The sequence below is a fragment of the Somniosus microcephalus genome, chromosome 22 (assembly GCF_052327205.1).
Source record: "Somniosus microcephalus isolate GS21.2 chromosome 22, FLI_Smic_1.0, whole genome shotgun sequence".
Lineage (NCBI taxonomy): Eukaryota > Metazoa > Chordata > Chondrichthyes > Squaliformes > Somniosidae > Somniosus > Somniosus microcephalus.
In genome coordinates this window covers 28,535,420-28,607,508 of record NC_141008.1, presented here as the reverse complement: position 1 = coordinate 28,607,508, position 72,089 = coordinate 28,535,420, and the positions used below count along the sequence as shown (strand labels likewise).

At 49.0% G+C, this 72,089-nt stretch overlaps 1 protein-coding gene across 1 annotated transcript; it reads right to left on the bottom strand.

The window, feature by feature from the left end:
• Positions 1-26,745: 26,745 nt before the first annotated feature.
• Positions 26,746-29,608, bottom strand: fzd9a (frizzled class receptor 9a). The gene has a single exon (XM_085964336.1). It carries the CDS (start codon positions 29,100-29,102, stop codon positions 27,354-27,356), a length of 1,749 nt encoding a protein of 582 aa, XP_085820462.1. The 5' UTR covers positions 29,103-29,608; the 3' UTR covers positions 26,746-27,353.
• Between the last annotated feature and the right edge of the window lie 42,481 nt (positions 29,609-72,089).

Below are 72,089 nucleotides of genomic sequence, written 5' to 3'. Positions count from 1 at the left end.
TCCCCCTCCCCTCATCACCATCCTTCCCCCTCCTCTCATCACCATCCTTCCCCCTCCCCTCATCACCATCCTTCCCCCTCCTCTCATCACCATCCTTCCCCCTCCCCTCATCACCATCCTTCCCCCTCCCCTCATCACCATCCTTCCCCCTCCTCTCATCACCATCCTTCCCCCTCCTCTCATCACCATCCTTCCCCCTCCCCTCATCACCATCCTTCCCCCTCCCCTCATCACCATCCTTCCCCCTCCCCTCATCACCATCCTTCCCCCTCCTCTCATCACCATCCTTCCCCCTCCCCTCATCACCATCCTTCCCCCTCCTCTCATCACCATCCTTCCCCCTCCCCTCATCACCATCCTTCCCCCTCCTCTCATCACCATCCTTCCCCCTCCCCTCATCACCATCCTTCCCCCTCCCCTCATCACCATCCTTCCCCCTCCTCTCATCACCATCCTTCCCCCTCCCCTCATCACCATCCTTCCCCCTCCCCTCATCACCATCCTTCCCCCTCCTCTCATCACCATCCTTCCCCCTCCCCTCATCACCATCCTTCCCCCTCCTCTCATCACCATCCTTCCCCCTCCCCTCATCACCATCCTTCCCCCTCCCCTCATCACCATCCTTCCCCCTCCCCTCATCACCATCCTTCCCCCTCCTCTCATCACCATCCTTCCCCCTCCCCTCATCACCATCCCTCCCCCTCCCCTCATCACCATCCTTCCCCCTCCCCTCATCACCATCCTTCCCTCTCCTCTTCTCTCTGCTCACTATTATCATCATCCTCCTCTTCTTCTTCCTTCTCATCTTCCCCCTTGGCTGTGAATGATTTGTGGAAAAAGAGGAAAGGAGCTAAGAATGAGTGCGCAGCGCCCAATAAATGAGTGTGGCAGGTTTGAGACAGCAATGCTGTGGAGATTTCTGGCTGCTGGATTCAGTGAGCGACTGTAGCAATTGCTCGCACCGCTTAACACACACTCACCTATATCTGACACAGCCCACTGACCTCTCTGTCACCAACAGCCAAAGCTGAGTGCATCCCCATCAGCTCCATTGCCTGCTCTTCATTAGGAGTGAGTCGCCTGATGTCAGGGATTCCACTCCCACTCCCAGCGGCCCGCCTCTCCCGGGTATTATGTGCCATTTTTTCCTGCAAGAAGAGGAACAACATTGGCTAAGGCCGGCATCCGATAGATTTATGTCAGGTGCCATCCGACAGCCGATGCAACAGGGAGGACAAGTGCGAGAAGGATCCTGGGGTGTGGATGTAGATGGTTTGGTGAAACCAGCTAGCCACGGCTCCTTGGTTTTGCACGCTGCCTGTTGTCGTACTGAGCCATTCAAACTAGTCTCAGAAGAACATTGATATTTCCTCTCCTGTTTGTTATCCAGTGCCCCCTGCTGGAATGTGCGCACGTGTGACGATTGTAGAGGGACAAGGTGGAGCTTGGCTGGCCGAACATTCCTTTGGTATTCACTGCGTAGGCTCATGTGTGAAAAATAACAACTGGGTGAGGCCTTGTAGAACAGAAAGTCAGGCCTATCAGAAGGGGACGGGTGTGCGGGGAGGAGGAGGTGGGTGGTGGTGAGGGCGGGGGGGGCAATTGGGAAAAAAGAGTGTTTAGGGAAAATATATATCCACTTGCTATAGAATGCCATACTTCATTGATACTGTATAGAATCACAGAGAAGGTACAGCACAGAAACAGACCATTCAGCCCCACACCCTACTTCATCTAACCCCGATCATCATATCCTTCGATTCTTTTCTCCCTCATGTTTTTATCTAGCTTCACCTTAAATTTATCTATGCTATTCATCTCAACTACTTCTGGAGGTAGCGCGTTCCATATTCTAACCACTCTCTGGGATGTTTCTCTAGAATTTCCTATTGGATTTATTGGTGACTATCTTATATTTAGGACCCCTAATTTTTGTCTCCCCACAAGTGGAATCATCTTTTCTATGTCAACCCTTTCATAATTTTAAAGACCTCTATCAGGTCACCCTTGAGCCTTCTCTTTTCTAGAGTCTTTCCTGATAGGTATAACCTCTCAGTTCTGAGATCATCCTTGCAAATCTTTTTTGCCCCTTTTCCGGTGCCTCTATATCCTTTTCATAATACAGGTTATTAATCCCTTATCCGAAACCCTTGGGGCCAGATGTAATTCGGAATTCGGAAATTTTCGGATTTCAGAATGGTAGGGGTATCTGCAGCTCTTTTTGACATTTTCACAGTGAAAGTAAACTCAAAATCACAAAATAACAAAAAATATCAGAGAGCAGCAGACGCACGTGTGACTGGTAGCAGCGCTGAGACAACTGACGCCTCACACCTGCGTGGGTCAAGCATCGGCCGCGTCGGGTCATGTTTGGCGCCACTCGGGTCATGTCGTGCACACGAGTGACGCTCCATGAAAAAACTTTCGGTTTTCAGAGCTTTTCGAATTTCGGAATTGCGGATAAGGGATTGTGGACCTGTATAGAGACCAAAACTGTGCACAGTGCTCCAAGTGTGGCCGAACTAAGGTTCTGCTCATGTTTAACATAACTTCTCTGCTTTTCAAGTCTATCCCTCTAGAAATGAACCCCAATGCTTTGTTTGCTTTATTTATGACTTTGTTAAACTATGTTGCTACTTTTAGTGATTTGTGCATCTTGTACTCCTAGGTCCCTTTGTTCCTCTATGCCATTTAGATTCTATGGCCGTGAAATTGGGAGGTTTAGCACCAGCCGTTAAGACCAGTTTTGCAGGAAAAATGACGCCGCCTTGCTTCTGCCCGCTTCTGGTGTGGAACGCAGCAGTTGCCATTTTGGGGTGGTCGGCAGCGCTGCCGTTGCCTGTGATATAGAATTAATTGGTGCCTGAGCGGACTAAGTGATATACAAAGTCGACGCATACCCAACTTAACTCTCTGCTTTAAATAAACCAGACACGGACACCAATCAAAGGAGAACAGTATTTATTATACTACAGAGCTCTGGGAGAAGCGCTAACACCTTATGGATGTGATCGCCAAACTTCTCAATTTTGCAATAGCAGCCGTGCTCCTTTTATACCATTTAAAAACAGGAAAGATACCATATTACATTTGACCAATCGGGCACTTTAGCATTCTTTAACTTTGGCCAATCCGATAGCTTAGCAACCCTTAATCACATTCTAGCAAAAACAAGTTGATCATATTATTATACCGTTAGCAAACAACTTAATTATATTACTGTCCTATGCAAGTGACATCACACGTTTGGTGTAAGCAGATCAAGTCAGCTGCCTGTTGTGCCAGTGTCTGCAAAATGTTAATGAATGTCCAGAATTTCAGCAGGCACTATGGTGCCATTTTAAAATTTCCTCCAACAGCCCTCCTTTTGGTCCTGGAGCACGATCCTCTTGCTCCCAGATGACCATCGTTCTTCGTTTCTTCACAGGGTTGGTTTACAACCACTGACTCGTCTCGTGAGAACCGGCCATTCCGGCCATGTCATCATACGTTTCTTCTTCTTCACCCATATTTCTGGGCAGTAGGTCGGTGTATTCTTTGACAGAAGCTACTGGCAGCACAGCTTTCACAGCAGTTTGACAGCACATTTTAATGATACTCAATGCACAGCACAGCAGTATACATATCACAACCATGATCAATATCATTTGCACTAGCCACGCACCCCAGCCTGATCCTCCCAGTAACCAATCAAACCATCTGCCTCCAATATTGGATTGATGGAGCAAAACTACTTGTTTTTGAATATGGTCTGCTAGGTTGGTAATATTTTCAGAACTGTCTGGGATGTATGTACAGCATTCTGCTCCGATCATGGCACATGTACCTCCCTGTGCAGCTAGTAGGTAATCTAGTGCCATTCTATTTTGTAGGGCAACAGTTCTTAGGGCTACCATTTTGGCACTCATCTCTCTCAGGGATTCAGCCGTGTCATTGGCTACTCCCTCAATTATGGTTGCCAATAACCATATTTCTTGAGAAGTAAACATTATTCCAGCCATGGGGAACATAGCTCCTAGTACCACCTGCCAGGTGGGAAGTTCTCTTTTAGTACGACTATGCTTGTGGTGGTCTTTCAATTCCTTTATGTGGTGTATATATGGTACTACATACCCCAAATAGCATGATCCTGCCCAATTCTCTGGTAGCCAGGGGTATGCTCTATGACCGCATATGAAGTATGTCCCATTATAGGCTGTCATTATCTGTCCCGGTTGTTCGGGGTTTATGTTGGCGCGGAAGACGGTAAAACCCATCTGGTTGTCAGTATTTGTTCGCCTGGTCCCATTCCATGGTTTATTATTGGTCAAATTCATCAAATTGGTGGTATTGAACCACCAGCTTTCCATGGAATTTCCTGCATTATATGTGGTAAAATTTTGTATACAATGACCTTTCCCCACATCAATTCTGATCCCTTCAGTCTGTTCTGTGCCGCGCTCCCAACATATTTCCCCGATCGGCTGGCCCTTTCCTGACGTATTGGTAAGAACTAAAAAGGGGGGTTCTTTCGTATAATTATATGTTGGCTTATACCATTCTTTAAAATGTTCTAACGAATATCCTCCCCCCCGGAACTCATTCCTTAGGCTAGTCCATTTCTGTTCCCAGGTTTTTCCGAAGGTGGATAAAGTGGTATTTTTCTGTTTCGTATGATTTCTATTAATTATCCATTCTGCCATATCTGTGAGGTTCAAGGGTATTGGTCGCAAGGGTATCCCTCCTTTCGCATGAGTGGGAGTATGGCTACATACCCAACAGGCATCTATCCCACTCCGTTTGGCATACTTATATGACATATATAAAAACGTATTTACATGCAATCCCTGTTTTCTACGCGGTTCTGTCGCCGCATCTCCCGTGACAATACGTATCAACGCAACTATACACAGTAACTTATACATGTTTTTGATGCAATATTCTTCTTCCAGTTATTGCCGAAGGGGTCTCCCTCCTTTTTTTCTGTGGAACAGATTCAGAACAGTGGGGGTAATTATTCACCTTCATGTCCTTTATATAACTTCAACTGAGTCCAATGTTTCCGTATGCCCTTTCCCCTTATGTCCAGACAGGCACAGGTGTCTCCACTAATTATAATTTCATACGGCCCATTCCATTTCGGTGCAAACCCTGGTTTTCCTGGTAGGACCTTTAGCATCACCCTACTCCCTGCGGAAGGGACCTGGGGTGCTATGGTGGGATCATCATCCTGTTTTTCCTGATTATCTCTCACGTTTTTTCGCATTCCCTTAAGTTGGGAACTTAATTCCCTTACAAATCGTTTTAATTTATCCTTTAATGGGCCGACATCGGCTCCACCTGTTATGATGCCTTCTGGTAATTGCATCGCTCGTCCTGTCATTAGTTCATAAGGGGTTAATCCTGTAGTTCTGTTTGCCGTAGCACGCAACTTCATCAGAATGATGGGCAGGACTTCTGTCCATGTTTTTCCCGATGTTTCCATGGCCTTTGCTAGGCTATTTTTAAGCGTTCTGTTCATCCTCTCTACCATCCCCGAGCTCTGGGGGTGGTAGGGTATGTGGAATTTTTGTTTAATTCCCATTAACTGACATGTTAATTTCATTATACTTCCAGTAAAGTGTGTTCCTTGGTCCGAATCTATTTGCACCAGCACTCCCCACCGAGGGATTACTTCTTCAGCTAATATTCTGGCTACCGTCAGGGCAGTGCAGTTTCTAGTAGGGTATGCCTCCACCCATCGGGTAAACTGATCAATTATTACTAAACAATAGGTTTTCCCGCGAGAATTTGGAAGGGGTCCCGTGAAGTCAATCTGCAATTGCTCCCACGGTCCCTTTGGCCTTGGTTGGTGTCCCATCTTAATTTTGATGGGTCTTCCCGGGTTATGTTGGGCACAAGTGAGGCACATTTGGCAATACCTCGCTATGTCTCGTCCCAATCCCTTCCACCACCATTCCTTACTAATAATCCCCGTCATGGCTTCCTTGCCCGAGTGGGCAAGCCCATGGTTGATCTCCAACAGCGTCTGTTGTATACATTCTGGGGCGACAACCTTACCTTCCTTTCTCCATACTTTATCCGTTCCTTTGATGGCACCCTGTGCTTCCCACTTACTCTTTTCCTGATCCGTGGAGTCCTCGTGTAACTCTGCTAAGCTCACCTCATCTTCCTCTTTATATAAGGCGGCTATGGGTGCTTCTATCATTGTTTGTTCTAAAGCGTCTTGCGCTGCCTGATCTGCTGCTTGGTTTCCCCGGTGGTGTGGCCATTCTGGACTACTCTGATCTGGTTCTTTCTGGTGTGCCTTAATTTTAATTATTGCTACCTGCTTTGGTTTTTCACTTGCCTCCAGGAGTCTTTTAATTCTCTCCTGGTGTTTGATGGGATTACCTCCTGTGGTTATAAACCCTCTTCTACCCCAAGATGTCATGTAGTCATGTACTACCCCAAAGGCATACCTACTGTCTGTGTAGATATTTACTACCTTTCCTTCAGACCTCTCTAAAGCTCTTGTGAGGGCTTCTAACTCAGCCACTTGGGCTGATAGTCCTCCGTCTATCCTTCCTGATTCTAGGGTTTCCAGTTGTTGGTTAACTACTGCCCAACCTGTCCGGGGTAGACCTTCTACATATTTTCTTGACCCGTCGACATACAACTCCTCGTCGACTTGTTCCAGAGGAGTGTCCTTAATTTTGTCTTCCTCTAGATTCATATCTACATCTCCACAATTATGGGGTTCTCCTTCCCCTAATATTCCTTCAGCTGGATTTTCGCCAATGTCTCTAACAATGGTTAGAGCTTGTGTAGGTGGGAGGAGGACTGCCTCCCATTTTGTTCTTCGTAAATTTGATACAGACCTTAGTTTTCCTGTGTTAAGCATTTCCACCAAGGTATGCTTGGTGTGTAAGGTGATGTTTCCTGTCATTACTATAGGTTCACTGATTTTCACCGCCCAGGCTGCGCAGTCCAAAGCGGCTATACATCTAGATAAACCTGCAGCCATGGGTCCTTCCGCGGTTGAGTAATATGCTATGGGTCTGCGTTTATCCCCATGTGTCTGGGTTACTACTGCCGAATAAAATTCTCCCTCGTTATTACAATGGATGTAAAAGTCCTTGCACATATCCGGGAGTCCCAATCCTGGGCTGAGATTAAAGCTGCCTTTAACTGATCATAAGCTTCTTCTTGTTCTGATCCCCATTCTATGGATTCAAGAGCGGGTTTTCCTCCCTTGACTAATCTCTGTATGGGTTCTGCCAATTTAGCAAACCCTGGGATAAAATTTCTACTGTAATTAAATAATCCCAAGACCTTTCTAACTCCTCTTACTGTTACGGGCCTTGGCATTTTCTGCACCGCATCTTTTCGGTCTATGGGCATTTCCTTGAGTCCTTGGGAGATCAAGTGACCCAAGTATAGGACCTGAGGTTGTCCTATTTGTGCCTTCTTGGGGCTTATTTTTAAGCCGGCTGATTCTAAACCTTCTAATATTAGGGTAAGGGCCTCTTTGTGTGACTCTTCCGTGTCCGAAGCAATTAATATGTCATCTACATATTGTAATACTGTGCTTGACTCTGGGATGGGAATTGTTGCCAACATATTACTCATCACCCGGTGAAATATAGCCGGGCTGTTATGAAACCCCTGCGGTAAACGGGTTCAGGTATACTGGCAGCCGTCCACTGTAAAGGCAAATTTTTCCTGTGATTCCTGGTCCAAAGGCAGGGACCAGAATCCGTTGGCTATATCCAATACTGTAAATATCTTATGTTCCGGGGACAATCCATTCAAGATTGTAGCCGGACTGGCAACAATCGGGTGTAATTTCGGAGTCACTTTATTTAGAGCCGTGTAATCTATGGTGAGCCTAAAGCTCCCGTCCGGCTTTCCTACCAGCCAGGTAGGTGAGTTAGTGGTGCTTGTTGTTTCTCTCAAGATTCCTTTTTCTACAAAACCCTTTACTATTTCTTTTACAGCCTTTTTAGCTTCTGGTTTTATTGGGTATTGCTTATGTGGGGTATGTTCCGGTCCTGGAGTACTAATTGGTTTTATATTAGCCTTTCCAGTATCTAATTTATTCTGAGCCCATACTCCGGGAACATTTTCACAAATTAGTCCATAAATTCCTCTCTCTGTTTCCCAATCCCTAGTGGTAACAGTGGCTATTCCCACTGTTCCCAGGTTGTTAGCTATTTTTGCTAGTTTTTCTTTTCTGCCGTCAGGTCGGGGCCAGGTTATTTTCCCTTTTCCACAATCTATGAGAGCTTGATACTCTTTCATAATATCATTTCCTAATATAGTTCCCTCATGAGACCTGTGCACATAGAATCTCATGGGCAAGTACATGTTTCCTACGTCTACCAATTGGGTAGTACTTAAAAAGGCTTGGGTTAGGTTTCCGCTCAACCCTCGTAACCATGTTGACTGGTGAGTTGTCGGGAGTGGGAGATCGGTGACAGATACGGAGGCGCCTGTGTCCACTAGCATTTCACATTGTCGGCCCCCTACTAGTGCAGACACGTAAATGCGTCCCTCCTTTTTGGCCTTAATGGGGGCCATAGGACTTCACTTCTGTTCTTTAAACTTTTGCCACTGCTTCCATTCCTCCCAATCTTTGTCGCTCATGGTTTCTCTACTAGGTCCTGGGGTGGGTTTCCCGTGTTTGCGAAAGCATGTGGCTTCAAAGTGGCCTGGTTTGCCACAATAACCACAGGTCTTTTTAACTCCCCCTTTGGATTCTCTGCATTCCTCCGCAAAGTGCCCTGCCTTGCCACAATTATGGCAGGTTCCTCTTTTTGGTTTAGCGCCTTGGTCTGACGTAGATACTGCCCCTATCTTTTCTTGTTTTACGGATTTATTTGTTGGTTAAGTTGTCCTTCCAGTCTAGTTGCCCATCGAACCACCTCGTCATAGCGTTCGTGTGAAACCAACCCGGTTTTAAGGACCGCTTGGTGTCCAGCTGATAGTCCATCTTTGTATGCTTGTACAAAGCCTGGATCATCTTGCGTCATATCTCCTGCTATTCCTGAGCTCTCCTCATAAATAAGGAACAATCTTTCTCCGAATTCAGAAGCCCCCTCTCCCTTATTTTGTTTAGCTGATGTTATTCTATCCCAATTGGTCGGGGAATCTCCAAGGGCTGTTTGTATGGCAGTTTTAAAAGCCTGACGAGCTACTTCTTGTTGTTCATGGGTTGCTGACAAGGGTTGTTGGTTTACCCATCGACCCCCCAAATAGTCCTGATTGGGCTGTGCATTATCTTGGGGTACCAATCTCCATTTATCCGCGGGACAGGCTGCCCGGACTAGTATATGTACGTCCCGGAGATGGAGGTCATGTACTAGTATCATCTGGTCTAATTTAGTCCAGAACTGGGCATTTCTACTTCTTGGTTTTAGGGGCCCTAAGGCATCAACTATCTGTTGTTTTTCTCCTGGAGTGAAGCTTTTATAATAATGTTTTGTTCTTGGGTTGTTGCCCCCATCTCCCGTAGTTCCTCCCCTTGTTACCAGAGCCATGTCGTTAATTTCATCCTCATCACTACTTTCATTATTCGAGGGGGCGGTAGGGGCGGAGGGCCGTAGGCTGCTATATGGCGGGAGCGACATGTTATTCCCTGCCTCCATTTCTTTAAGTGTTCGTTTTAAGTCACTTACTTTCTCCTTGAGAGACTTGTTTTCTTCCTCTGTCCTCTTACACTTTTCTTTAACTGTATTTACTTGTTCTAACAGACCATTTAACTGGTGTACTAACATTACTCCTGCCTTCTTAGTCTTATCTTTAGTCTGGAAGTTCCACCAGACTCTTTGGCATTCTAAAGACTGTGTGATATCCCACCCGTCTTTCTGCATACACTTAATAGTAGATTGTCTTTTTGTCATAAAGGTGTGTGACAGGGTCCCTTCTGGTCCCTTCTTAACTTGTTTACCTTCCATAGGATTTCCCTCGGATCCTTTTTGGACCTCTTTATCTTTCTTCCCCATATTTGAGAGAGAAAATATACTCACGGCCACGGATCACAGTCTGAGCGTTTCTCAGACGAATCGCGTGTTTTCACCACCATGAGCTTCAATACTCACGGCCACGGATCACAGTCTGAGCGTTTCTCAGACGAATCGCGTGTTTTCACCAACACGAGTCCGGTCTCTAGGTAGACGGGATCAGTGTCTCACCGGCAACCGTATCTTATCCTATAACAAATTTAGGCATAACAACACTACACATTTATCCTTCACAAAGACAATCCTTAACTTATACTTAATTAAAATACTAAACTGGTATCCTTTCTGGTAGTCCGGTCCTCTAAGATTCTTTTGATGAGTTACTAATTACCCGAGACACCCCGTCGAGCGTCCCCCGTAATTTCCACTCACCCTGCTCGCAGCGCCAAATTGATATAGAATTAATTGGTGCCTGAGCAGACTAAGTGATATACAAAGTCGACGCGTACCCAACTTAACTCTCTGCTTTAAATAAACCGGACACGGACACCAATCAAAGGAGAACAGTATTTATTATACTACAGAGCTCTGGGAGAAGCACTAACACCTTATGGATGTGATCGCCAAACTTCTCAATTTTGCAATAGCAGCCGTGCTCCTTTTATACCATTTAAAAACAGGAAAGATACCATATTACATTTGACCAATCGGGCACTTTAGCATTCTTTAACTTTGGCCAATCCGATAGCTTAGCAACCCTTAATCACATTCTATCAAAAACAAGTTGATCATATTATTATACCGTTAGCAAACAACTTAATTATATTACTGTCCTGTGCAAGTGACATCACACGTTTGGTGTAAGCAGATCAAGTCAGCTGCCTGTTGTGCCAGTGTCTGCAAAATGTTAATGAATGTCTAGAATTTCAGCAGGCACTACGGTGCCATTTTAAAATTTCCTCCAACACCTGCGTTTGCCGCCCACATGTAAATGATGCAGATTGTGACGTCAATCGGTGTGCAACGCCTGAATTGGTGCATGACTGTGATTTTGGACGTCGCTGCTCTTGATACCACCCTCTCCAAACCACGCACGGAAGAATGTGCGTGCTGCAGTACAACAGGGACGCTGCCTGTGCTTCTTAAAGGGACACATACATCTGTCAGGTAAGATTAGATTTAAATTTTTGGACCTTTTTTTTTACATTTTATTGGAGTAGTATCTTCGTGCAATAAATTTAAAAAGTTGTTAATGTGTGCAGGGGGTGCTGCTGGATGTTTGCAAGGCTTTGGCTCTTAAAGGAGGGCCTGTGAAAAGACCACGCGCCCAGTCCTGGGAGCTCTAGCTGCAGTCCCCCTTGGGCTGCAACATCACATGGAGATGAAGCAGAGGCAGAAAAGGGGACAAGCTGCTCACAGAGGGAAGAGGAAGAAGCAGAAGAGGAGGAAGCAGAAGGAAGGTGGCAACCCAGACAGCCCCTTTCTGGCTGGGATATCTGGGATGGAATCATCCGCCTGCGGTACCTTCCCTCTGTTAATGACCATCACAGTGTCCTCTTGGCCAAATTCTGAAACAGAAACCATCACAAAGCAAACTTTCCAATCCAACGTTATCCATATATGCATCCAATATTACATCAAAAAATCAACTAATCACCCTTGTGCATTCTCTTAGTGAGTGTCTTGTATCTGCCTTTGCCTATCCTAGTGATGTCACGCAGTGGCTGCAGCAGGGCTGGTGGAAGGCTGCTGACTTTCAGTGGGGGACGCTGCAGATGGCCTTGCAGGACGACCTTGAGGAGCTGGTGGCTGAGAGTATGAAATCGAGCATTGAGCAGTGTGTGAGGCGAGTAGTGCAGTTGATAGGAGAGGGCTTTTGAAGATGCATTCACTGGCCTAGACCACATGAGGTCATGTAACTTCTTTGGGCACTGGAGCCAGGTCCTGGGGGCAATGGCTTGCAGTGATGGCAACAGCGATCTGGGCCCACATCTTTCTTTCTGGAAGGCCTCCTGCCCTCCTATGGGTAGAGGACCTCTCTTCCAGTATTGACCCTCTGCATAAAGCTGAAGTGCTGCGTCCGAAACCTCAGGTGCCCTTTCCCTGGCCTGTTGAGCCATTTGTGTTAGTGCTGAAGCACTTTTAGCATTTTTTATGTGCAGAAGACAGTTTAGCTTTAAGAGCGGCAGACTGCCTAGTTCTGAAGGATTTTTTTTGCAGAAGACAGTTCAGCTTTAAGAGCTGCAGACTGCCTAGTTCTGAAGGATTTTTAATTTTTTTTAGAAGGCAGTTCCGCTTTAAGGACTAAAGACTGCCTTGAAAAGGAACAGGCTAGCTTTAAGCAACATGAACTTGGGCCGCCTGTTGAGCACACAGCCTGTCAGCAGCATGTTAATCATTAGGCTGTGCGCTACAATCATGTAAAGTAGCAGGCAGCACCAAATTGAGGAGCTGCCTGTGCTTTTTGATTGGGCGCGGGCATATCACATCTCGGTGCCCGTGCCCGTTTTCAGCCCTTATCAAATTTCACCACCTTATTTTCCAATGAGTATGTGGTCTCCTCATTCTTCCTACCAAAATGCATCACCTTAAACATCTATATTGAAATTCACTTGCCAATTACACACCCATTCTGCAAGTTTATTAATGCCGCCTTGTATTTTGTCACAGTCTTCCTCAGTTTTAACAATATCCCCCAATTTTGTGATTCCCGAGTTGAAGTCATTTTGTTTATTCATTTAAAAAGCTTCAGTTTGGCCCAAAAAGACAGAATTCGGGTCATTTAACCTCCTGTTCTTTGCCAAGTTGCTGTGTTCGCTGCAAAAATCCTCACTGCGGTCCTGCACTCACTCAAAACCATGCTGGTTGAAACCCAATGTGATAGGTGGGTTTGAATGACAGGCCTGCAAACACCCGGGCAGGAATGAACTGCGGCCTGTACAGCTGGCTGCCCAGCCACCAGCCACAACTCATCCTTTAATGTTTTGTGTGTTTTTAGCATTGGTTTTATCCAAAGAATTGCTTGACTTTTAAACAGATATACTTACACTTTGGAGAGTCGACACTGCCAAACAATACATTTAGAACCACAATTGATGGCCCGTTGCAGTAATGCCAACGCCAACATCTCATAAGTCATGAGACAAACTCTTAGAAATTGTGAGATTTGGTAAGAAATCATGAGTTGGTATTTTTTGGTTTATAAACCTCATTAGTGGCTTTATTTAATCTCTAATAGGTCACAGCTCCTACAAAACCTATATTACTGCATTTGAAAATGCTTCACTAAAAACTTTTTAAAAATCCTACCTGTTACCACGAACCTTCGCAAGTTGGGGTAAATTTTCATTAAAAATCAGACAGATAGAGAGCGAGCTGGACAGTCAGAGAGACAAAGAGAGGGAGACAGAGCAAAGGGTACAGAAAGAGAGAGAGATAGGGAGAGGAAGAGAGAGAGAGAGAGAGAGAGACAGAGAACGAGAGAAAGACAGGGAGAGGAAGAGACAGAGTGAGCTTGGACCCCCATCCCCCATCCCTGACCAAATCTGGGCTTTGAGGGGGGTAGTTCTAGTTCACTGGGGTAGATTTCTAACGATGGTGTAAAACAGGTGAGTCGGGAGCTCGTTTTCCATCTCTCCAATTAACTTCAATGTAAAGAAAAATGGGGCGAGATGTAAAACGGGCTGCCAGCTCGCTATCACCCGCTTCACACTATGGTACAGAGTCAAGATCAATCCCACTGCTTGAAAGGAAACAGGTAATGAACGAGAGAAAATAAAAAGAAAAGAAAAGTGAGAGGGGTAATGGCTGTTACCTGCCTATCTCCTCTATAAACCACTGGTGCCTGGGGTTACACAGAAACCCTTGCTACTGTAATAGATTCTGGATCCCATTGAAGTCAATAAAACTGATTATCGGGTGGGGCATGTAACAGGCGACCGGTGGGATTCCGCCTGTCTTGCACTGATTCCTACCTCCTTCTTTCTCTGGTCCTCTCATGTGCTATCTCTCTCTCTCTCTCTCCGTGTCTCTGTGACAGAGTAACTCCATAAATAACTCACAGCACCAACCCACCTGATACCCACCCACAGCCACAAACCCACCCCTCAGCCCCAAACCCACCCCACGCCCCCAAACCCACCCACACCCCCAAACCCACCCACACCCCCAAACTCACCCCACACCCCCAAACCCACCCACACCCCCAAACTCACCCCCACACCCCCAAACCCACCCACACCCCAAACCCACCCCACCCCCAAACCCACCCACACCCCCAACCCATCCACACCCCAAACCCACCCACACCCCAAACCCACCCCATACCCCACACCCCCCAAACGCACCCACACCCCCAAACCCACCCCACACCCCCAAACCCACCCCACACCCCCAAACCCACCCACACCCCCAAACTCACCCCACACCCCCAAACCCACCCACACCCCCAAACCCACCCACACCCCCAAACCCACCCCACCCCCAAACCCACCCACACCCCCAACCCATCCACACCCCAAACCCACCCACACCCCAAACCCACCCCATACCCCACACCCCCCAAACGCACCCACACCCCCAAACCCACCCCACACCCCCAAACCCACCCCACACCCCCAAACCCACCCACACCCCCAAACTCACCCCACACCCCCAAACCCACCCACACCCCAAACCCACCCACACCCCCAAACCCACCCACACCCCCAAACCCACCCACACCCCCAAACCCACCCACACCCCCAAACCCACCCACCCCCCCAAACCCACCCCACACCCCCAAACCCACCCACACCCCCAAACCCACCCCACACCCCCAAACCCACCCACACCCCCAAACTCACCCACACCCCCAAACCCACCCACACCCCCAAACTCACCCACACCCCCAAACCCACCCACACCCCCAAACCCACCCACACCCCCAAACCCACCCCACACCCCCAAACCCACCCACACCCCCAAACCCACCCCACACCCCCAAACCCACCCACACCCCCAAACCCACCCACCCCCCCAAACCCACCCCACACCCCCAAACCCACCCACACCCCCAAACCCACCCCACACCCCAAACCCACCCACACCCCCAAACTCACCCACACCCCAAACCCACCCACACCCCCAAACTCACCCACACCCCAAACCCACCCACACCCCCAAACTCACCCACACCCCAAACCCACCCACACCCCCAAACCCACCCACACCCCCAAACCCACCCACACCCCCAAACCCACCCACACCCCCAAACCCACCCACCCCCCCAAACCCACCCCACACCCCCAAACCCACCCACACCCCCAAACTCACCCACACCCCCAAACCCACCCACACCCCCAAACCCACCCACACCCCCAAACCCACCCACACCCCCAAACCCACCCACACCCCCAAACCCACCCACACCCCCAAACCCACCCACACCCCCAAACCCACCCACACCCCCAAACCCACCCACACCCCCAAACCCACCCCACACCCCCAAACCCACCCACACCCCCAAACCCACCCCACACCCCCAAACCCACCCCACACCCCCAAACCCACCCACCCCCCCAAACCCACCCCACACCCCCAAACCCACCCACACCCCCAAACCCACCCCACACCCCCAAACCCACCCACACCCCCAAACTCACCCACACCCCCAAACCCACCCATACCCCCAAACTCACCCCAAACCCACCCACACCCCAAAGCCACCCACAGCCCCAAACCCACCCACACCCCCAAACCCACCCACACCCCCAAACTCACCCCAAACCCACCCACATCCCAAAGCCACCCACAGCCCCAAACCCACCCGCAACCCCAAACCCACCCACACCCCCAAACTCACCCCAAACCCACCCACACCCCAAAGCCACCCACAGCCCCAAACCCACCCACACCCCCAAACCCACGACACCCCCTACCCCCCTAAACCCACCTCGATACCCTCTCAGCCCCCCAAACCCACCCCGATACCCACCCCACACCTCCAAACTGATCATTAGTCCTGGTTACTCCCCCCACCTTTCAGCCCAGGTCCCAGTTTCCCCCCCTCCCCCCCCCCCCACATTCAATCCCCGACCATCCGTTTACCTTCGACGCCAGGTCGGGCTCCAGCTCGCCGTTCACTTTCTCATCGAGCTCCCCGTCCAGCTCCGGGGCGAAGATGCTCGGCGGATCCTCGGCTGCAGGCCCAGTGCCGGCCAACGGTGGGCTGGCAGAGTGCGGCGGGCGGCAACTCCGAACCCGAGCCCCATCTGCTGGCGCTCTTCATCATCATCGCTGCTGCGTAAGAGGGCGGAGGCCCGGCTCCAGCTCCCGGTCCCGGTCCTAGCAAGGCCGCCAAGCCGGCGGCAGCTCGAACAGGCTCGGCCGCCAATGCCGACATGATCCGCGGCCTTTCAGGAGGAGGGGGCGGTGTTCCGAGCGCGCCTCACCCCTTTAAGGGTTTGAAAGCGAATTAAAATCCGCCGGTACAAAATCCAAGCCCGCTCCCCCAGCGGCAGTTTCAAGCCTCTCCCCCAGCCCCCCACCCCCACCCCCGCTCCACGACTTTCAAAATTGCGGGACACATGCGCAGCTTGGAAAGGGCTGGTCATTGAATGTGACGTCATATCATTAAACGTGAACTGCACAGGCCTGAGAACTTTGAGTCTCCTGCAGGAAAATCATGACTTTTTACCGCTGACTCACAAGCTGGGGCAATTTTTTACTAAAAAATCGCCTGTCCCACGATTAATTCGTGAGAGTTGGCATTACTGCCATTGGGTGAAAGCAGTGGTTGTCAATAGATACAAGCCAGTCTTCCTTTGCCAGGTTAGCTCATCTAACCTAAGGGTTGGCAGTGAGGTCCGATTACTGAGCACGGTGCCCTGAGCTCAGGAGAGGAAAATAATCAGCCAGGTTTCCCACTCTGGATTGTTGTAAAGTGATTCCTGAGGGAAACTGTGCGTGTGGCTGTCAGGTGAGGACATGGCCAAATCAGCTGAGGTGCTGCTCACAGTTGAATGGCCTCACTCACTGTCTAGGCCCACATGTGAAGAATCCCCCTTGGCCAAGGTACTGAAGGGTGGCTGGTGTCCGTGGGAGTCTATCCCAGCAGGAATCAGCAGGCCTATCCCGAGCTCTGATTCATATTCCCTGCGAGTGTGACTGGCCTACTGGGAGCGCAGGATCGTGGAACTTCAGCACGGGAGGGAAATGACATTGTCACCCATTATACAGGGCACTCCATGGACAGCATACTGCAATCTTGATCAACTGGCTTGCACGTTTTCGGCATTGGTTTGACATTTTGGAAATTGGAGTTGCTTGGTTTTGCAAACGAGTCCGTTTTTTTTCCGACCCTTGCCTTGTCCCGCCCTACTTCTGCAGTCATTACCAGCCATACATCCCAGCCCGCAGCCTCTGATCTTACGATTCTGGTCTACCGTGACTCAACTCCACGAGTGGCAGATACTTTCGCCATCCTGCTCCTGCCCTCTAAAATTACCTCTTGAAATTCCTGCATCCTGCACCTGGCTTCCCACCTTCCAAAGCTTCCTCCAAGACTCATCTTTGGCAACGCTTTTGGTCACCTCTCCTAATAATTCTGACAACTCCTACATGGGGCTCGAATTTCATCGGGCCGTTGAGGCGGGATTGGAGGCGTGTGGGGGGTTAAAATCGCGAAATCGAGGGGGCACGATCCCATCCCGGCCCCAACCCACCTCCATGCCCGTTTCCCAGGAGGTGGGTATCCGACCTGTGCTGGGAGCCGCCTCCCCGAGGCAGGAAGAGGATTAGTGCCAATTAACTGCTTATTAACAGGTAGTTAACAGGCAGTTTTTAGCCTAATCCCTATTTTTATCCCTGAAGTGTGGGCTTCCCGACGGCTCCAAACCACGCCAAGTTAGCGAGGTGGACCGTCGGGCTGAAGGGCTTGGAGGTTTTGAGATGTCTGGTGTTCAGGTGAGTGATGGGTGCATGAGTTCAGAGGTAAGTGTGTTTGGTGTGTGTAAAGTATTTAAGTAAGTTTTACTTACCTTTAGTTACTAATGCAACCTTCCTTCCTTCAGGTCTCGGGAGTCCCTCATCTCACCGGCACAGGAAGCAGAATGGCCGCAAGCTGTCAAAATCTGCAGCCTCTGCTTTCTGTTCTGGAGAGATCTCTAAATCAGCCTGAGAGGAAGGAATTAACTTATAGTACAGATTGGGCGGGCTCAACAAGGTCAATCAGGGGAAAATCGAGTGGGTTGGCCACAACTCGATGGAGGCGGGACTACAACCCCAAAAGTGGGAGTCCCGCCTCCTACACGCTTCCATTGATAAAATCCAGCCCATGGTGTCTGATCATTCCCGTCAAGTATCTTGTGCACTTTATGGGGTACAAATTGATCTTCGTTGCGCCCGTTTCATAAACATAAAATGGGAGCAACAGGGTTCACTTTTAGAGACCATCATCCTGTGCCCCAAGGATGCCTGAAAAACGTCATATCGGGTTGATCATTTTTCAGGCATCCAAGGTGGCCGCCTAAAACAGGTGATGGGCCTCTTGCATATGTTAATGGGGGGGTCTGGTGCCTGTTTTAACACCCCCTCAGAGAAATTGGGCTGCCCTAAATGTAGCAGGTATCGGGCCTGCTCTGCTCAGGTTTTCCAGGAGTGGATGCGGCCTAGTAAGCCCCGCCACCGAAAGGGTCGTTTAAAAAAAAAGTTTGATGTGGAACCGTGAGGAGAAGTGCTCCGCCTGGCTCCACAGCACTCCCGAGGGCCACTGCTGGCCTGCAATCACACCCGCCCCCCACCTCCCTCCCGTTCTCTCTCCTTCCTTAGGGACTTACAATATTCACCTTTATAAAATGGCCGAGTTACCTGTTGTAGGCCAGGCTATGTAGTCACTGACTGAGCCTTCAGAGCAGCACCATATATATATATTTTTTATAAACATAATTAGACAAATAGATAGAAGAATGTTAAACAGTTTAATGATAATCCTTTGCAAATGGTTTTTAAACAGTTGGTGATGAGAAGGGGACTGGTTGAAACAATGGGCAGGATTTTCATTGGGCCGTGGAGTCGGGATTGGAGGCGTGCGGGGGGGGGGGGGTTAAAATCCCGAAATCAGGGGTCCCAAAATCAGGGGTCCCGGCCCCATCCCGCACCCAAACCCGCCTCCATGCCAGTTTCAAAGGAGGCGGGTACCCGCCCCGCACTGGGACCCGCCTACCCGAGGCAGGAAGGGATTAGTGCCAATTAACCGCCTGTTAACAGGCAGTTTTTAGCCTAATCCCTATTTTTAAGGTTGAAGTGTGGGATTCCCAACGGCTCCAAACCACGCCAAGTTAGAGGAGGCGGGCCGTCGGATTGAAGGACTTGGAGGGGTCGAGATGTCGGTGTTCAGGTGAGTGATGTGTGCATGAGTGCAAAGGTAAGTGTGTTTGGTGTGTCTAAAGTGATTAAATAAGTTTTACATACCTTTTCTTACCTTTTCAGCCTTCCTTCCTTTAGGTCTCGGGAGTCCCTCATCTCACCAGCACAGAAAGCAGAATGGCTGCGAACTGTCAAAAGTGACAGCCTGCAGTTTTCTGCGCAGGAGAGATTTCTAACTGAGTCTGTGGAGAAGGACTCAGGTTAGAAGTAAGACTCAGTGTTTGACAGCTTCAAACAGCCGTGAAACGCTGATATTTCATCTGTCAAAAGCTCTTGACAGATGAAATTTCAGTCTGTGACATCACCTGTTGCCGGGTGGCCCTTAATTGGCCTGCTGAGCCCGCTGGGCGGGCTCAACAAGGTCAATTAAGTTAAAATCGCATGGATTGGCCGCATCTCGATGGAGGCGGGACTACAACCCCGAAAGTTGTAGTCCCGCCTCCAACCCGACTCCTGAATGAAAATCCAGCCCAATGGGTTTGGGCCTGGTCTTTCACCTTTAACACCAAGGTTCAAATCTAGCCCTGACTGCTGAAAGCCTTCCCTGGTTACAAAGTCCTCTGTGATATGTGGCTGTGTCTCAATCCAGGTCCTGTGGGCATGGGGCCCAAGCACAAAACTGCCCCTAGTTTGAGCTAATTGCATTAAATTGGCAAATTCACTCAGGAGGGCACAGGATGGCCGGTGTAGAGGTGAAGAATGTCAGATTGGCCGTGGATGCTGAGGTTGGGGTAGAAGGACCTTCACTCTGGATCTAATCCTGTGCTGTACCTGACCCAGGACGTGCTTAATGCCCAAAGTGGAAAATGCTTTATTCTCAATCCCTCATCATAATGAGCATAAAATTCATTCAAAATCTTTTAATATAAAGGGAAGGCTCTCTCCGTGAAAAAAATCCCGATGGTGAAACTCGTTCTGTAGAAGCTGAATATCTACAGAGTGATGGATTTTCCTGTCTAAATATTTACCCGAGGTGCCGCCTTTTCTCATTTTATCTTAGCTGCAGTGAGTCCATTTCATTTGAAGCCAGCCCCTCACCTGAGGTCTGGAGCGTGTGATGCAGAAATAAAAGGCGGACACGGTTTACAAAAAAAACCCCAAAAATATATATTTGCATTTAAACTATCATAAACATATACAAAAATGATATTCTATTGTTTGTCTTACCATAAATTAATAAATCTACAATCATCGAGTGGACAGAGAGAAGTGAACTACAGGCAATACAATCCATTTGCACAGCCTCCTGTACAGGGTCCGGCTATGACAGACAATGATCATGGAAAAGGAAACGGAGGAGGATACACTTGTTCTGATGGCTGTTGTCACAAACCCACATCCAACCTCATCCATCACTTCAACCTCTTTCCAGTCTCTTGTCTTCCCTGAATGCTCAGACTCATGCCACTTAGGTGAAGTGCTGGAGGGCGGCTGATACCCACTGGACTATATCCCAGCTCAGGTCCCAACATCTTCAGGATGTGAGGGGGGGAAATTGGGAGGAAGGGGTGGGTATTTTTTAAGATGGCCTCAAACTGACTCTTCCCTGAATAGGTTCCTACTGGAGTGGCCGTCTTTGTGAGTCAGGTCCAAATCCAGCCCGTTAGAGCCAAGGAAAGGGGTGCGAACCTGGCTGGAGTTCTGATATATGATTTGCTGTTGATCATTGGATTCATCAATAACTTCCAAACTAAAGACGGAGATGGAAAAATGGCCTATTTTAAAACAGGCTGAGAGACGATTTTCCAATGCACAATACCCAAATACCTTGATTTAACATCTTGTTCAAAAGACAGCGCCTCTGACAATTCAGCACTCCCTCGGTACTGCACCGAACCGCTCAGGTCTTGAGTGGGAACTTGAACCACAACTTCTGACTCAGAGGCAAGCATGCTACTGAGTGAGCCAAACTGACACGTGGAAAAGCATGGGTAGCACGCTTATGCCTTCCTGTTCTGCCAGGCCGGATGGTGAGACATCCCACCCACAGAGCCCATTCAGAAAGTCTTCCTTACACTCACCAGCTGGCATTCTGAAATTGTCACACGCACCCCTAAAAGAAACAGGCTATCAAAGTCTAAAAAGGGACAGGCAATGATCAACATTTCTAGGATATGATCACCGAGAAAGATATTCCTGGCATAAAACCTTCCTTACCTTAGGCAGCAGGTGAAAATGAATAATAAACACTCTACACTTTGGAAAGGTGGGAGAGCTTTGGTGACAACCTCTCAGACCGGCTAAAAGTTAAATGCTGCCGGTATACTTCATTCCCAACTTACTGCCATTACTTTCCCATCACTCACACCCCAGCCCCACCCAGGAGAGGCTGCCATTGACAGGATTCCAGCATGGTTTCATTTGGAAGAGTCTTATTAGTAAGAAACATAAAAAAAATGTGGAATTCCTTTCTCTTGGCCAATTTCTTTCCCTTGTTTCCTGAAGGTGCTGACTCTCATTGGGTTCAGAGCCACTGGCACTGGCTGCTTTCTGGTACCTTGTTCAAGTGACCATCCTTCATGTGTGAGCCTAGGCAATAAAGTGTCACTAGACTATTCGACCACAGGGAGCATCACAGCAGAGTCACATCCTATTCTCCCCCAATGTTGACATGCAACTTTCCGGATGTGACACTAGCCAGCAAGCAGGAGTGGAAACGCTGGCTGATTTACTGCTCCTTAGCCGTGGGGTGCTGAGGGCAAATTTAGTGGCCTACTAGCAGCCTGGCTGAGGTCAGCGAACCCAGCACAGATTGATCCGCTCATTATTCATTGAAATATTCATTGAGATAAAATAGAGAAGCATAAATCTATTGGTAATTATAGCAGCAGCTCCCCCCCTCCCCCATGTCCTGAGCTCTGGAGGCTTTATTCAGGAATATCACTTTATCGGACCGTTTCAATATTAAAATAAAACTAGATACATAGAAGATAGGAGCAGGAGTAGGCCATTCGGCCCCTCGAGCCTGTTCCGCCATTTAATGAGATCATGGCTGATCATCCAAATTCAGTACCCTGTCCCTGCTTTCCCCCCATATCCCTTGATCCCTTTAGCCTTAAGAAATATATCCAACTCCTTCTTGAAAAGCAGACCTCCTGTGGAATTGCTCATAATGACAGGGTTATCACACCGTCGAATGCACAGGGTATTATTCTACTGCTAGGGGTAAAATGTATGTAGTCTGGCCTGTCCTTTTAAGGCCACAGGTCTAATATGTGATGTAGAAATCTGCGTCTGTGATAGCATCACACGTGCAGTGTAACATCTCCCAATGTTCATATACATACACTAGTAGATCTCCTGTGGTGTTGCTCATGCTGTACAGGGGTCTTATCAACAAAGTATGACGAGAAAGGTGTGGCCGGGAAAGTGTTACAGGGGTTAAGTGCAATACTTACAATACAGATAGATTGAAGATCGACATATGATCAATAATGCAACTTTTCTCCAAAACTATTGCAAAGTTGCCCAGTCCCTTTTCTTTTAGTTGTTCCCTTACTCTTTTCACCCTTCATTCCACCCATTTATAAACAGTAAATCCTGATCGTTCTTTCTGTATGTCTCCCTGAGCTGTCCATCTGGGGCAAAGGGTAACCACAGTTAACCTGCCCCTTCTGCAAATGCGAGAGTGCAGTGGGTGCGAATCTCCTGCTAAGATTGGCAGCTCTCCACATGGGTGTACATGAGCCCCCCCTCACCCATACTACTCTGTGGCACAGTGCATTGGTGCACCCCCTGTAGCTGGTCGTTCCCCCCCAGTAATCAAATATTCATCAGAGTACCCCCACTGCAGGTCTGTGTAGATACCATATGACAGAAATTAGTCTCATCTCTAAAATAGGAGGACCCTCAAAGGGTTAAAAAAAAATTAATTGATGGTTTTGGGTAGTTTAACTGGGCAGTGTTGATGTATTGGCCTGTTTAAAGGGGCGGTGTTGATGGCCTGTTTAAAGGGGTGGTGTTGAAGTGTTGGCCTGTTTAAACGGGCAGTGTTGATGTATTGGGCTGTTTAAACGGGCAGTGTTGATGTATTGGGCTGTTTAAACGGGCAGTGTTGATGTATTGGGCTGTTTAAACGGGCAGTGTTGATGTAATGGCTGTTTAAACAGGCAGTGTTGAAGTGTTGGGCTGTTTAAAGGGGTGGTGTTGAAGTGTTGGCCTGTTTAAACGGGCAGTGTTGATGTATTGGGCTGTTTAAACGGGCAGTGTTGAAGTGTTGGCCTGTTTAAACGGGCAGTGTTGATGGCCTGTTTAAAGGGGTGGTGTTGTTGACCTGTTTAAAGGGGCGGTGTTGTTGACCTGTTTAAAGGGGCGGTGTTGTTGACCTGTTTAAAGGGGCGGTGTTGTTGACCTGTTTAACGGGGCGGTGTTGATGGCCTGTTTAAAGGGGCGGTGTTGTTGACCTGTTTAAAGGGGCGGTGTTGTTGACCTGTTTAACGGGGCGGTGTTGTTGACCTGTTTAAAGGGGCGGTGTTGTTGACCTGTTTAAAGGGGCGGTGTTGTTGACCTGTTTAAAGGGGCGGTGTTGATGGCCTGTTTAAAGGGGCGGTGTTGATGGCCTGTTTAAAGGGGCGGTGTTGATGGCCTGTTTAAAGGGGCGGTGTTGTTGACCTGTTTAACGGGGCGGTGTTGATGGCCTGTTTAAAGGGGCGGTGTTGTTGACCTGTTTAAAGGGGCGGCGTTGTTGACCTGTTTAACGGGGCGGTGTTGTTGGCCTGTTTAAAGGGGCGGTGTTGAAGTGTTGGGCTGTTTAACGGGGCGGTGTTGTTGACCTGTTTAACGGGGCGGTGTTGATGGCCTGTTTAAAGGGGCGGTGTTGTTGGGCTGTTTAAAGGGGCAGTTTTGCCACAGAGGGGGAAATTTCAGACAGGCTGGGAGCAGAGTCTGAAATAACAGCCCTGAGACCTTCAGCGCGAGTTCATGCTAAGGGTAGGTTTGGGCTATACCTGATGCCACATCTGGTGCAGTGAAAACTTTCGTCACGTGGCCTCCATTTCCTTTAGTGTTAGATATTAAAGCAGAAAATTATTAGTAGTGGCAGAAGCAATCAGTGACGCCTACCTCCCCCTCCCCCACCCCACCCCCATCAAAACCCACTAACATCGCTTGTGAGAGCTTTACTGGGGGACAGTTTGAGCCAGCAGCAGGACATTCTACAGCTCAGTGTGATCCCACGCAATAAGATGCAATGACATTCCAACAGACAGTCTCAAGCAATCTGACCACCCGCCCTCCCCCACCCACAGCTTGCCCTGTGCACCTCGCTCTGTTCCATTTCAGCGTTGGGGGGGGGGGGCGGGTCAGTCAATTTAAAATCACCACAAAAAAATTACAACCAACATACAAAGAAGATCTACAACTGTAAAAGAAAATGCAAGACGCAATGAGATATCTACACATAGAATAGCAGAATAGAATGGGAGCTCTCTCTCTTTCTTGCTCCCTTCAAAAGGAATTATATTGCACAATAGGAAACTCAGGGGTGGGGGGATTAGGGTATGATTTAAGGCTGATAATTCCTCCACTCCATTTTGCAAGTAATGACCCCAGCTGAGGCGAGGGCATCGTCCATTATAAGCTGGCACTCCCCCCCCCCCCATCCCCCCCCCACCAATGTCCCTGTGAACGGACCTGTGCTTTACAGGCTCTACAGCAAAGCTCCACTGGCATCGGTACCTGCTGATTATCCTCCTGAAAAATGGCTGTCCAGCAATTCAGACAAACTGTTCCCACATCACAACCATTCATCCCTCACTAACACGAAAGAGGCCTCACGATAATGCTTCACTGACAACAGCTGAAAGAAATAAACTACCAACATGCTCAAGGACTGAAGTTATACCTGTGGGGTTGGGCAGGGGGTCGGGGGGTGGGGGGATGGGTAGGGGGCTGGGAGTGCTTGTTTTTACGAAAGTAATAAAAATGTCCAAAACTGGAATCCAGGGAGAAATGTGCCATATATATTGCGCCTGATTATTTTTGACACTGCAATTTATGCTTCCCCACCCATTTTTCTCCCCTTCAGCTCTCTTGAAGGCTGGTGCTAGGGCATGTCACCCTCTTTCAGCTTGCACGGGCAGCCATGTGTAAGGCTGGACAGCAAGGAATGGCTAGATATTCGACTGTGAAGGGCATCACGACTGAACCCGATCGCGTCCTCGCCCGACGACGCCCACACTTTCCAGTATAGGTGGCTGGATAGCAATCAGCAACCGGGTCGCTGGCGTGCTTTACCCTGCCTAGCCCGGGCCACTGAGGCCCAATTGTACGACACATATGTTAGCTGGCTGAGATCAGCTAAGTCAATTCAGACAGGGGATCAAACATGGGACCCTCCCCCTAGTCTGGATGGCTCAGTACAGAGAGACAATCAATGGAGTTGAGGGAACATCAGGGCAATTTCAGGATTTGGGATGGAGGGGGTGGAGGGGGAAGGGGCAGGAAGTGGGAGACATAGCCCATGACAGAAAAATTTGAGGGAACACATCTCTCTTCATCACTCACCACCCCACCCCCACTCAGTACCATTGTAACGAGATTAATAAAACAATAAAAGAATCAGTAGGCAAGGGGCCTTCAGTAGTTACAGGACTGTGCTGATATAAAGCGAGTTTGTATCACTGCCACTATCTATATACCGCAGAAACACTTTAACAGATCATTTATTGCCCAATAGTTATCACAGATATCTAGGGTCAGTATTGTTTCACTGGCACTTGAAAACTGTGACCTAATTTTATCTTCACCTGATAGGGTTAAATATTTTGGTTTTAAAAAAAATTATGGGACAGAAACTGAAAAATAAAAAAGTCCCTTGTGCTGAAATGCGAACGCAAGTTAGAAATGTTTTTATTGGAAGAATGAAGTGTTTATATGGAAAGTATTATATGCCGGGAAAGAAACATTTTCAAACTGGATATTTTACATTGGGGCGGGTGTCGGCCGGGCCGAAGAACCAAAAAGCCTCAGGACAAAAAAAATCATACGGTTCTCAGATTATTTTAGGATTTTTTCCCTAGCTTTCTGTCCTCCTCTCCAGAAGGGATTAACTGACCACAAGGTGATACTTTTCACAGGTACTGGTGTCCCGAGTGACCCCCACCCCCAGTCCACTGGACAAATGGCCATTCCTCGTGACTGTCCCCCCTGACAGTGGGTGACTGGAACACTAAAAGGGGAGGGGGTCACATCTGTCCTAACACAACAGCCGCATTCCCAGCAGGATAACAGTGGAAAACACGGACTGGTTGTTGCCACACTTACAGGGGTGCTGAGGCCAACTGCTGCCCTCTCCTGCTCCTCGCTGCTTTAAACTGCCCGAGGAAGGAGCTTTCCGTTAATTGGAAGAGAATATTGCGGCAAAAGACCGGAGATTTAAAAAATAATAATTATGTATCTTAGGGAATGACTTGAGAAATTATTGTAAAAAAATGTATTTTCCGATTCAAAAATAACATTTAAAACATCATCAATATTTCGTACTTTCGTTACACACTTTGATGCTGTACACCCCCGCAATTCGACTAAAGTTTTGAACATGAGATTGCTCCACGCTGCATGACTGCAGAGAGAGACTGATAACATTTCCCCCTCCACAGGGTTGGCACGGTGACATTCAGAAGCACTCGGCGCTCAAGAAACAGACAACACATTTCCAGTTTCAGCTCAAAATAAACCAACACTCTTCCCCCCCGTCTGAGCGGAGCGGTGGGTGGGTCACTCTTGGCCCAGGGGATTGGTGCGGCGATGTTGGGAGGAAGCCATCCACCCTCTGTCTCTCTCTCTCTGAAAGACTGCTTTCCCCCAGTATTCTACACGCCAATAGGTCTTAGAACGGGAATGATCTTAAACCTTTCCACGGATTTTACAGGAATTCCTAAACAAATCCTATAGGTTAAGAGACATCAGTAATGTGACTATTAGATCTAGTAAACCGCCTGGCCAAGGGGCTGGTCCCTGAGCCGTGGACTGGGTCGTGGGCTCACACTGGCCGACTGTTCTGCTGGCGTTTTTACCTGGTATGAGTTACACATGGGTTGGATTGTCCAGGTAAGGGTCCGTTTTGCTCATGTGGACCATGACAGAAGGCGCCTTGTAGTGGCAGTGGCTGGCGGAGCAGTTGACGCCACTGCAGGGCTTCCCTCGAGTCCTCACCGACAGCTTTCTGCTGCACAAGCTTTGCCAAGTCTGCAGGGTCTTGGAGCTCCAGACCCAAATCCCGCTGGTGATGCCCACCACCAAGGACATGAAGATCTTCAGCATGAAGACAGCTACGGTAGGCACGGAGATGTCCAAAGTGCAGTCCAGAGTCCTTCTCCCGGGATAGGCCAGGCAAGGCTGCTCTGAGGCCAGCACTTTCCAATAATCCATATTCAACCTTTCGTAGAAATAGCAGACGATGACACAGGTGGCCGGGACGGTGTAAAGTATGGAGAAGACCCCAATCTTCACCATCAGCTTCTCCAACTTCTCCGTGTTGGTGCCTCCGGTCTTCATGATCCTGCGGATGTGAAAGAGAGCCACGAACCCGGTTAGAATGAAGGAGGTCCCGATCACCAAATAACAGGACAGAGGGATGAGCACAAAGCCGGTTAGGGCATTGACGTCCATACTGCCCACATAACACAGACCAGTCAACTCATCGCCCGCCACCTTCCTCATAGTCAGTATAATGATGGTCTTCATGGCCGGGACACCCCAGGCAGCCATGTGGAAGTAGCTGCTGTGGGCTTCGATGGCCTCGTGGCCCCATTTCTTACCTGCGGCCAGGAACCAGGTTAAGGTCAGGATGAGCCACCACAGGGAGCTGGCCATGCCAAAGTAATAGAGGATGAGGAAGACGATGGTGCAGCCCGTGCTCTCCAGGCCCTCTTGGATGACGTACAGCTCTCCATTCTCCCGGTCGCAGGCGATGTTTTCAGCCCCGGCCACCGACCGAATGATGAAGGCCACCGAGTAGACGTTGTAACACATGGACAGGAAGATGATGGGTCTCTCGGGATACTGGAAGCGGTGAGGATCCAGCAGGAACGTCAGCACGGTGAACGCAGTGGAGACGAAGCACAGCGTGGACCAGACGGCCATCCAGATGAAAGCAAAGTCTTTATCGCCCTTGGACCAGTAGACATCCACCCCCGGGGAGCACTTGGGGGCGCAGGTCAGGCTCTTCTCCACGTACTGGAACTTGTCGGGGTTGACACAGGAGCCGAGCGGCCCTTGGTTCCTCCCCTCCCCGCCGCCGGGGAGCCTGGCTCTGGGTGCCACAGGCAGCATGCCTTGGCCCTTCTGAGGCTCGCCAGTCGCGTTCTCGGGAGCTTCCATGCACAAGGCGTTGGGGTCGTTCCGGGTGGGGAGCTTGCTGCAATCCAAAGACTCCGGCCATCCGAAATTGAACTGAGCCATGATGGGGGCGCACCGCTGGCGGGCTTGCTGACACATGGGTCTGCAGGCTGGGATGGAGGTGGACACCTGGTCAGTGCACATGGGGGCATAGAGGGAGCAGAGGAAAAGCCGGAGGTGGACGTGACAGCCGTACTCGACCAGAGGGGCGAACTCGTGCAGCTTGATGGCAGCTTCCCGCTGGTTCTGGTGGCCCATGTAGTTGGGCATTCTGGTCATGTTGTAGCCAATTCCCAGACACATCGGGATCTCGATCGGCTCGCATTTGGCTTCCATGCCTCGCTCGTGGTCGATGGAGCCGATGCCCGAGCAGGTCCCGAGCAGCAGAGATTGGGAAAGGGCTGCAATAAAGAGGCTGCGGAGAAAGCGCTCCATTCTCAGCACCTTGCAGAGAGAGTCGGTGGCGTGAACTTTGGCTGAAGCTCACACCGACATATCCTTCCCCCAGATCAGGGAGTGCAGAGAAGCCAAGGTGCTGGTGCTGCTGACGGGACTGCAAGCTTCAAATAAACGACCCGTTTAAATACTTTCGCCGACTCATTCAATCCTTCGAAGTTAGGCGGTTGTCAAACTTTCCAGTGAGTGCTTCCAGCACAAGCCCGGGCGCTTTGCAATGCTGTTTAGAACAAGCGCCGCGGTCACAAAACAGGGGCTTTGATCCAAATCCTCAACGGCTTTGATATGAAATGACTTTTTTTTTGTTGTTTAGCAAACACAGGAGAGATTCCCTCCGGCTCCTCGCCAGCTCTGCACTTCGCGCTGTCTCGCTCTCTGGTCTTTGTTGAAAACAGCAGATGCTGGCGCCAGCTCTGGCTCGGGAGTCCCGGGGAGATTGATGGGCAGGGGGTGGAGGTGACAGTGGAGGGGCTGGGTGGATGGGGTGGATGGGGTGGATGGGGGTAGAGATGATGCACAGCCCGCTCCACGGTGCCTGCCCTCTTCTCGCTGGCCAGGCTGCAGAAACTGACCCAGAAACTGATCCTGGCAACACCAGCAGCCCCGGGGAGGCACGGGGGCGGGGCCGGTCGCCCGGAGCTCCGCCCCTGCCCGCCTCCCATTGGCTCCCACCAGCACCTCGCGTCGCGCCTGCCGCGCCATCGGCGATCTTATTGGCTGCCTCACCTGCCACTCAAGCGCAAAAGGGGTGGGCTTGTCCCACTTGTCAGTCAAATTTTGAGCCGACAGACAGGGATTGCAAAACAGCCACAGAGTGGGAGCCTTGTTCAATTGGTGTCACCCCCTACTGACGGACTGAGCCGAGTCGATCCTTTCCATTCCGTTTTCTTTTGAATTTATATATAAATTCAGCAAAAATTAAGTGTTTTAAAATATTCTGAACAGTCCTTAACACATCCCAAAAAGTTGGGAAAGTACATGTTTCACCTTTCCTTGCTAATGAAAAATGCCTGTGTTTTAAACCCAGTCTGTTTTCTCGAGGGTCTGTCGCTGCTCTGAAGAATGCAACATTCACAGCATTAGATTTCTCACTCATTTCAAATTCGAGCAACTATTTCGCTGGGTACAAAGATCTTTCTGCTCTTCTCGGCCTCTCGGCAGACGCTGCAGTCTAAGTGCCGAGGGAAAGCTGAATTTCAAGCCACTTGTCTCTAGGTTAGATGCAAAGTGCTGAGAAAATTAGAATCCCGTTTTTACCCCCGAAATTGACTTCCTTTTAAACGCCAGAAAACAGGTCTCCGGCAAGTTATAACGGAGGTAGGACGAACACGTACAGGTTGACACGTTTAGCCAAACTATTCATTTAATCTACAAACAAAAAATCAGATTATATGAGGCAATTAATTGTCTCAAATGGCATTTTCCCCAAATATTCCACAAAATGTCTTCGTTTGGGAGTGGAGAGAGGGAGATAAACACTTGATATTTTAAGCGGCTTTAAGAAACAATTTACACGTTAAAATAACGCTCGAAGAATGCTGGATCTTTGTGCAATGTTTCTCCCCATCTACCCCTGTAGGAGCAGAGAAACTGGATAATGTACAGTGGTAAAAATGTTCCAAATATACGCCCTCTACAGCACTCTCTCCCTGAATCTACCCTTTTACTCGGGGAGCGAGAGACAAGGTTCTTAGTGATTAAACCTGTCCCTTAGGCGTTTAAAATTTTGCCAACAAACATAAATAAGCGAAGAAACTGTTAACTTTTCCTCTCTGCAGATGTTAACAGAGCCGCTATTTCTAGCATTTTCTGTTTTTATTTTCGATTTTTTCACCGCTTGCAGTTTTCCTGTTTCCACATAGGAGTTTGATTATTTAATCTGGTGTTATTTTTAAATGTCAGTCCCACTGTACACTTTATTTGGAAACAGACTGTTGTTTGTGCTGCTGTTGCTGTGGCCTCCGAAGCTGCTGTTTTTTTTTAAATGTCCATTCTGTCAGAATGGATCAGTCTCCTTTAATTCTCTTTTGAATCCCTGTCACTGAGGAGACCGTCCTTAAAGAAGCGTCGAAGAATTAAAAAGAAGGAGCTGTGAATGCCATTAGCTCGCTTTCCAAAAAGTCTTTTCACCTCTGCGAAAGGCACAACAAGAGGCGATTCGAGACAATGACAAAAAAGGATGGAACCCCGGGGAGAGAGTGAGAGGAAGGAGCTGGGATTTGGGGCAGATCTTTGCGCGGTTGCATTTGTCACACTCTCTCTTTCAAAGTGCTTCTGTTCTCAGCCTCACAGCCGCCTTTCATTCAAACAATGCTCTGGCCTTTTTGAGTTGAAAGTAGGAATATTGAAAATAAAAGGGGTTCTCTGTCTATCAGCCTTATTCCCTCAGTCTTTCTGTCACCGGTCTCTGTCTGGCTTGTCTGTCTATTTATCCATCCATCTATCTATCCATTTGACTATATCTATCTATCTGCCTCTCTCTCTACCTGTCTCTCTCTCTATCACTCCCTCTCTCGCTGCATGATTTTGCTCACCGTCAGTCTGTCTCTCTAAGTGTATCTGTGTCCATGTCTCTTAACACAGAAATCAGTTTCTGTCTCTCTGCTGTGCTCTTTAATCTCTACTTTCTATTGTCCAGCCTTTAGCTATATCTCTCTTTCTATCTTATTTGTCTTTTCCTCTCTCTGCTGCCGGACATTGCCTAACTGTTTTACCTGTCCCTGTCGTGTGTTTCTCTCGCTCTTTCTCACTCACTTTCGCTGCCTCGCTGGATGCTTGCGGCCCTGATGCAGGGCTGTTCTTTCAAGTTCCTGCTGTAGAGCTTTGCACTGAGTTCTTGATATTTAACCATTTTTTAAATATATGTGCTGTTTGAAGACAGAAGGTGGCAACTTACCATCAAAGGCAAATAATAACAAACGATGGGAAATCTATCTATATAAACACATAGATATATATAGTGATGTGTATTTATACATATATACACACATACACATGTGTATACACACACACAGATGCATGTATAGATGTACACATACACGTGCGCGTTATTCTTGATGGGCCCCAGTGATCAAGAACTGGAGAAAAGAACATTAAGGGAGATTTTCCGCTTCTGTGCTCCTCCTGCCAAATGCTGAAGCACATCTCAGGAACTTGCGGACTCCGAGCCCCTGATTTCAATCCCTTCATATTAGTGGCGAAGCTGCTCTAGTGACAGGAGAAATGAGGGTAAGGGAGACCAGCACGCTTGAAGGGAGCGTGTTTGGGAGAGAGGGCTACAATACTCTCGCCCCCGGTCTCCCACTTGCGATCTCTTTGAGCGTGGCTCCCTGGGTAGATTAACTCTACAACCCACGCTAGTAATACATTGAGAGGGAATGAACAATACAAATGGAATTAGGTTATTTGACTGTAAGTGTAGAACTGTAAGTGTAAAATGGACAGGAATTAGAAGGGTTGCAATCTCCCTCAGATTAATGAATCTCACTTTGGCAGCTAATGGGATCGTGGAACAGAAGAGGAACAGTTGAGGATTTGGAAGTGAATGGTGAAAGGCTGGGAGCTACTCCCGGTTCTGGCTGCCTTAGGGAGGAAAGTAGGAACTTTGCGGAATCTTTTCCTCGGGAGATTGAACAGGTGACGAGTCTGTAGCCACCGTCACACTGGGACCCGTCTGGTTTGGGTTTTGGGAGACGGGCCTCTACAAGCGTGTTCCTCGGCATTGGCCCTGGCTCTGGCCGTGGGCCTGAATCCGCTGCTAGCTCAGGGAGCTCAGCTTCAGCGGGGGAAATGCTTCTGTCGCCCAGGATGTGAACCGAACGGTCCAGCGGATTGTCCACGGGTGGAGCAGGGAACACCGCACCATCCTTCTCATCCCTGTTGTAATGTGTCTGAGTGTTCGGCTGAAAATCTTTACAACCTCCCCGAACACTCAGACACATTACAACAGGAATGAGAAGGAATGCGCGGTGTCCCCCACTCCCTACTCACACTTTAAAGGAGGGAAACTCAAAATACTGCGGATGCTGGAAATCTGAAGTGAAAAAACAGAAAATGCTGGAAATACTCAGCAGGTCAGGCAGCATCTGTGGAGAGAGAAACAGAGTTAATGTTTCAGGTCAATGAAAGGTCACAGACCCGAAACGTGAACTCTGTTTCTCTCTCCACAGATGCTGCCTGACCTGCTGAGTATTTCCAGCATTTTCTGTTTCTACTTTAAAGGAGGGAGTGCTGTATGACAGGGACAGATGGAGGCAAAACAGACCTCATTGGATGACAATCTCATCATTCTCAACAAATGCTAGGACCTCTTTGAGGTGTTGTGCTTCTTTGAAGTGTAAACATTCCAAAATACCTTGAGGTCATAACTCCAGCAGCTTCACTTGTACATTACAGCACAGAGGAAGTGAAGTTACCGTCACCAACAGGCTTGGTTTCAAATTGATTCGGAAAGAGCTTCATGTTCATGCTGAAAAATGATAGCTACAGATGGGAATATCAAGAATACTGCAGGATACAGCGCTCCAGCACTGCTTCCAGCTTTCCCTGCTGCTGTAAACTTCATCAAACACGAAGTGGACAGCCCAACTGAGCCATTCAGACCAGGAGGGCCCCAAAGCCCACCCTCAGCCTGTGCTGAATTAACTGATCTTAGCCAGGGAGTTGTGGGGACCGAATGGCCCGGATTTTGCGGTGGGACTGGTAATGACAGCGTTCGCAGTCCTTATTACCCCTCTAAAACTGACCCTAACTCCCGGATTTAGCGCACGCGCAGATAAACGCAGACGTCCTGACGTTGCGGTCAGTCATTCACTGCTCATAGGCTGCACTGGGGCCCATGTAGCCAGCAATCAGTGAAATCACTTGAACTGATGAAAACTTATGCTTTTCTGATCTAATTGTGCTGTTAAACACCCCATTAAAAGTTAAGCCTTGTTGGAATAGGTGTAACTGGGGTTTTAACGGCATATTGACTGCTGAGCTACCATTCTGGCCCTGAAAAACTAGTTTTATGTTTGTGGAATGTCAACTTCCTCCTTATGATAGAAAATTACTTCATTTTTAAAATAATAAATTTAAAAAAAAGTTTGTTCATGATATTTCAGCTTCTACCTTAACCCCATGTGTATGTCTCAATCTTTATTTTGCTCTCTGTAAAAATTTTAAAAAGTGAATTGATAATCAGTGCTTTTTATTTCTTGGTTTGCTGCCTGTGAGAATTTTTCAATGTGATTGGCTGCTTAGACAGCTGGATGACATCACTGCTGCTCTATGCTAGGAATCCCCTTTCGACAGCACTACAATCAATTTAACATCGAGAAAGCTAAAGTTTTCACCACAGAGATCGCAAGGTCTTTGTGGGCAGCGTTCTTTGAGGTCAGCGGTGAGTGCCAGGCCAATAATTAGCCTCAATGCTCCACTGAGTGAAATGAAGTGGGCCTTCTTCATGAACCACTGTAGTGTAGCAGTTTGATACAGCTCAGTGGTTTGTTAAGCCATTTCAGAGGGCAATTAAGAGTCAACCGCATGGTAGGACTGCAGCCACACTAGGCTAGACCAGACCGGTTAAGGACAGGTTGCCTGCCCTAAAGGACATTGGTGAAGATATTAGTGAACCAGTTGGGTTTTGACAACGATTTTACATCATCACTTTTACTGATATTTCCAGCACTTTTAAACTGAATTCAAATTCTCAAACTGCCCTGGTGAGATTTGAATTCGTATTCACAGGATTAGTTAACCCAGGTCCCTAGATTAGTAGTCCAGTAGTATAACCACTGTGCTACCGTATCCTTTTGCAGTTGAATACCTGCTGACACTCACTGTCTTGGCCCAGATATGTGAGGTATTGGGAGCCTACAGCCAGAGCCTGTACCACAATGGGGCTTGTTGTTTTCAGTAGAGGTGGGGAGCAAACTGGAAATAAGAGACAACCACAAAAAAGCCAGAAAGAAGTTTAGAAATAAATCCTCGTTACAGTTTAGTTTTAAAAGCTTTCCTAATGGTGAGACTCACTCCCAAAGAATGGCTGCACAGACACAACCCCAATGTTAAGATATGTACTTGTTGTACAGCAGGACTGCACGGCGTATCACAGAGCAAAGCTCTAGCCCAGAGCATATCACAATGCAGAGCTCCAGTCTAGGGCATGTCACAGAGCAGAGCTCCAGTCCAGGGTATATCACAGAGCAGAGTTCCCCTCAGGGCATGTCACAGAGCTCCAGCCCAGGGCATGTCACAGAGCTCCAGCCCAGGGCATGTCACAGAGCTCCAGCCCAGAGCATGTCACAGAGCAGAGCTGCAATCCAGGCCTCTCACAGGGTAGAGTTCCTGCCCAGAGACTGTAAGAGAGCAGAGCTCCTGGTCAAGGCTTGTCACAAAGAAAAGGACATCAACTCTGACTCTGCCATGATCTAAGGCGAATGCAAAGTGGTGGGCAAACTGTCACGAAGAAGGTAGCAGCAGGCTAGCCCTAAGATTGTGTTCAAATCTCTCCATGGCCTCGCCCCTCCCTTTCTCTGTTACCTCCTGCAGTCCTACAACCCTCCGAGAACACTGCGTTCCTCCAACTCTGGCCTCTTGTGCGTCCTCCACTTCCTTCGCCCCACCATTGGTGGCAGCGCCTTCAGCCTCCCTAAACCTCTCCACCTATCTCTCTTCCTTTAAGACTCTCCTTAAAACCTATCTCTTTGACCAAGCTTTTGGCCACCTCTCCTAATGTTTCCTTCTTTGGCACCTTGGGATGTTTTACTACATTAAAGGTGCTATATAAATGCAAGTTGTTGTTATTGAAGTGAGATTGAGTGAAGTAAGTGGAATTTGCTTTGGCTGTTACTCTATATGTTCACTGGCTGCCTGTAAATAAATCAGCTCACGATTCATATCTGGCCTTGTCTCACCAAGTGTATCTCAGTCCACCTTTAGAAAGGTAGAGAAGTGCACAAGGGCACATGTGAAAGACACAATGTCCAGTTCAGATCAGAAGGGAGTCCTATTGCTACAGCCCTGGTTTACGGTATTGCACCATTAGATATTAAGGAGTACCCCTTGAATAGAAGGTGTTTGGACTGCTTAAGGGAGTGACCAGCACATTTATACCGGAGAGACAATGTAAGGCAAGAGTCAAAACAATTAACAGGGACATTGCAGAGATCAAGGTGGTTTTGGGGTAAAACGATCATCAAGAGGTGTGGGAGTGAGCTTGTACAACAAACCAATAAGTAAATCACCCTCACTCTCCAGGCTGAACTGTAAAAATGGCCACCTGGGTGGAGAACTGGACAATCTGGACCTGAACCCCAGCAAGGACTCAATGACTTAGGGAAAATTGGCATCAGGGGAACAAGGCAGAACTAAAGGGTTAGGTTAAAAAGTCACGGCCTAGTGTAGTATGAAGCCATAGCGACCAAAAAGTCCGAAAGAAAGAAAGACTTGCATTTACGTAGCACCTTTCATGACATCAGGACATCCCAAAGCACTTTACAGCCAATTACATACTTTTTGAAGTGTAGTCACTGTTGTAATATAGGAAACGTGGCAGCCAATTTGCGTACAGCAAGATCCCGCAAACAGCAATGTGATAATGACCAGATAATCTGCTTTTAGTGATGTTGGTTGAGGGATAAATAGTGGCCAGGACACCGGGGATAACTCCCCTGCTCTTCTTCAAATAGTGCCATGGGATCTTTAACATTCACTTGAGAGGCAGACAGTTTACTCTCATCCAAAAGACAGCACCTCCGACAGAGCAGCACTGAAGTGTCAGCCTAGGTTTATGTTCTCAGGTCCTGGAATGGGGGTTGAACCTACAAGCTTTTGACCTCAGAGGTGAGAGCGCTACCACTGAACCACGGCTTGATTCCCAGTCTGTGCTGAGTTCACTGACCTCAGCTGGGGCAACAGTGGGGCTGCTACAACTGACCTCTGCACTTCTGAGTTAGAGAGCGGACAATCAGTCAGGGTTCCTCCTCCTGACTGCTATCCAAGGACCTCTTCTGGAATGTGCATGTGCACTTTTGTTGGGTGAGAGTGGGATCAGACTTGGCTGTAATGCCCTCCACAGTCAAATAGTCTTCTGACACGCATTGTTTTGGCTCACACATGAAGAATGATCACTTAGGCTGGGCACCAGATGGCTCTCCGCTCAGTGAGGTTTAGCACCTTTAGGGGGAGGAGGGGAAAAACTCAGGGGAAAATAAGCAAATTGCTTTTAAGCCATCTAAACTTTTTTGTAAAAGAGAACTAAAACTGGGTTAGCAGCTGCACTGGACACCAGGCGAGGGACCTTCCCGCTGGTGCTCAGCTGTAAGGACTTACACAATAACAAACCCTGTTTATAACTTCTAGATAAGTAGAGCTGTGGAACTACAGCAGGTGTGAATCTCACATTTATAACACCTCATGTTGCGCTGTTTGTGTTAATCATTAATCGCCTTCAATGACAAAGAGGAGTAAATACAAATAATTCAACAATAACACGTTTCTTATATTGACATCACTGTCCATCCGAGAAGGAAATTCAATATCGAGACCATTAATAGTTAGGGAGATATTAAAAAGGATATCTGGAACCAAAGTTCAATGTTTTATATTACATTAGAACGTAACAAAACCAGCCTTGCAGCTATTGCATATATCAATGCAACCCCACATTGGCAGTTACTACATGTATTGCTCCAGCACCACACTAGCAGTTACTGCATGCATTGCTCCAGCCTGTTATGGGTGTGGTAGTGGACCCAAGCGCAGCTAGCCAGCCAGAGACTCGAAGCGGAGCAAGATCCCAAGAGATGCTTCTCCAGAAGGCTCCCCATCACAGGGCGAGACCCGAGACGGAGCCAAAACCCAGAAGATGCTTCTCCAGAAGGCCAATAAAACACAGGATGCACAGAGATGTGACTTGCAAGCATGAGAACTCAAGACTGAGCACCTGAGGCCGGAAACAGTCAGCTTAAATAACAGGCCCAATACTTTGATGAGGCAATTACTTTAATGAGACACAGGTGAGGAGAGAGGCCCAGAGACATGGCAGCAGAGCACCGAGGCATTCCAAAACGCCCTCTGGCGGCCAACAGAGGAACATGCAGCTGGAACCCTGACACAGCCCCACATTGGCACAGTTACTGCATGCATTGCTCCAGCCCCACCCACACTGGTGCAGTTACTGCATGTATCAATCCAGCCCCACATTGGTGCAGTTACTGCATGCATTGCTCCAGCCCCACATTGGGCCAGTTACTGCATGTAACCTGGACAGAAACCCAAGGAAGATTTAAAAGATTGAGAACTATGAAGTGGTGAGGAAATTAGATTTGGCCAAATAAATTTGGGGCTTTCGGTCTCTAGATTATGTCAGGTACCTTATCTGGGATTCTGAGCTGCATCCTTTCCTTTCCTGTCTTTGAATGAAATCCTTGTACAGGAGCCTCCGTGCTTGAAGCTCATACCAAACTTGTCCCATCCTCCCCATCCTTACCCACCTGAACCGACTCTTTGAGTCCTGCCTCTGCACTGCTTTGGCTGGTGAGTTTCTGACATATCTGTTGTATCAGTCGTAGTGGAGCCCTGCCCTTGATTGGTTGGGTAACTGATAAAGTAAACCTGGAGCAGCCAGTGATTCATACCCAGCCATGCTGGCACTGAAAGGACTGAAGGCTGTCACAGAAATTTGAATTGTTGGATAAAAATGTGAAGTAAATAATGTGATGACTGTGTAATATGTACATTAGAAAAATAGAGGTCAGCAGATTATTGTTCTGAAATGTGGGTGGGTGAATCTGGGCCTATTGATCAGTGATAGGAATCGACTGTCATAGTAAGCTGTGGGAGGTGTGCTTAACAAGCCCGATTGTAGCTGATCAGAGTTTGGATTTTAGTGCCCCCAAGTGTTTACCCACCGCACTGCAACATACACAGATGACAGGCCACTGATGAGGCTGTAAATATTGGGCCAGATTTTCCTGCAGCAGGACATTGATTGCCGCCTGCTGTTAGTTAGACTTGCCTCCAGCTCAGAAAAAAATAGCCCACTAAGTTTCTGGAAGAGCATCTGGGACCCAGGCTTATACTCGCTGGAGTTCAGAAGAATGAGAGGGGATCTCATTGAAACTTATAAAATTCTAACAGGACCAGACAGACTAGATGCAGGAAGGATGTTCCCGATGGTCGGGGAGTCCAGAACCAGGGGTCACAGTCTAAGGATAAGGGGTAAGCCATTTAGGACAGAGATGAGGAGGAATTTCTTCACTCAGAGTGGTGAACCTGTGGAATTCTCTGCCACACTAGGCAGTTGAGGCCAATTCATTAAATATATTCAAGAAGGAGTTCGATATATTTCTTAAGGCTAAAGGGATCAAGGGGTATGGGGAGAAGGCAGGGACAGGGTACTGAGTTTGGATGATCAGCCATAATCTCATTAAATGGCAGAACAGGGTCGAGGGGCCGAATGGCCTACTGCTGCTCCTATCTTCTATGTTTCTATGAAAAGGACAAGCAACAGGGTTATATCCTTAGCCAATCAGATTGAAGGACTGGGAAATAAACAGCGCAAGAATGGAGAAGGAAGTGTAAGATAGAGTGGGTGAATTCAATGTCAAATCAGGTACAGAAAGAAAAATAAAGAGAGGGAAAGAAAGATTGGATTAAGAGTGAGAGAAAAGAGACAGAAAGGAAAATTAAAAAAAAAAAAAAAAATTGACATTTTTTAAATCTTCGAAAACAATGAGTCTCCGCACTAGTAATAGTTCATTTTCAGGGCCGGAGAGATTGACTGGCAGTAATTCGCAATTATCATGTTAAAATGGTTCTTATGCTAGTAATTACGAGCCCTAAACATCCGTGGCGAATTTAGTTTGTATCTACCGCACCAATACAGCAACTTCACACCGTTCAATGCATTTCAAAGATGAGGCAGACAGTGCGAAGCCGTTTCATGAAGCTAACGGTGGAGCGGCACAGCCCGGACAACAACATTTGGATTTAACCGCGCATCGGCCCCTCGCTTCAAGTTGCCATCTCATTTACACATAAATAATGGTCAGCGCCATTAGTCTCACCAATAACTTAACAACAAATTCTGGTCCCATATGGAATAGGATTCCTGGTGCGGAGCTTTGACCGCGGGGAGCGTATGACAGGCACAGAGGTCAGCAGGAACTTGCTTTTATGCGATTCCATCTCACCCTGTCCAGTACACAGGGCGATCCCATCTCACCCCGTCCAGTACACAGGGCGATCCCATCTCACTCCAGTACAGAGGGCGATCCCATCTCACCCCATCCAGTACACAGGGCGATCCCATCTCACTCCATCCAGTACACAGGGCGATCCCATCTCACCCCATCCAGTACACAGGGCGATCCCATCTCACCCCATCCAGTACACAGGGCGATCCCATCTCACTCCAGTACACAGGGCGATCCCATCTCACTCCATCCAGTACACAGGGCGATCCCATCTCACTCCATCCAGTACACAGGGCGATCCCATCTCACCCCATCCAGTACACAGGGCGATCCCATCTCACTCCATCCAGTACACAGGGCGATCCCATCTCACTCCAGTACAGAGGGCGATCCCATCTCACCCCATCCAGTACACAGGGCGATCCCATCTCACTCCATCCAGTACACAGGGCGATCCCATCTCACTCCAGTACACAGGGCGATCCCATCTCACCCCGTCCAGTACACAGGGCGATCCCATCTCACTCCAGTACAGAGGGCGATCCCATCTCACCCCATCCAGTACACAGGGCGATCCCATCTCACCCCATCCAGTACACAGGGCGATCCCATCTCACTCCAGTACACAGGGCGATCCCATCTCACTCCATCCAGTACACAGGGCGATCCCATCTCACTCCATCCAGTACACAGGGCGATCCCATCTCACCCCATCCAGTACACAGGGCGATCCCATCTCACTCCATTCAGTACACAGGGCGATCCCATCTCACTCCAGTACAGAGGGCGATCCCATCTCACCCCATCCAGTACACAGGGCGATCCCATCTCACTCCATCCAGTACACAGGGCGATCCCATCTCACTCCAGTACACAGGGCGATCCCATCTCACCCCGTCCAGTACACAGGGCGATCCCATCTCACTCCAGTACAGAGGGCGATCCCATCTCACCCCATCCAGTACACAGGGCGATCCCATCTCACCCCATCCAGTACACAGGGCGATCCCATCTCACCCCATCCAGTACACAGGGCGATCCCATCTCACCCCATCCAGTACACAGGGCGATCCCATCTCACCCCATCCAGTACACAGGGCGATCCCATCTCACCCCGTCCAGTACACAGGGCGATCTCATCTCACCCCGTCCAGTACACAGGGCGATCCCATCTCACTCCAATACAGAGGGCGATCCCATCTCACCCCGTCCAGTACACAGGGCGATCCCATCTCACCCCGTCCAGTACACAGGGCGATCCCATCTCACCCCATCCAGTACACAGGGCGATCCCATCTCACCCCATCCAGTACACAGGGCGATCCCATCTCACCCCATCCAGTACACAGGGCGATCCCATCTCACCCCATCCAGTACACAGGGCGATCCCATCTCACCCCATCCAGTACACAGGGCGATCCCATCTCACTCCATCCAGTACACAGGGCGGTCCCATCTCACTCCAGTACAGAGGGCGATCCCATCTCACTCCAGTACACAGGGTGATCCCATCTCACCCCATCCAGTACACAGGGCGGTCCCATCTCACTCCAGTACAGAGGGCGATCCCATCTCACTCCAGTACAGAGGGCGATCCCATCTCACCCCATCCAGTACACAGGGCGATCCCATCTCACCCCGTCCAGTACACAGGGCGGTCCCATCTCACTCCAGTACAGAGGGCGATCCCATCTCACCCCATCCAGTACACAGGGCGATCCCATCTCACTCCATCCAGTACACAGGGCGATCCCATCTCACCCCATCCAGTACACAGGGCGATCCCATCTCACCCCATCCAGTACACAGGGCGATCCCATCTCACCCCATCCAGTACACAGGGCGATCCCATCTCACTCCATCCAGTAAACAGGGCGATCCCATCTCACCCCATCCAGTACACAGGGCGATCCCATCTCACCCCATCCAGTACACAGGGTGATCCCATCTCACTGCAGTACACAGGGCGATCCCATCTCACCCCATCCAGTACACAGGGCGATCCCATCTCACCCCATCCAGTACACAGGGCGATCTCATCTCATCCCATCCAGTACACAGGGCGATCCCATCTCACACATTCCAGTACACAGGGCAATCCCATCTCACCACATCCAGTACACAGGGCGATCCCATCTCACTCCAGTACACAGAGCGATCCCATCTCACTCCAGTACACAGGGCGACCCCATCTCACCCCATCCAGTACACAGGGCGACCACATCTCACTCCAGTACACAGAACGATCCCATCTCACTCCAGTACACAGGGTGATCCCATCTCACTCCATCCAGTACACAGGGCGATCCCATCTCACTCCAGTACACAGAGCGATCCCATCTCACTCCAGTACACAGGGTGATCCCATCTCACTCCATCCAGTACACAGGGTGATCCCATCTCACTCCATCCAGTACACAGGGTGATCCCATCCCTCTCCAGTACACAGAGCGATCCCATCTCACTCCAGTACACAGGGTGATCCCATCTCACTCCATCCAGTACACAGGGCGATCCCATCTCACTCCAGTACACAGAGCGATCCCATCTCACCCCAGTACACAGGGCGATCCCATCTCACTCCATCCAGTACACAGGCCGATCCCATCTCACTCCAGTAAACAGGGCGATCCCATGTCACTCCATCCAGTACACAGGGCGATCCCATCTCACTCCATCCAGTACACAGGGCGATCCCATCTCACTCCGGTACACAGGGCGATCCCACCTCACTCCAGTACACAGGGTGATCCTATCTCACTCCAGTACATAGGGCGATCCCATCTCACCCTATCCAGTGCACAGGGCGATCCCATCTCACTCCTTCCAGTACACAGGGCGATCCCATCTCACTCCAGTAAACAGGGCGATCCCATCTGACCCCATCCAGTACACAGGGCGATCCCATCTCACACATTCCAGTACAGAGGGTGATCCCATCTCACCCCATCCAGTACACAGGGTGATCCCATCTCACTCCATCCTTTACACAGGGCGATCCCATCTCACTCCATCCAGTAAACAGGGCGATCCCATCTCAGCCCATCCAGTACACAGGGCGATTCCATCTCACACATTCTAGTACACAGGGTGATCCCATCTCACCCCATCCAGTACACAGGGTGATCCCATCTCAGCCTATCCAGTACACAGGGTGATCCCATCTCACCCCATCCAGTACACAGGGCAATTCCATCTCACTCCAGTACACAGGGCGACCCCATCTCACCCCATCCAGTACACAGGGTGATCCCATCTCACCCCATCCAGTACACAGGGCGATCCCATCTCACCCCATCCAGTAGACAGGGTGATCCCATCTCACCCCATCCAGTACACAGGGTGATCCCATCTCACTCCATCCAGTACACAGGGCGATCCCACCTCACTCCAGTACACAGGGCGATCCCATCTCACCCCATCCAGTACACAGGGCGATCCCATCTCACTCCATCCAGTAAACAGGGCGATCCCATCTCAGCCCATCCAGTACACAGGGCGATCCCATCTCACACATTCTAGTACACAGGGTGATCCCATCTCACCCCATCCAGTACACAGGGTGATCCCATCTCAGCCTATCCAGTACACAGGGTGATCCCATCTCACCCCATCCAGTGCACAGGGCAATCCCATCTCACTCCAGTACACAGGGCGACCCCATCTCACCCCATCCAGTACACAGGGTGATCCCATCTCACCCCATCCAGTACACAGGGCGATCCCATCTCACACCATCCAGTAGACAGGGTGATCCCATCTCACCCCATCCAGTACACAGGGTGATCCCATCTCACTCCATCCAGTACACAGGGGGATCCCATCTCACTCCAGTACACAGGTCGATCCCATCTCACCCCATCCAGTACACAGGGCGATCACATCTGACCCCATCCAGTACACAAGGCGATCCCATCTCAGTCCATCCAGTACACAGGGCGATCCCATCTGACCCCATCCAGTACACAGGGCGATCCCATCTCAGCTCATCCAGTACACAGGGCGATCCCATCTCACCCCATACAGAACACAGGGTGATCCCATCTCAGCCCATCCAGTACACAGGGTGATCCCATCTCACTCCAGTACACAGGGTGATCCCATCTCACTCCATCCAGTACACAGGGCGATCCCATCTCACTCCAGTACACAGGGTGATCCCATCTCACTCCATCAAGTACACAGGGCAATCCCATCTCACTCCATCCAGTACACAGGGCGATCCCATCTCACTCCATCCAGTACACAGGGCGATCCCATCTCACCCCAGTACACAGGGCGATCCCATCTCACCCCATCCAGTACACAGGGCGATCCCATCTCACTCCAGTACACAGGGCGATCCCATCTTACCCCATCCAGTACACAGGGCGATTCCATCTCACTCTAGTACACAGGCGATCCCATCTCACTCCATCCAGTACACAGGGCGATCCCATCTCACTCCATCCAGTACACAGGGTGATCCCATCTCACTCCATCCAGTACACAGGGCGATCCCATCTCACCCCATCCAGTACACAGGGCGATCTCATCTCACCCCATCCAGTACACAGGGCGATCCCATCACACTCCAGTACACAGGGCGATCCCATCTCACTCCATCCAGTACATAGGGCGATCCCATCTCACTCCATCCAGTACACAGGGCGATCCCATCTCACTCCATCCAGTACACAGGGCGATCCCATCTCACTCCATCCTGTACGCAGGGCGATCCCATCTCACTCCAGTACACAGGGCGATCCCATCTCACTCCATCCAGTACACAGGGCGATCCCATCTCACCCCAGTACACAATGCGATCCCATCTCACTCCAGTACACAGGGCGATTCCATCTCACTCCAGTACACAGGGCGATCCCATCTCACACTATCCAGTACACAGGGCGATCCCACCTCACTCCATGCAGTACACAGGGCGATCCCATCTCACCCAATCCAGTACACAGGGCGATCCCATCTCACTCCATCCAGTACACAGGGCAGTTCTTTTACACCCAATCTAGCACCCTAGCCTTTTTACATTTCTCACACTGCAATTACACCTTCACACTGAATTGCCTGCACTGTGTTGGGAGGATCTAACAGTGACTTGCTTACATAGATCGTTTCCATTAAAAGTGTGAACATAATTATTTATAATGGAAAAAGTTGACAGGAAGCGCATACAGATATTTTATGTAATTAAGCAGCATGAGTGTGCTAAGAATTTGTATGTTCATCTCACTAATTACAACTATTCCAGTTGATGGCACAATGATAGACTCTGCTGTAGGCTGCTTTGCCTCACTAGTGCTGTGGATAGATTTGGAAGGGCAGCCGGAATAGTCTGGATCGTCACAGTCAGCTTGACAGCTGTGTTCACCTTGGGCCTGGCACTTTTCCGTCAACTCTGTTCAATGGCTTCAGCCAGATCACTGCGGTGTCAGTCAATCAATGTGCCTTTCTCATGACCCAGAAATGCTAAGAGCAGAAACACTGTGGCCTAGAAATTGGGTTTTGGCGCAGCGACGGCTTTAGCGCCAGAAGTTAGTGCCGGAGCTAAGTCGCGCTGGGCGGGCCAAAAATTCACTACTTCTGCGCCCAAACGGCTGCCGGCGCTGCTGAAAGCTGTTAGCGCCTGAAAACTGGCGCTATGCGCTGAATTTCGGCGCTATTCCGGCGCTGCGGCGCCCGCTGCAGTGCGGCAGGTTCGGGAAGTGCAGGCCTCCTCCTTCCCTTAAGGAGGAGCTGCCTGCACCCGGCCGCGGCCCGCGATAATCTTTTTAAAAATGAGCCTGGCACCTCGGACAAGTGCCGGGCCGGGCTTGCTTCTGTTCCGGGGGGGCGGGGGGGAAGTCCGGGGAGGGAGCTGCGGCCAGGCGGGCGGCGGGAAAGCGGCCGGCCACCGCGGGGCCTTTAATGCGCCGGCGCAACGTTCTGTAAGGCACCTCTGCCAGAACGTTGCTTGCGGCTGCCACGGGCGAGGCGGCCGCAACTCAATTTCCGAGTTCGGGCGGGTTACCATGGCAACCGGGACGCTGCGCACACCGATGACGTCATCAGTGCCGGCGCAGCGCTACCGGCCTAACGCCGATTTAGGGCCCCTGTCAATTTCAAAACTGGCCATAACTTCGCCGCTAGGCCCTCTAGCGCCTCAAAAGCGGCGCTAAGGCCAGTGAATTTCTAGGCCTGTGATTTTAATAATACCGTTGGCTTGTGTTAACTCCAACTGGAGCATTACAAATGTCTGAACCGATTTGTGGAGCCATTCACTGACTTTCCTAACAATTCCATTGAGCAGCTCTGTTGATACTTCACAGATGAACCACAGGGTCTGCAGAGCTCTCCTGTGGCCAGTTGGGTTAATGAGCACAAACGAGGCTGACCAGGCTTACTGGAGACGTCAATGTGTTGCTCTAAGCTTGTCAGCAGAATGTCAGCCAAGAGACTGGGAAGTCACAGCTTAATATTGCCTCACAATGTCTGCTCGTGTGCTGCACATGCTGCACCACCAAAGGTGCACGGGCAGGATTCCATTAAAGGATGTCACTAATATTGGTCAACTAGTAAAACTCCTCTCTCAAGCTATATTTTCTAATAAAGAGATGGATGTGGCACCTACGTTGGTCTACCAAGGAATTCTATGCAGTATAATTGGTATAACTGTACATTTCATGGTGCGTTGCAATGCTCCCTATGCTGCTTGGGAGGATTTCTTGGTACCTACTTTTTACTTGGCAAGATCTGTGTGTGTCATCTGTCTAATGAGCAACTAGTGAGTAATCCCCTTGGGGGAGCAAAGCAGAGTCTCTTTTGGGCTGAACTGGTTCCAAGATGGCACGCCTGGTGATGGGCAATTGGATTGGATTAAATTCTTGGACGTAGATTCAATAATCCGATAACTCAGCCAGGCATGTCTACAATATTCAAAGGTGGTTTTCATGATTGTCCAGCCAGCTTGGCTGATTGGTGAACCCTGGAGAGATGGACCCGTCACAGTGGGTTGGGACCTTTCCTACACCTGCAAGGCATTGCCTTGATGTGTTGGATATTTCTGATTGGACGAGCAGCAAGAAGCTTACCATCGACGTGCGCTGGTAACCTGTATGTTCTTTGCTGATTAAACTCCAGCAGGATCTCCGTATATGCTTGCAGGCCCTGAAGTCTTAGTATTCCCAGCTAGGCCTTAGCTCCTTTGTGCTTAGGCCATTCCCTGTGTGACGAGTGCGTGTACTGGGCAATTAGAAATGTTACCCACATGGATTTCTCAGTAGTGTGGTTTAGATACTCTTAAGCATAAGTTAGGGTTTAAAATGGAGGCTGCTCCTTCAGTAAGTACAAAATTGGGAACAGGAGCCCACAACACTACTGAAAGAGGAGCAGAGAGTTCTTCTGGTATCTTGGGCTTTATTCCGCTTTCAACCAACACCATCAAAAAATAGATTATAGGTCACTCATCTCGTTGCTGTTCTGTGGAATCTCATTGTGCACAAAATGGCTGCAGTGTTTGCAAGCATAACAACATTGAATGACAAAACAATTCTTTGTATTTGAAGCATCTTGAGACCTTTCTGAGAGATATGATAAGGCATTGTATGTTGAAAGGAAGCATGTCTTTTACCAGAAAAAATTATACCTTCCTGTTAAGTAATTGAACATTGGCACCAATTACATTATGTAAAGAAATGATGGTCAGTTTGGTTGCTAAGAGAGTGGTGCAGGGTACATGAACATTATTTGGTGTCACTCTGCTATGGTGTGACCCCAGAAAATACGTGGATAAAACACCCAATAGCATGAGGTACCTGAACAGCTAATTCAGCATAGAGAGGGGAATCAAACCTGCAACCTACCTGGTGTGTGTGACTCAGTGCCACACCTGACCATGCATTTACCCACTGAGCCATGTGCTACTGCCCAGAACAACGCATTTAGTTTCTGATTTGGACAAACGCCATTCTTGCTCCTCCCACTGGAGGAAACATCACATCTGTGCAGGTGTATCCCAAATAAAAGGCAAAATATTACAAATGAGCAAAGTAATATATTATGGGCTGGCCTACACTTCTGTGAGTTCATCCATAATTCAGACTCACAGCCAAACACTAGCTTTGAGCTGTGAGGTGCCATGGAACCGAGAACAGTGCCTGTCTGCTCCGCCAATTGAAACCTGTGGCTGAAGCCGGCAAGATTTTCACATCACTGCTGTCCTCAGTTCAAAAGTATCGTCAATATTTTTATTAAGTGACTAACTTGCCGGCCTCCTGTGTTCACCGTGGCTCACCTCTGAGTCAGAAGGTCATGAGTTCAAGCACAAAATCTAGGCTGACACTCCGGGGCAGTACTGAGGGAGTGCTGCACTGTCAGAGGTGCCATCTTTTGCTCCGTCTGCCTTCTCTGGTGTATGTAAAAAATCCCATGGCGCTATGCAAAGGATAGCAAGGGAGTTCTTCCTGGGGTCCTGGCCAATATTTATCCCTCAACCAATATTACTAAAACAGATTATCTGGTCATTATCATATTGCTGTTTGTGGGAGCTTGCTGTGCTCAAAAAGTACTTCATTGGCTGTAAAGCACATTGGGACATCCTGAGGTTGTGCAAGGTGCTATATAAATGCAAGTTCTTTCAGTTTGTTCCTTTCTCCCAATGATCTTGTACTGGGGGCGGTTGAATACAATTAGGAGCTTCCCTGATGACCTAATAGGTAAAAACTGCTTGGGGTAGCACTAAGTCATGTGGCCAGGAATGCCCCAAGCTTACTGATCATTGCTGAGTTACTTGAACTCAGGTAGGGCAACAGTTGTGGTGCTATGATTGATCTTGGCAGGGGAATAAAATCAGGCAGGGTACCTGCTTCTGATTGTTATCCAGTGACCCCCGCTTGAACGTGGCGTGATTATACGTAGCACGTGAACAGGATTGGGTTTGGATGTGATACCCACCCTTGATGAAATCCAGCTGGTACTCACTGTGCAGGCTTGCTCCTGTAGGGGGTTTGCACAGGCGTGTTTGGTCAGTCAGCTTTGCCTCTGACTACCTTCTTTGAGCGGTTCGAATCGCTCGCCCCCTGGGTTCTGGACACCGGACTTACATACAGGCAGCGATACAGAAAATCGAGTAGACAAGTGGTTTGGTGTAAAAGAACCAAGATTTTATTGAACTGAAAAATTATAACGATCTTACACGAGAAAATTACTGGTACAGCACACTACAGACATAAAATGCTTATACTTAAAGGGAATGGGGAACACACGGCACAATCGAGGGAAAACAATTATATTAGCAATCCCCTTAATTCCCACCCCCTATACCTAACTAGGTTAGACTATGAGGGGCCAGAATTTCATGCTCACCAATCCAAGAACTTGTTACGTTTAAAAAAAACAGTTGAAGGTTTTGGGTTCACTCCTTGTGCACTCTGTGGCCTGCCGACGTCACGTGGTTCCAGCGCGCTGCAAGGGTGCCGTCCAGGTAAAATACCCCAATATTAAAGTCTCTGCCTGGGTATTTTACCTCGCAGGACGGGCTCTTCTTCAGTTGGTGTTCTTCCTTGGTTGATCCTGTTGGGTTGAATGAGCTGGACTGAGGGCCTGTTTATTCGAAGCCCCACGCAGTCTTCTTCATACAACCTGCCCTGGTTGTAATCTGGCAGCGAGTTGAGAGGCAAGAGAGAAGAGGCAAGAGAGAAAGTGGCTTCCTGGTGGGCCCATAGTTACACCCCCCATCGGGAGCCCTTATCTACGCGCCAAATCAGTTCAATCCTTTGTCTGATTTGGGTGAGCTCGTTTAAATATTTTAAAACGTTTATAAAAATGACCTGTAGAGTGATAGTTGTTATGTCTAAAGTAGCCTCGAAACCCTGGCCGTTGTTAAAGACAAGTTGTGAATTGCTCCCATTCAGGCTTAATGTCTCTGGTGAGCAATTCCCGATTTAAAATGCAGAAAGCCTAATGGCTTGATGGAGCCCATTCCAACTTAATGACTGGAATGTACAGTCTTTTGTTCATTTTATCAGTCCTTACAAAGTCTTTGATTAGTTTAAAACTTGAACTCCTTGACCTGCTTGTTTTGCAGAACCTTTGGTTTAAAATCCCATTTGGCCTGTTCACGAGGTTTACCGCAGCCATTTTGGGTACCCTGGTTTTAAAATCAAGTCCATCCAGGGTCCCTTTTGATTAATAACTTTGGGGAATGTTGGAATTTTGAGAACCTTACACTCCCGAACACACGCCTGAGCGAGTTACCGGAGGGCTGCTGGCATAGGAGAGGAGGGAAGGATTTGGGAATAGAGCTGTGCAATAAATCAGCTGGTTCAAAATCATAAAATGATACAGCACAGAAGGAGGCCATTTGGCCCATCGTGCCTGTGCCGGCTCTTTGAACGAGCTCTCCAATTAGTCCCACTCCCCGCTCTTTCCCCATAGCCCTGCAAATTTTTCCATTCAAGTATTTATCCAATTTCTTTTTTAAAGTTACTATTGAATCTGCTTCCACCACTCTTTCATGCATTGCATTCCAGGTCTTAACAACTCACTGCTTAAAGAAAATTCTCCTCATCTCCCCTCTGGTTCTTTTGCCAATTACCTTGAATCTGTGTCCTCTGGTTACCGACCCTCCTGCCAGTGGAAACAGTTTCGTCTTATTTACTCTATCGAAACACCTCATAATCTTGAACACCTCTATTAAATGTCCCCTTAACCTTCTCTGCTGTAAGGAGAACAATCCCAGCTTCTCAACATAACTGAAGTCCCTCATTCCTGTACGGCCTCAAATTTTTCTGCCTGTATCTTAAAACAAACTGTTACCACAGAAGGGACGCAGGAAATGACGCTGAGGGGAAGTTGGTAAAAGTGGTCAAGCAGTATTTGCTTGAAGCAGGAATTCACAGCCAAGATGTTTTAGTTCACAAGAATGAAGCTAACGGGTCAACATTCCCAACCAGTTTGGTTTCCCAGAGAAGCGGCCACCTTATGTTTCCTCTAAGTTGCACTGACTGAATTGTATTGAAGTCTTTATGAATTTAGACAATGCCTGAGAGACACTCAGAAGTATTGCGCCTTCCAAAGCTTTATTCGCAGCGCACATACCAGCCGCACTGGGCATCGACTGCACTTTCTGGAAGTTTACATGTCGGGATAGATTACATGGCTCAAACACCAGTGCTTCACACACCAGGAATTAAGGCACAGATCTGAGCAGGTCCCGCATGATTGTCTTTCCATAATGGCTCCTTGATGGATACCAGAGGGGTAGATCTGATACCAGGGATAAGTTTCTTCCCCTCAGTCCCAGATAGCCCTGCAAATTCACCAGTGCTCTGAAATAAAAACAGAAAATGCAGGAAATACTCAGCAGGTCAGGCAGCATCTGTGAAGAGAGAAACAGAGTTAACGTTTCAGGTCGATGACCTTTCGTCAGAACTGGAAAAAGTTAGAGATGTAACAGATTTTAAGCAAGTGCAGGGGCGGGGAAAGTGGGGGGGGGGGAGGAAAGAACAAAAAGGAAGGTCTCTGAAAGGTTGGAAGGCAGGAGAGATTAAATGACAAATGGGATGATGGTGCAAGGCAAAAGGAGATGGTAATGGGACAAGTAAAGGAACAAAAGATGAGTCTAGAAGAGGTGTAAATGAGAATGGCAGAATCATCAACAGCTGCCATATGAAAAAATAGGGGCCGAGGTTATGGTCTGAAATTGTTGAACTCGATGTTGAGTCCAGAAGGCTGTAAAGTGCCTAATCGAAAGATGAGGTGCTGTTCCTCGAGCTTACATTGAGCTTCATTGGAACAGTGTAAGAGGCCGAGGACAGGGAGGTCGGGGTGGAGCGGAGAATTAAAGTGACAGGCAACCGGAAGCTCGGGGTCACCCTTACGGACTGAACGGAAGTGTTCTGCAAAGCGGTCACCCAATCTGCGTTTGGTCTCCCCAATGTAGAGGAGACCGCATCGTGAGCAGCGAATACAGTATACTAGATTGCAAGAAGTACAAGTAAATCGCTGTTTCACCTGGAAGGAATGTTTGGGGCCCTGGACAGTGGGAAGGGAGGAGGTAAAAGGGCAGGTGTTGCATCTCCTGCGCTTGCACGGGAAGGTGCCAGGCAAAGGGGAAGGGCTGTTAGAGGTGATTGAGGAGTGGACCAGGGTGTCGCGGAGGGAGCAGTCCCTTCGGAATGCTGAAAGGGGAGGTGAGGGGAAGATGCGTTTGGTGGTGGGATCACGTTGGAGGTGGCGGAAATGGTGAACCCTGTCGTGGTTCTGGGAGGGAGGGGAAGGGGTGAGAGCAGAAGTGCGGGAAATGGAACAGACACGATCAAGGGCCGTGTCAACCACAGTAGAGGGGAATCCTCGGTTGAGGAAAAAGGAAGACATGTCGGAAGCACTAGTATGGAAGGTGACATCGTCAGAGCAGATGCGACGGAGATGGAGAAACTGGGAGAATGGAATAGAGTCCTTACAGGAAGCGGGTGGGAGGAAGTGTAGTCCAGGTAGCTGTGGGAGTCTCTCTCTGTGCTGGTAAGCTGTGCAGTTTTTGCTGGTTAAATTCCAGCAATACCCCTGCGTACACAAGGAACTGGACTGAGACCAGCCAAACTAATTTCACATAGGACCTTTACACCCCATCAGTCTGGACTGGATTCGAATCCAGGTCTCAGAAGTAAAAGGCCAGTGACTAACCCCCTGCATCATCCAGGTTCTATCATATAGATGGGCTTCACTTTACATTGCTAATTCTGGGTAATTCTGTGGGGGTAAAATCCATCTCCAGCGGTGCACAAAGCGGGCAGTAGTGGAGCGGCTGCCAGTTATACACCCCGTCATAATTTCCTTTCCATTGACCTCAAAGAAAAGGATCTCGGGTGGGGTGTTTGACAGGTGGATGATCCACTACCGCCCGTTTTGTGGCCCCACCCAAGTTGGATTTAATCCCCTGTGTGCTTGAAATGGGAATGTGTTCCATTTTTCCAGTACTAACGTCCCTCACCTTGATGAGGATAAGTTTTTCTGCGGGAGCTAATTGTCAGTGGCCCTGTCAACGTTCTGTGAATTAGACACTTTCTCTCGCAGCCCTGTCCAAGGTGGCAGGCACCGTAATTAACCTCCGTGATTAACCTCCCCACCTCCAAGAACCTCCGATGGTCATGCCTCACCCTCCCGACCCACAGAGATCACTTCAGTGTTTCCTTCTGCAGTGTCAGCTGTGGCTCGGTTGTTAGCACTCTTGTCTCTGAGTCAGAAGGGTGTGGGTTCTAGGTCACGTTCCAGACACTTGCAACACAAAAGTCTATGGGCTAAAAATCGAGTAGCGCCCCAATTGGGGCATTAACTTCGCAATTAGCGCCCCCGCGCCAGAAATTGAGTGGTTGCGCCCCAAGAGGGAAGTGGGGCGCTACTGGAAACGCCCCGCATCCCTCTTGGGGCGCTGTGAGTCAATATTGCGGCGTTATGTGCCGCAGCGCCACATGCTGCGGCACGTCATGCTGTGGTATTGCAGGCCTTCCTCCCCTTCTTAAAGGGGAGGGGCCTTGTGCAGTGTGGCTGTGCAATAAGCTACATATATAGCAGTAAACCTGCTTAGAAATTTCAGTTATGTGAGAAGCTGGGGTTGTTCTCCTTAGAACAGAGAAGGTTGAGAGGAGATTTGATAGAGGTGTTCAAAATCATGAGGGGTCTAGACAGAGTAGATTGAGAGAAACTGTTCCCATTGGCGGAAGGGTCGAGAACAGAGGACACAGATTTAAGGTGATTGGCAAAAGAACCAAAGGTGACATGAGGAAAAGCTTGTTTACTCAGCGAGTGGTTAGGATCTTGAATGCATTGCCTGAGAGGGTGGTGGAGGCAGATTCAATCATGGCTTTCAAAAGGGAATCGGATAAGTACTTGGAGGAAAAAAAATTGCAGGGCTACGGGGAAAGGACAGGGGAGTGGGACTAGCTGAAGTGCTCTTACAGAGAGACGACACGGGCTCGACGGGCCGAATGGCCTCCTTCTGTGCTGTAACCATTCTAAACTTCTAAAAACCTGGGGCCCAGCTGGGCCCCTAGGGATTGGGAGTGCAGGGTAAAGATCTCGGCACTCAAGAGAAGTGCCGGGCTCTTGGAGCGCAGCCAGCACTCCGCGGGGGAGTGTTTCAGGAGGTCTGGGACGGGAGCGCAGGCAGGTGCTGGCAGGCGGCCAGCAACAAAAATGGCCGCCCCGCACCTCACCTTTAAATTGCGCATCCCCGGCCGCAGGTACGCCCCCCTGACCCCGTCGGACATAGCGTCCGGCGGTAAGTCAGGGGGCGCTCCTGAAGATCGTGGCCGGGGCGTGAGCGGGGTGCTGCGTACACTAATGATGTCATCACCAGCAGCGCAGCGCCGCAGGGCGCTACCAGTTAGCGCCACCACTAACCTCCTGCTGAATTCTGCAGGAGGTGTGGGCAGTGCCGCGCCCGGGCGCTAGTTGGTTTGCGTCCCGTTAGTGCCCTCTTAAGGTGCTAACGGGAGGTGCAACCAACTGAATTTTTCCCCCTATGCTTGCAGTGCAGTACTGAGCGAGTTACTGCACTGTTGGAGGTGCCGTCTTTCGGATAAGACATTAAACTGTCTGACCTCTCAGGGGGATGTAAAAGATCCCATGGCACTATTTTGAAGAAGAGCAGGGGAGTTATCCCAGGTGTCCTGGCCAATATTTATCCCTCAATCAACATCACTAAACCAGATTATCTGGTCATTATCACATTGCTGTTTGTGGGAGCTTGCTGTGCACAAATTGACTGCTGCATTTCCTACATTGCAACAGTGACTCCACTTCAAAAGTGCTTCATTGGCTGCCAAGCACTGTGGGATGTTGTGAAAGGTGCTATATAAATGCAAGTCTTTCTTTCTGCCATCCTCAGTAATCTGCGGCAGACTCTTCAGGGATTGACCTTGCCGTCTATTGGTGCTGGACACACACTACCGGACTCATGCCCTTAGGGTCAAGTTGCCAGCGGGGAGTCTAACAGCCAGTCGCCCATATCAGGAGATCATCATTATCTGGACAGGAAATTGCGTGGTTAGTGGGTAAAACTCCCTCCAAGAGTGCAACTTGGAAAATCAGCCCCCGTTACTCTTTATTGCGTTTAATTGCTTATTAAGCAGGAGGCTGGATGATGCCGCAGTATTAAGTGCGTTCTGATTGGTTGCTTGGCTGTTAATGTGTTCGATCTGCCAAAAACTGCGCAGAGTGGAGTTGTGAGCTGCGAAAGATCAGGAGAGAGAAATCAAATGGCATTTAACAAATGAGCAGTGTGTGAGGGAGCAAATGGAACACTCTCTGTGTTTGCCTTCAAGTCACGGCGAGGTTTCATGATGCCCCGTCTCTTGTGCACGATGTGGCGGGGATTGGGTGGTGTGGGCGCCGCACCAATCACAGGCCACCATGCCGACCCAGGTCAATCCGCCCACTCACCCAGGATTTTGAACGCACATCAACGTAAGCAAATGTTTGCACTTGTGTAGGTCAGCTTATTACAGTCCAAAATCAACAGCAACCTCCAACAAAGCCAGTACGGCCCACAGCTTGGCCAAGGGTGAACCTGTCACACATAGGAGATGAGCAGCTGCGAATTGGAGAGACGCCAGAGAGGATCACAGCACCGCCCCCAACGTGTCCCTCGCAGCTCATCGGAGAACGTGCTGTGCCCTCCCACCGAACTCATCTAATGCAGGTGAGTGTGCGTCTCTGCAATCTGCTAGACGGGCAGAATTCAGGTAGCCATTTCGGAGCGGGGGCGGTGGTTTCTGTACAACGGGCAGGTTCAGACGGTTTTGCTGGCTTGGGAATCCTGAGCTCAGTGGCTGCGCTTCTCAGCAGTGGGACTCCAAAAATAAAACCGGGGGCAAGCTGAGAGGTACGGCCCAGAATTCTGCCATGGTTACATGGATGACTTTGAGATGGAACCCACAGCACCAACCTGCATTTACATCGAGCTTTTAATGTAACGGAACAGGTCAGCCAGGCCTGGGCAGGAGCGGGTGGGAGGTTTATTGATACTCAGGCATTTCATCTCCATCTTGAGCTGTCCTCTCACCTGCTGCTGCTGGGTGAAATGCCAGGCCCGAGTGGGTGAGCACGAGGAGATCTCTTAGAGTGCTGAACTTGGTGCCACCGCAGCGTTCAATCAGGGAGCAGTTCCAGGATGTAAGAAGATGATCCCCCATGTCCACAGGCTCCTCTCACCCTCCCATACCTCTCCTCCATGTCCACGGTCTTCTCTCACCCTCCCGTACCTCTCCCCCATGTCCACGGTCTCCTCTCACCCTCCTGTACCGCTCCCCCATGTCCACGGGCTCCTCTCACCCTCCCATACCTCTCCTCCATGTCCACGGTCATCTCTCACCCTCCCGTACCTCTCCCCCATGTCCACGGTCTCCTCTCACCCTCCCGTACCTCTCCCCCATGTCCACGGTCTCCTCTCACCCTCCCGTACCTCTCCCCCATGTCCACGGTCTCCTCTCACCCTCCTGTACCTCTCCCCCATGTCCACAGGCTCCTCTCACCCTCCCATACCTCTCCTCCATGTCCACGGTCTTCTCTCACCCTCCCGTACCTCTTCCCCATGTCCACGGTCTCCTCTCACCCTCCTGTACCGCTCCCCCATGTCCACAGGCTCCTCTCACCCTCCCATACCTCTCCTCCATGTCCACGGTCTTCTCTCACCCTCCCGTACCTCTCCCCCATGTCCACGGTCTCCTTTCACCCTCCCATACCTCTCCCCCATGTCCACGGTCTTCTCTCACCCTCCCGTACCTCTCCCCCATGTCCACGGTCTTCTCTCACCCTCCCGTACCTCTCCCCCATGTCCACGGTCTCGTCTCACCCTCCCGTACCTCTCCCCCATGTCCACTGTCTCCTCTCACCCTCCCGTACCTCTCCCCCATGTCCACGGTCTCCTCTCACCCTCCCGTACCTCTCCCCCATGTCCACGGTCTCCTCTCACCCTCCCGTACCTCTCCCCCATGTCCATGGTCTCCTCTCACCCTCCCGTACCTCTCCCCATGTCCACGGGCTCCTCTCACCCTCCCGTACCTCTCCCCCATGTCCACGGTCTCCTCTCACCCTCCCGTACCGCTCCCCATGTCCACAGTCTCCTCTCACCCTCCGTACCTCTCCCCCATGTCCACGGTCTCCTCTCACCCTCCCATACCTCTCCCCCATGTCCACGGTCTTCTCTCACCCTCCCGTACCTCTCCCCCATGTCCACGGTCTCCTCTCACCCTCCCATACCTCTCCCCCATGTCCATGGTCTCCTCTCACCCTCCCGTACCTCTCCCCCATGTCCATAGTCTCCTCTCACCCTCCCGTACCTCTCCCCCATGTCCACGGTCTCCTCTCACCCTCCCGTACCTCTCCCCCATGTCCACGGTCTCCTCTCACCCTCCTGTACCTCTCCCCATGTCCACGGGCTTCTCTCACCCTCCTGTACCTCTCCCCCATGTCCACGGGCTTCTCTCACCCTCCTGTACCTCTCCCCCATGTCCACGGTCTCCTCTCACCCTCCCGTACCTCTCCCCCATGTCCACGGGCTTCTCTCACCCTCCTGTACCTCTCCCCATCCTGTGTAGAAATGGGCCTGATCTTGGAGGTTCCCTAAAGGGGCAGATGGATTTGGGCAAACAGTGTGCTGCAAACGGCATTTGTAAATGACATCCTACCAGCCTCACTACCTGGTTAGTCGACAAACCTAAAGAAAAGAAATTGTCTGGTTCATTGTGTTTCCTTTCCAGGAGAGGACCGTGGGAACACAACGGCCAGCAAATATTTGGGTAAAAGTCTCCCCAGTCCTACGAGTTGTCCAATGATCTCTCCACAGTTAATGCGTTCCAGTGTACAGGCAGCAGCTCGCGTTGCTGACATCCCCTGGTCACCCTGAGCTCCTTCCTGCTTGGGAGTCCACTCAGGGTCAGAGGTCAGCGGTGGGAGGGGCACTGAACATTCCAGAAACTGATCTACGCTGCACATCTTCAATATCTTCATGACGGACAGTGCTGCAATGAACATTATTAAAAATCAGCAATTAGCACCCCTTATATTAAGTGCTGACTAAGGCTGGAAGGTGACCTACAGCTGCTGACCAAAGCTGCTACCAGTTGTCATATTTATTGGTTGGGTTAGCACTGGTGTCATTATAAGTCCTTAATAACTTTAAGTATCTTTAAGAAAGTAGTGAAGGGCCAAAGCCACCACAACAGTTAAAACAAAAAGGAGGAGAAATTCGGTATAGCCCTGTTTGGGGCGCCATTAGCGGCCGTGCGCAAAGTTTAGCGCCTGGCGCTAATTATCGCCTCCGACGGCAAACTTGGCTTTTATCGCCCCTGGAGGTGATTGGAGCACTAAATCAGGCGCTTCACACCTGTCTTAAGGCGCAAAGGCCAAGGAGCGAAGCGCTACCTCACAGCACTGGCGAAGCTCATGTGATGTCAGTCAGCAATGGAACACAGACACACTGGCACCGTCCAATTCTTAAAGGGGAGTTCTGACGAATGGTCATTGACCTGAAACGTTAACTCTGTTTCTCTCTTCACAGATGCGGCTTGACCTGCTGAGTTTCTCCTGCATTTTCTGTTTTTATCTTAAAGGGGAGGGTTGATCTTGCTTTCCATCCACATCCTACTCATTGCAGCCTTGAATCTCGGCCTGAATCTCAGCCTGGAGAGGCCTGTACATCAAATCTGTTGGAAAGAATAATGGAGAGAACCAGGGAAAGAGCTCAGAGTGCAGACCCCACAGTCTCTTCTAAATCGATACAAGGAAGGGCAAATCAAAATCAACCTGCAAAGTGCTGCTCAGTACCCAAAACTCCTTCACACAGCGCTGAATCTCTCCAGAAGTCTCTCTCTCTCTCTCTCAGAATGCGTGGTGCAAAAATGTCACCGACAAAAAAAAGCAGGAAGTGGTTGCCTTTAAATAGCGCTCCCCTAGTCCCTTTCTGACAGCATAACGCTCCCCTCAACCTGTCGTTGCTAGCGTTGTAAAGCAGGGGGCGCCACTCAATTTCTGGTCCGGGGCGCTAACGGGGCGGTACGCACTCGACTGACATCACAATCTGCCAGTGCAGGAGATTGTGGCGGTAGTGTTTAGCGCCGCCGCAAAATGTCTAGTTAATTTCGCGAGCGGCGCAAACATCGCTGCGCCCGGGCGCTAGTTGCTTTGCGCCCCATTAGCGCCCTCTTAAGGCGCTAACGGGAGGCGCAAACAACTGAATTTTCCCCCCAAAGTCTTAATTAGTGAAGGAATCCTAACCCAAGGGTGTTCCTGGCCCTCAGTGATCTCAGTGTATGTCATTGGCCCTGCGACTGAGCATCACCATCTCTAGAGGTCTCCAGGCAATGTACACTGACTAAGCTCTCTGGTGACTTGGGGATTTTGGAAAGCATACAACAGATAAACCTCTGATCAAGGGTGTCACCAGCGCTTCTTTGTGAGGTGGATAAGATGACACCTATACCCTTACCCCAAGGACTTTGAGGTATATGATCCAACACTACTTAATGAAACTGTTCTTAAAGGGATACTGCTGCACCATTTTGGACTTGAATTCTAATGTAAATGTGAAATAATTGAACAAAGACAGATATTTGTTGCTGAGTGCTACTGATATATCCACTTTCGTAAGGTTAATCCTGTAGTTCAGGATGTTAAGGTTATCTGTCAATCACATCAAACAGATCATTTTCCCAGTATCCACAGTGAAGTGACACCACAAGGTAACTATTCAAACGGTTTAGACAATGCAGTCAAACCTAAAATATTAAACCCTTCACCTTAGGGCCCAGAACCATTAATATAAACAGTAGTTCCGAGCCAGCAGCCCACTCAGACCATTCTTCAGTATCTAGTCTCTGTTTGACTGTATGTTTTCAAACACGTTTGAGTTTCTTTGAGTACAAACTTACATTCACATTTCTTTTTGTAATTTAAGAGACAAACTCACATCATGAATGGCAAGTGTCGGGGCACAGCTCATTAGAAAGGGTGCCCATATCTTCAGGATGCTCACATGAACTCATTGTATGCTGGGTGTATCGCTACTGATACATTTCAGTGGTATTTTTGCCTGTTAAAGGAAGGCACACACAGGTGTTAGAGGGAAGCACACGAGGTACCAGGATCGTATTTTCTCCCCGTCTTTCCTGAAGATGCTAACTCTTGCCAGTCTACTGCCAGTACACTACCTCAGGCCTCTCATCCAAGTGGCCATTTTTCATATGTGAATCTAGATAGTTAATGTTGGGAAGCTACTTGACTGCGGAGGGCACCACAGGTGAACTCGGTCATATTCTTAACCAAAATTGATACACATGTATGTTCCAGCAGGGGTCACTCAGTCGCTAACTTACCCCTCAACAGCTTTAAGTCCAACTGTGGTGTCTTTTAGTGCTGCCCTGGTGGAAATTAATTAATTCAGCATAGACTGCAGATTGAACCTGGGACTTTCTAATTAGGATGACTTTAATTACTGCACTAGGTCAGTGCATTTACCTACCAGACCATTGGGGGAGACACCAAGGATACCATTGAAAAGTGTCTAACAGTATTCTGACCAAGTCCTCAGATGTCACCACCCCAAACATCAGTGATGCAGTAAATATTCACCAGGCTGAAACCTGGGATGGCAGGAATGACGTATGAGGAGAGATTGGGTCGATTGGGCTTCTACTCACTGGAGTTTAGAAGAATGAGAGGGGATCTCATTGAAACTTATAAAATTCTGACAGGACTGGACAGACTAGATGCAGGAAGGATGTTCCCGATGGCGGGGGAGTCCAGAACCAGGGGTCACAGTCTAAGGATAAGGGGTAAGCCATTTAGGACAGAAATGAGGAGGAATTTCTTCACCCAGAGAGTGGTGAACCTGTGGAATTCTCTACCACAGAAGGCAGTAGAGGCCAATACATTAAATATATTCAAGAAGGAGTTGGATATATTTCTTAAGGCTAAAGGGATCAAGGGGTATGGGGAGAAAGCAGGGACCGGGTACTGAGTTTGGATGATCAGCCATGATTGCATTGAATGGCAGAGCTGGCTCGAGGGGCCGAATGGCCTACTCCTGCTCCTATCTTCTATGTTTCTATGTTTCTATATGACAAGGCACTCGTAAACTCAAAGCAACTCATGGCTGGTTAGCTGAGGAAGAAAGTAAACTCCACAAAGGTAGCAAAACACAACATGTGTTATGTCGATCAGCTGACAGAACAATTCCTGTGGTTGTGAACGTCTCTCTCTGATTGTAATGGACACAGATGGCCAAACACTAACCAGGATAACACTAACCACTGATAGACAATGCAGTCATTATTGAAACTAGCTGACATATTAACTGTACTGACCAGTACAACACTATTCTAATGAATCCTGTGAAACTTGCTTGAGGGAGTAGATCAAATCTCAGTACTGTAACTTAATGAGCTGGAATTGGGAGATCCACAAAGGATAATCAAACAGGCAAGTAAAATGTTAACCATTTTGAACACCTGGTGTGAGTTTAGTTTAAGAACATAAGAATTAGGAGCAGGAGTAGGCCATACGGCCCCTCGAGCCTGCTCCGCCGTTCAATAAGACCATGGCTGCACTTTTGACCTCAACTCCACTTTCCTGCTCGATCTCCATATCCCTTGATTCCCCTAGAGTCCAAAAATCTATCTATCTCAGCCCTGAATATACTCAACAACTCAGTATCCACAGCTCTCTGGGGTAGAGAATTCCAAAGACTCACAACCCTCTGAGTGAAGACATTTCTCCTCATCTCAGTCTTAAATAGCTGACCCCTTATCCTGAGACTCTGCCCCCTAGTTCTCCAGCCAGGGGAAACAACCTCTCAGCACTTACCCTGTCGAGCCCTCTCAGAATCTTATATGTTTCAATGAGATCACCTCTCATTCTTCTAAACTCCAGGGAGTATAGGCCCAATCTACTCAATTCCTCTTCATAGGACAACCTTCTCATCCTAGGGATCAATCTAGTAAACCTTTGTTGCACTGCCTCTAAGGCAAGTATGTCCTTTCTCAGATAAGGAGACCAAAACTGTCCATAGTACTCCAGGTGTGAGCCCTGTACAATTGTAATAAGACTTCCTTACTCTTATACTCCAACCCCCTTGCAGTAAAGGCCAAATGCCATTTGCCTTCCTAATTGCTGGCTGTACCTGCATGCTAACTCTGTGTTTCTTGTGTTAAAACACCTAAATCTCTCTGAACACCAACATTTAATAGTTTCTCACCATTTAAAAAATATTCTGTTTTTCTATTCTTCCTCCCAAAGTGAATAACCTCACATTTCCGCACATTATACTCCATCTGCCACCTTATTGCCCACTCACTTAGCCTGTCTATATCCCTTTGCAGGCTCTTTGTGTCCTTCTCACAGTTTACTTTCCCACCTAGCTTTGTATCATCAGCAAACTTGGATACATTACACTCGGTTCCTTCATCTAAGTCGTTAAAATAAATTGTAAATAGCTGAGGCCCAAGCACTGATCCTTGTGGCACCCCACTAGTTACAGCCTGCCAACCAGAAAATGACCCGTTTATCCCTACTCTCTGTTTTGTCCGTTAACCAATCCTCTACCCATGCTAATATATTACCCCCAACCCCATGAGCTCTTATCTTGCGTAACAACCGTTTATGTGGCACCTTATTGAATGCTTTTTGGAAATCCAAATATACTACATCCAATGGTTTCCCTTTATCTACTCTGCTAGTTGCATCCTCAAAAAACTGTAATAAATTTGTTAAATACGATTTTCCTTTCATAAAACCATGTTGACTCTGCCTAATCATATTATGATTTTCTAAATGCCCTGTTATCACTTCCTTAATAATGGATTCCAGCATTTTCCGGACGACTGATGTCAGGCTAACTGGCCTGTAGTTCCCTATTTTCTCTCTCTCTCCTATCTTGAATAGCACGGTTATATTTGCTACCTTCCAATCCGCTGGGACCGTTCTAGAATCTAGGGAATTTTGGAAGATCAACTAATTGTCTGCTTTGGACACCTGACTGCAATTAAAATCTGTCAGAGTAGCTCAGATGGAAGGGCTAATTCCACCTCCCGGGTACAGTAGCATAGTGGTTATGTTACTGGACTAGTAATCCAGAGGCCTGGACTAATGATCCAGAGACATGAGCTGGGGAACGTAAACACAATTAAAAATTCTGGAATAAAAAGCTAGCATCAGTAATGGTGACGATTAAAATACCAGATTGTGGTAAAAGCCCATCTGGTTCACTTTAGGGGAGGAAATCTGCTGTCCTTACCTGGTCTGGCCTATACGTGACTCCAGACCCACAGAAATGTGGTTGACTCTTATCTGGCCTTGCAAGTCACTCAGTTGTATTGAAGAAGGGCAATTAGGGATGGGCAATAAATGCTGGCCTTGCCGGTGGCGTCCACATCCTGTGAATGAAAAAACCCCACTCCCAGCAGGGTCCCTCACACACAGGGAACACGGGTTGGGGAATTGGGGACGTGATGTTGCCATCCTCTCTCCATTTCCTGGTCCCTTCGAGTGCGGTTTCCCCACTGGGAGCGTAGGATTGTGGAATTAACCCTGGAGTTCGGATATGAAATACTCATTGTCCTTAGTGATCACCTTCCAGAACCTCACTATTATTGGCTATTATTTATATGTGAGTGTTGGCGGCTTATTGAACTGTGGGCAAATCACGGTCACCTCATCCAGCATCGAGCCCAGCTGGGGTATTGTGGCCAATTCTGGGCACCACCCTTTAGGCAGGATAAGAAGGCTTTAGAGAGGGTACAGACGCAATTTACTAGAAATCATCCAGGGCTGAGGGATTACAGTTACGTGGACAGATTGGAGAAGCTGGGGTTGTTCTCCTTGGAACAGAGAAGACTAAGAGGAGATTTGTTTAAAATCATGAAGGGTTTATATAGAGTACTGTTTCCAATGGCTGAAGGGTCAATAACCAGAGGGCACAGATTTAAGGTGATTGGCAAAAGAACCAGAGGCGACGTGAGGAAAAACTTTTTTACGCAGCGAGTGGTTAGGATTTGGAATGCACTGCCTGATAGGGTGGTGGAGGCAGATTTAATAGTAGCCTTCAAAAGTAATTTGGATAAATACTTGAAGGAAAAAAAATTGCAGGGATATGAGGAAAGAGCGTGGAGTGGGATTAACTGGATTGCTCTTCGAAAGAGCTGGCACAGGCTCGATGGGGCGAATGGCCTTCTTGCTGCACGATTCTATGATTCTATCGGCACCAATGAGTTTTCCAGCAGTGACCACTGGATAGGGAGCAGGAGTGAGACTCCTGGCCAATTCCCCCCTCCCTAATCCACAGGCACTGAGGCCAATTGTGGCTGGCTGGAATCAGTTCACTTGGTACAGAGCAGAGATTGAACTTGGGACCTGCTTGGTCTGTAAAGCTCAGGAACTCCTGGCCCTAACCAGTTGACCATTGGCAGGGGGGGGGGGGCGGGGAATGTGTTCTAATCATTTGACTGATAACTGGGGCAACACGACAGAAGCCTCACAGCAATGAGTCTGCTGCAACGTAACTCTTGGTCATTGGCAAGCGCAGTTGCTCTTATAGTGGGGAAGCTGCTGGCTGCGGCTGGAAATGGGCCACCACACTGGCAACAGCAGAACGCTACATTACAACACACGCCAAACACAGTAGAGGCAAGATCTCCCTTGGGAGTGGGTGGTGCAGCAAGCTCTCCCTTTACCTGGGATCAAGTCCAGCTCAGGCTGGTGGGATCAAGTATCAATCCCATAAGCTGGGAATGGAGGTTGTTCCATTCTTGGCACATGGTGTTGGCATCGAAGACTCACAGGTCAAATATGTCACAGCCAGATGCAGAGGATCGCTCCCTCTATTCAACCTCGATAGTGCGCCTTAAAATGAATATTGAGAAATATTCCCACAGTTTCCCACCCCACCCCTATCCTCCATATGGTATTGGCTCAATGAATACCGGCCGCCCTCCAGTATCGCATTCAAGAGTGTTGCTCAGCTATTCAGCTGTGTGGGCATCAGCGCCAAGCCCAAACCTACCTTTACTTGCCTTTCATGGGTGGACTTTTCGTCAGCAGTCACTGGATAGTGATCAGGAGAAGGAATACTGACCGAGTCCCCCTCCCTAGCCCAGGAGGTGGAGCCTGCCACCTGGACTGAATGACTTGGTATTACAGCTTTTACCACTCTCACCAGGGATGCCACCTTAAAATAATTTAACTGGCTGATTATGAATGGCACGTTGTCCCTCTATTTTCTTCAACTTGTCCCCCTTTTCTCTCCCTGGCACAGCCTAGCTGAGGGGTGGGTGGGGAACCAGTTACCAGAGACCACCAGTGAGACCAGAAATTAGCCCAGCGAGAAATCATAGGCTCAAAGCTGCATCGGATCAGCCCCTTGTTAATCTGGATGAAGGAGGACATCGGTCCTGCATCGCGAACTCCACTATAGCGACGACTGTTGCTGAGCCAATGCCCAATTCTAGTGCCCTCGTGAGTGCAGGGTGCGCCCTTACTGTGCTGTGTGCCAACCAGTTAAAAGCTGTACTTAGTCAACAAATGCTAATTGATTTCACAAAAGGTAAATAATGGAGCTGAATTTCCTCTGATTGCGGCAGTTACGGGCGTGAGGAACCCAGTGAGCGAGGTTTACGCCGCACTTCCAATAAAGTAACGGTGACGGCAGAAAGTCCAAGGAATTTCTGGGCCATTAAGTTTGAGCTACCATCTGACTCAGTGTAAATATACAGTCCAGTTTGGTACTGAGGCACACAGACTAGCAAAGGCCCCGGTTTCATCTGTGCTGAGATGTCTGACCTTGGCTGGGACAGCTGTCGGAGCCAGAGAATTACCTCCGGAACCTGCGATAAGGGAAGCAAAGTTCAGTCAGGGTTTCTTGTCCTTGATTGTTAAGCAGTGACTCCCCCTGGAGAGTACGTGTGCTTGCCAGGCGAAGACTGAAGTGTGATGCTTCTGTAGTTCAATAGCTCACCACACTCAGGGTCTTGGAATAAACATTAATAATGGGTGAGCAGTGAGCTGCTGGAGATGGGGCCATGACCTGTGGAACTGTGGCAAGTGCAGCCAGCGACCACAAAAGACAATTGAAAATAAAAGCTGAAATTCCGACACTGTTCATTTCACCAAGGAGATAGAAGTTGTGTAACCAAGACAGGAAGTGCCAGCGGAGATAGAGAGTGTTAATGGAAATAGAGGGTGCTAACAGAGAGATAGAGAGAGGGCATTAACAGAGAGAGAGAGAGAGGGTGTTACCAGAGAGAGAGAGAGAGGGTGTTAACAGAGAGAGAGAGAGAGAGAGAGATAGGGCGCGAACAGAGAGAGAGAGAGTGTGAGAGCGCTAATAGAGAGAGAGAGGGCGCTAACAGAGAGAGAGAGAGAGAGGGCGAGAGAGAAAGAGAGAGAGAGGGAGAGAGAAAGAGCGAGAGAGAGAGAGAGGGTGCTAATAGAGAGAGAGAGAGAGAGAGAGGGTGCTAATAGAGAGAGAGAGTGTGAGAGCGCTAATAGAGAGAGAGAGAGAGAGAGAGAGAGAGAGGGTGCTAACTGTTGTGTATGTACCTTTAAGAGAGAACTGATTTTATACTGTAGTACCGGCAGTAACCACACCTGTATATAAAGCCATAGCAGGCTTCTGTACTTTCAGTTTAAGCTTACCCTCTGTTCAGTAAATACCTGTTATTATTGTTCTCCTGCAGTCCGTGTATTATTGATACGCGGACACTACACTGGCGACGAGCAGGTTCGAACTCACCTGCAGTACTGCATCACCTCACGGGGATCTTTCCCTGAAAAGAAGCTTCTTGGAGGTCGAAGTCAGAGCAATGGGCGTCGGCCGCGGGCAACCGCCCAGTGATCCATCGGAGTTCGGAGAATTGCAGGGGAGGCTGTGGAGAGCTGGGCTTGGCTCCCCAGTCAAGGTGTTCCAGCAAATCGTGCTGGTAGCAGGTAGTGCGCTGACCCTTCCGGACTGCGGCGGGCTCGAGCTCGATCGAGTGGCTCTGCAAAAGGAGCCGTGCAGCGTCGTTGGGAGGAAAAGAGAGAGAGAGAGGGTGGAGCGCACAGGGCACAGTCGGTGCTCAAGAACCGGGCAGCGTAGAGAAAATAAAATGAGGGGAAGGAAAAGTGAGATGCGCCGCGGGTCGCCGCCATTACCCTGTAGAACGCTAGGAGCAGCGTTGGCAGCAAGGGGAAGAAGGAAAAGCGCGGGAAGCGCCATTTTATTCCATTGGGGAAGAAGGAAAAGTGCGGGAGGCGCCATTTTAATCCATTGGGGAAGAAGAAAAAGCGCGGGAGGCACCATTTTAAACCACCCAAGATGCCGAAGAGTGGCAGTATCACTGCTTTCGACAACGAGGTAGAAGACTGGACCACGTATGTGGAAAGAATTGAAGTGTACTGCAAGGCAAATGAGGTGGCCGATGGAAAGAAGGCATCGGTATTATTAAATTTGATGGGCGTGAGAACGTACGGCCTATTGCAGAATTTAATTACCCCAGCTAAACCAATGGAGAAAAGTTTTGAAGAGATTGTTAATATCTTACAGGAACACCTAAACCCTACACCGCTGCTGATAGCAGAAAGATTCAAGTTCCATAAAAGAAACCAGCACAAAGATGAGAGCAATGCTGACTCTCTTACGGAACTACGCAAGTTATTGAAGCACTGCCAGTTCGGAGCAGGACTGGCAGACACCTTAAGGGATAAGTTTGTCTGCGGGCTCCAGCGCGAAGGAACCCAGAAACGACTACTTTCGGAAAAGGACCTGACGCTAGAACAGGCTTTCAGCGTGGCAGTATCCTACGAAGCAGCAGCACGGGGAGCTGCGGAAATACAACAGAAACCACAAGAATACAGCGCCAACGAAATGGCATATGGAGCAGAAAAGTGCTATCGCTGCGGCAGAACAACCCATGATCAGAAGGACTGCTGGTTTAAGGACAAAGTATGCAGGCAATGTGGGAAAATGGGACACATAGCAAGAGTCTGCAGGTCGGGAAAGAAAACCAACACTAAAAGAACTACTAAGGAAAAGTACAAGAAAGTAAAACAAATGACAGACGGTAGTTCAGAATATCAGGAGAGTGATAATGACTCCGGGAACAGGAGACTAAGTTGTCTAAAGTTACACAACGTGATCGCAAAGGAGGATCACTGAACCATTTGGGTCACCCTCATGATAGCAGGGTCCCAAGTAAAGATGGAATTGGACACAGGATCAGCCCTAACTGTCATGAATCGACGAGACTATGAGCGGCTATTCTCACACATACCCTTGAAGGACACGTCCATTGTATTGAAGACATACACGGGGCAAAAAGTCTACCCCAGAGGAAAAATAAGGGTGCCAGTTAAATACAACGGCAAGGAAACACAGAAACTGTATGTATATATACTACAAGATGGAGGACCACCATTATTGGGACGTGAATGGATCCGAAAAATACAATTGGATTGGCATTCCATTCAGGCGCTAACTGTGACTGACAAAAAGGATGACGACATCACACCTGGACGACTGTCAAAAATTCTAACTGACGCGAAAGAGGTGTTCCAACAAGGACTTGGGACTCTAAAAGGAGTAACGGCAACAATAAAAATCGAAGATAACGCAAACCCAAAATTTTTTAAGGCCAGACCGGTACCGTACGCAATCCGCCCAGCCGTTGAAGCAGAGCTGGAGAGTCTGGAGCGTTCGGGTGTGCTGTCCAAGGTGGACTGGAGTGAGTGGGCCACACCCATCGTTCCTGTAATGAAGAAATAATTGAGCAGCACGCCTGGGGAGCCGAAGAAGGTTCGCATCAGTGGGGACTTCAAGGTAACTGTGAACCCAGTCCTGCACACAGTACAATATCCACTTCCACGGATAGAAGATATTGTCGCCTCACTATCTGGAGGGAAATGCTTTACGAAGATTGATCTGGCCCAAGCGTATCTACAAATGGAGGTGGAAGAAGCATCTAGGAAATACCTCACGATAAACACTCACAAAGGTCTTTACCAGTACAACCGACTGGTATTCGGGGTAGCATCAGCTATTTGGCAGAGGGCGATGGAACAAGTCCTGCAAGGGATCCCGGGGACCCAGTGTTATTTGGACGACATCCTGGTTACGGCCGAAAATGACAGTGAACACCTTGCCAACCTGGAGCAGGTGCTCACTAGATTACAAGAATATGGGCTACGAGCCAACTGCCCCAAATGCGAGTTCTTCAGGAGACAAATCTCGTATTGTGGCCACATGATTGATGAGGAAGGGTTGCATAAGTCCCCAGACAAGATTGAGGCAGCAGTCAAGGCTCCAGCACCGGAAAATGTGTCGCAACTGAGGTCGTTCCTCGGGTTGGTGAACTACTACCATAAGTTCTTGCTGAATTTATCTACAATTCTGCACCCACTGAATGCCCTGCTGTAAACTGGAGTAACATGGAAATGGAGTGATGAGTGTAAGCGTGCCTTTCAGAAATGTAAATGCCTAATCACTTCAAAAGAAGTATTGGCCCACTACAATCCAACACTACCGATTCGGTTGGCATGTGATGCATCTCCCTACGGCATTGGAGCGGTGCTGTCACACAAATTCCTTGACGGTTCAGAGAGGCCAACAGCCTTTGCGTTGCGCTCGTTAACCTCAGCCGAGCGTAACTACACCCAGATTGACAGGGAGGCCCTCAGCCTGGTGTGGGGGGTGAAGAAGTTTAATCACTATCTGCACGGGCAGAAATTCACCCTACTGACTGATCATCAGCCTCTGGTCTCTATTTTTAACCCAAAGAAGGGCGTTCCGGTGATGACGGCGCAACGGCTGCAAAGATGGTCACTTTTTCTAGGGGCACATCAGTACGACATAGAGTACAAGGGTACGAAACAGCATGGAAATGCTGATGGGCTGTCGCGCCTACCGTTGCCTACGGTGGAGGAAGCACCTGCAGTGGACCCTGTTGAGATATTCCATTCGACCATAGTCGAATGTCTACCTGTTACAAACTCAAGTATAGAGAAGGAAACCCGAAATGTCCCGACACTCTCTTGGGTCTATGATTTGACGGTGAAGGGATGGCCAGCACATGGCGACTCACTGTTGCCAGCATTCTCGCCAAGGAGAGAACAGCTGTCAGTATGCCGGGGGACCTTGATGTGTGGATCCCGAGTGGTAATTCCACCCAAGTTGAGAGATAGAGTGCTCAATGAGCTTCATGAGGGTCACCTGGGAGGGGTAAAAATGAAGAGCCTAGCCAGGGCGTTTGTGCGGTGGCCGGGAATCGATAAAGAAATCGAGGATATGACCAAGAGATGCACAGGATGCCAGAAGGTCCAAAACGCTCCACCACAGGCCCCGCTACACCCATGGGAGTGGCCCTCATCTCCATGGCAACAGGTACACATTGATTTTGCTGGTCCATTTATGGACTCAATATTTTTAATCGCCGTGGATGCCCATTCGAAATGGCCAGAGGTCATCAAAATGTCCTCCACCACCACGGAGAAAAGTATTTCAGTCCTACGGACCATCTTCGCCAGGAATGGCTTGCCAGAACAGATTTGCTCCGACAATGGACCACAGTTTGTGTCCGAGGATTTCCGGAGGTTTCTGAGGAATAATGGGGTGAAACATTACACATCTGCCCCATATCATCCAGCCACAAATGGATTGGCTGAGAGGTTTGTTCAGACCTTTAAAAAGGCAATAAAGGCGATGTATAATGACGACATACCACTACAACACAAGGTGGATAATTTCTTGTTTGCTTACCGGAATGCGACACATGCAGTCACCAACCAAGCTCCAGACATAATGTTCTTCAACCGAAGGCTAAGATGTCGCCTGGATTTGCTCAAACCAAACATAAGACGAGATGCTGAGAATAAGCAATTCCAGCACATCAATGAGAAGCCAACCAGGAGCTTCAAGATAGGGCAACCAGTCTTGGCCCGCGACTACCGAACAGAAAAATGGCAGCCAGGAACGATATGCACACAGCAGGGACCACTAATGTACACAGTGGACGTTGGAGTGAGCATCGTGAGACACCATGCTGACCAGATTCTAGAGTCACAGGAAAAAGCCAAACCCATACCATGAGCATGTGCACCTGGTAATGAACCCAAAGTACAGATTGCGTCTACCTCAGAATCAGTGGTATTGGAAGCTGACGAACCAACCAATGACAATGAGCCAGAATCGACTCCGCCGCAAGAACAGGATACTCGAGAAAGGCGCTATCCAGTCAGGATCAGGAAGCCTCCTCAAAGACTGAACTTATAAATGATTATTTCAGTTGATGTATATAGTACAGAGAAAATTGTAATTGTAATTAGTTATTATTTAGTTGTTAAATGAATGTTATGTACTGTTTATCTAAAAGGGGAGGAATTGTTGTGTATGTACCTTTAAGAGAGAACTGATTTTATACTGTAGTACCAGCAGTGACCACACCTGTATATAAAGCCATAGCAGGCTTCTGTACTTTCAGTTCAAGCTTACCCTCTGTTCAGTAAATACCTGTTATTATTGTTCTCCTGCAGTCTGTGTATTATTGATACGCGGACACTACACTAACAGAGAGAGAGAGAGTATTAACAGAGAGAGAGAGAGAGGGTGCTAACAGAGAGAGAGAGAGAGAGGGTATTAACAGAGAGAGAGAGAGAGAGAGAGAGGGTACTAACAGAGAGAGAGAGAGAGAGGGTATTAACAGAGAGAGAGAGAGAGAGGGTGCTAACAGAGAGAGAGAGAGAGTGTGAGAGTGCTAATAGAGAGAGAGCGGGCGCGAACAGCGAGAGA

Coding starts and splice junctions, on each gene's coding strand:
- fzd9a (XM_085964336.1), bottom strand. CDS start 29,102: ATGGAGCGCTTTCTCCGCAGCCTCTTTATTGCAGCCCTTTCCCAATCT.